The sequence below is a fragment of the Solanum dulcamara genome, chromosome 8, assembly GCF_947179165.1.
Source record: "Solanum dulcamara chromosome 8, daSolDulc1.2, whole genome shotgun sequence".
NCBI lineage: Eukaryota > Viridiplantae > Streptophyta > Magnoliopsida > Solanales > Solanaceae > Solanum > Solanum dulcamara.
Genome location: NC_077244.1, coordinates 55600768 through 55672856, shown reverse-complemented (window position 1 = coordinate 55672856; position 72089 = coordinate 55600768). Strand labels below are relative to the sequence as shown.

Sequence of the window (72089 nt, the reverse complement as noted above, 5' to 3'; positions counted from 1 at the left end):
TACTTAAAGCCAATCCAAACGGACTCTTAGAATAAACTATTCAAATCCTCATATTAATAACTAAAGTTTCATACCACAAAATCCAACGCAATATATTACAATCACATGATAAATATCTTATTAAATTAAATTTACTTTTATCAATATAAATAATAATATTACAATAGTATATTTTTTGTGAGTTTAGACACTATATATCTTATAAAATACCATACTATAAACAATACACGAACTTTTTGCATATTGTGTGTATACTCTGGAGCTGTGGAGCAATGACAATAATTTTATGTGCTCAATAACAAGTGTTTCTCCCATATCTTTTTGAAAAGTTTCGTCTCCATAAAAATATTATTATTTCTTCAAGTTTCTTATCCTGCTAATAAAATATTTATTCAAATTAAAATAAAACTTTCTACTTTTGAGTGTTCAGAAGAAACTTTCCTTTTTAACTTGCAAAGCCTCCAACTTTTTGGTAGTGCAATATTATTTTGTTTTACACACTGGCATTAAGTTGTTAAAATGATCAAAAGAAAGTAGTTGAATATTTATACATCGTGCCTATTATTGGTATAAGCGAAAATCTTATTATTATTAAAGACAAAAATATTAGACAACTATTTTATTTTGAAAAAGTTTGAAATTTTCAAAATTCAAATTTGTGTTGTGTCTAATATTTTTTGTACAAACGTGATTTTGAATTTAGTAGTTTTAAACTGGATGTAAGAAATTTGAAATGAAAACTTGGTATAGAGAATCATAAAATTATTAATTATTTTGAAATTGCAGCTGCTTTTACCAAAAAAATTACCTCATGTTCTACAATTGTTGGGTTAGTACAGGGCAATTTGAAACGGAAACAAGGTATTGGAGACCATAAACTTGTCCATTCTTTTGGAATAACAGTTGTACTAACTGCAGTTTTAATATCCAGAAAAGATAGGATGTGAATCAAGATATGATCAGAATATCGTTAATCGTAATGACGCGCAATAAATTATTTAAATTATTCATGTGGCATGCAAGAGTAGTGTTGAGAGAAATTTTTTACGATCTTTATTGTAAGATATAGAACAATAAAATATTAGAAACAACAATTATGCAAGAATGGATATTGCAAAAAGTTTGTAGAGTTTTTCAAGAATATTAGATATTGAAATAAGAACACTTAAAAAAGTAACCATAATAAATACTTATAGAATCAGAGCTCTCTTAGAATTGAAGTATAATAATGGAGTTCCTCAAATAGTTGATCACTCTATATTCTTCCACTGATATGTAACGAGTCTCGAAAACTAATGAAACTGAAAAAAAATTCTTTTCTAAGGGGACACATAGGGTAGAAGACTAGAAAGAGTAAAGTGTTGTCTTGTCATTACGATTTAGGGTGTGTCATCTAATTAGTCGTGCCACTATAGTTGTGTTGTCATTATTATTCAATAATCACATTATTTTGTTGTTGTTATTGTTTTTTTCTTTTAGCCGCTATGCTTTCTCGATCTATTATTTTCTTATTCTTTTATTTGAATTTTATACACTTGAGCCAAGAATCTTTTGAAAATAACCTGTAATGACCCGAACCGACGTTAGCTAGGTGGGACCAAAAATCTCATGAAATAAATTATCAGGACCTGTTTCATCCCTTCATAGCGGGACAGTCGGGACAAAATTAAAAAAAATGTGAATTCTTATTTCTTTCCTTTTCTCTAAAGCGCCAAAATAGGCAAGGGTCACTCAAAAACCCTCAGAAAAGCTGATCTAAGCCTATGGAGAAGGGAGGGAGAGATTTCTAGTGCAAGAAAGGCTGCAAACTATAGATTCCAGACCCGTCTGTGTTGTTCCTCCATCCAGAAATCAGAAATGATTCGATAAATCCTCCTACAGCTGCTTGGTGTCTAGGTAGGGTAGGTTTCTTCACTTGAGTAGTTGAAAATCTATTCTCACACGTTTTATATCGTAGTTGATGAAAGATTTCATGCTTAGGCCTACAGACACGTAGTTTGGGGTGGCTTAAATTCATTAATTACTGTGTAGATCAATTATATACATATATCGGGGTCCTGATTGGTTGTGTCAAATGGTAGTGGTCTAGAATTTAAAGGTAGACCCTGTATAACGTGTTTAGAGGACCAGCGACTCTTGTGAGATTGAAGGTAGACAATAGTTGGGTCATAAAGAAATCCTGAGACCTAGGGTTATGGCTATTGGAGTGCATATAAATACAGGCTTATAAAATAATTGTGTGTGTTCATGTCGATTATTCTCAGTGAACTACCTAAGTAATGTGTATCATGAGATTAAAGGTTGCACGTGAATGACTTTTTGCTGATAAACCTTAAATAATGTGTATCATGATATTAAAGATTGCACGTAAATGACTTTTTGTTGATAAACCTTATGCAAGAACGTATTTGATTTCTTGTGGTTGTAGGTGATGATTTTTGCATTCCTGTCTATATTACATATGCTTGTTACTGTAATTGATAATATTGTCTGCATGTGTGAGACTAGGAAAGTTGTAATGAACTAATGAAATGAATCCTGAGATCAATTATATGAAATGAATATGTCACTTAAAAGTGCAAATATATGAAATATCCATTGAAAATTGTGAATGGGATTGTGGTTATACATATATATATATATAACCATATATCTATAGAGATCGTATGTCACGTTCCGACACGTATACACATAGATTAGGTATGGGTCCTATGAGAGGACCAATTATGTGCTATGATTTCTTGAAGAGAACCAATTGTTGTATGACTATGATTAAATGTGATTTCATGAGGGAGGACTGTGGTAAAATAAATTGCCACTACTGTAATTGACCAAACCCATCTTGTGTAATAATTAAGGTGATAGGGCAATTGCTGACTGTTGTATAGAGATTGACCCTGGAAATTGAGTGATGCTTAAGAAAAGATAATAGTAGTGTGATTCCTGCATATGCTTATTTTAATACTATTGTGGCGCTTAGATGTGTTCAGGATTTCAGGTATGAAAGATATGCAATGAGAACCAGAGGGGTTTATATAAGAGCTAAGTGACTAGGATAGACCTTGAGAAGAGAGAGTTCAATTCGGGTTGGTTACTAATCTTGTTACAGTAGACCATGTGGCCAAAAGACTAGGTCGTGATAGTGAAAATTTATATAAAGTGTGATTGAAAGGCTAGGCCTTGATCTATATTAAAGTTGACAGCGGTTCAAAGAGAAGAGATGAGTGTTAGGCTCGAATGTCATGGATGAGAAAAGTGGGGATGATAGAATTTTGTACTTAAATGTTGAGCGGTGAAGTTTTCTTAAGTTCATGCTTCTCTTGTTAATTGTTGTTTATTATGCGGTGGGTATTGGGTTGACAGATGATGCCTACCAGTACGATTGTTTGTACTGATACTACTCTTCCTATGCCACTTGGCGTAATCTGGTTACAGGGTCAATGATGTTTCTTAGGTAAAGACGAATATGATTCTCCACTAGCTTCTACTTTTCCTTCCTTGTGGTGGGAGTTGTGTCTTGCTCTTATTTATAAATTGTACTCTTGAAGCTCTTGTACTTGTTTAGACTAGTTCCTTGGGAGGAACATTTAGTGTATGCTCATAACTATTTTATTTAATAAAGAGATTTCTTACGATTTTATAACTTTCGCTTGGCTTGATTTCAAAATTGGTGCAAGGGTTCTCCTAGCTAGGTGTTAGAGTAGGTGTCTACACGGCCCGATGCGTTGAGTTGTGACAAGTTGGTATCAGAGCCCACGTTACCGGTCTTCCAGTACAAGAGCAAGTATGGAATAGACTCCTGCGAATTGGTGTGTTGATTTCCATATCAAATTTTCAAAGAGTTATGAAGCATTTTACAAAGTCGATGCATTTCTTCTCTCCTTTCATGTGGTTTGTCGCTTGTGGTATGGTTTGAGTCTAATTGGTATCTCTGAATTCCAACTAGTATCTCAACAAAATATTCTGGATGCCGTTGTCGCGGCCGAAAGAACACAAATAAGAGAAATCAGAACCGATAAAGTTCAAATTGGTATCTAGCTTTAGAGGTTGAGTAAATGCATAGATGATCAACCAATAGTCATCCATGAAACGAATTAAATTAAATAAATTGACTTTCTTGTGTGGTGTAGTTAAAATTTTATAATTTTGTGCATAGTGATGCCTGCCTGATTGACGATGTGTGATTGTGCTTACATGAATGATATGATATGTGAATTGTACTTGCACGGATAATATGAGGTTTGGTGAACTATATGTTGCCTGAAATAAATAACTAAGTGCAAAGAGTAGTTGCATAAATGTTAAAAATTAGCTAGTCTGCAGAATTGATTGAGCCTTTATGAACTTGTGAATAGAGAAAGAGTTGGACTCGTGAGAACAATGATCTAGTCCTAATTTGTATGGTGATTAATGAGCAAGTTGTGTAATGTGCATGTGGTTTGTGCTTAATAATAAAAGGAAATCTGGCATTTTTATTTGATTTTGTTTATATTGATTGCTATTTCGAAGAAATATTGTATGGTAATTATGATAATTATATGAATGCAAACTTGAGATGTGATGTAAATATTGAATTATTGTTTGATGTGAAAAATATTTCAAAGTTCTTATTTTCTTTTGAAATGACTATAAGAATTACCTAATGTATTTAATACAATGAGCAAATTCGAGTGCATATCTTTTGATTATTTTGAGACCTTTTTTTAATCTAAGCATTGTTTTTCTTTGGTATGACTATTATGATTGTTGCTTTCTTTTTCACACATTTGGGTTCAAGGGGAAGTTTGGGTTTTTGTAAGACCCCGAAAGTTGGAAGGACTAATAAAGGAATAATATTGCAGAAAAAATTGTAGAAAATATCTTGTGCTGGCTTCTACGGGCCGTAGGAAAATAGTTGTAGAAAATCCAATACTTAAAAAAAATCTTGAATTCTGAGACGAGCCAAGTTGACGACCCGTGGAAGGTTTGACGAGCCGTAGGAAAGACTCGTAGAAAAGGGTATGAGATGTGAAAAAATTTCAAGTATGAACCCGCTCTATGTGGGATTTCTACAGACCGCAGGAGTTCGTTCCTACGACCCGTAGGAAGGATCTATAGATGAGGTTCAGAAACTTGGATTCTGAATTTTGGAAAAATTGACAGGACGAGAGGGTGTTACGAATCGTAAGACATTGACGGACTGTAGACTCCACTCGTAGAATGGGTACTAAACTTTGGAAATTTGGCCAAGTGTTGGGGAGTTCTATGAACCATTTCAACGGCCCGTAATCTTTTCTACAATCCGTTGACCCAAGTCGTAGGGTTAGTATTCAATTCCAGTAGCTTATGTTTTGGTGCACTAAGTTCGACGATGGGTTGTACGACCCGTAAACCTTGGTCGTAGGCCAGACTTCAGAGAATCAGGGTTGGAGGTCTGATTCTATGACCTCAAACCTACTACCCATCGAAGGACCTACAACCTATAAACCCCAGTCGTAAGTCCACTTCGATAATTTTTAATGATGGGTATGTTGGGTATTTCCTATCCTATCCATGCCTAAGCTATATAGTTTTGGGGTATTATGTTAAGCCTATAAGTACCTAAATTCTTCAAATTTCCATTATTCCCTCTCATTCTCCCAAATTCACCTAAAGAGTTTAATGTTTTCTCTCAACTCTTCTCTCCCGAGAAAGAGTTAGGGTTTCAAAATCAAATCAATTATCCATTTGCTTAGAGCTTGCTTTTGGGGCTTTGATTATTAAGGTATGTTGAGAATTCATCCATAGATCTTTCCTATCCATGGAGGCTCAAAGTTTTCTCTCTTTTCTATCAATTTTAATTCTACAAATTCTAGGATTTTTGGTCAAATTGCATTGGGTCAATTTAATTATGATTTTGCTTAATTCCAAGAATCTATTCATGCATGATTTCAATTCAATTACATGTTTTCAACGTATTTTACAAGGACCCATACATTATGCTATCAATTTCAAGTATAATTTATGATCAGGAAGTTTATGAAATATCATGTATGATTTAGGAAAGTTATGTATGATGATTCAAGTTTGTTTTCAAGTATAAAATCATGAACTGTGAATTTTCATTGGTTGATTTACCTTTTCTAATGACTATGTTTCATGTATTATGTTGGGATTAACTTAGCACCGAACAAACTTTGTGGTGGGGATCCACAAGGGAGCCCTAGTAGCTACCTTTAGTTCTAAAACTATGTGTCACCATAGGTGCCTTTATTGTTTTAGCTAGTGGATCCACATATAGCTCATGTTATGTTTATGATATGGAGTCTACCTTGGCAAGTAGCCTCTCTCGATGTGGGAGTTACATAGAATTCCATGCTATAGTTCACATGGTCTTACATGTCGGTTAAGGTTAATATCCACATATGTATATGATATGTTATAAGCTCTTATGATGTTTTATGATGCATTGACCATATGATATGTTTCGAGTATTTTCAAGTTCATTGACCATATGATATGTTTCGAGTGTTTTCAAGTTTTACTCATGTTTTCAAGATATTGATCATGCATCACATGTTCATATTGACTATGTTGGATTATCATTGTTCATGTATGTTTCTCACATACTTAGTGCATTTCATGTACTAACACATATTTTTTGCCTACATTGTATCATAATGTAGGGTCTGGCGATCACTCTACGCACTCCATTTGCGGCTAGATATTGAGCTTACTTTCCTCTTGTTGGTGAGTCCTCATGATTCGAGGACGAGACATTTATGATTTCTTTTGCTCCTTATGACTTTATTTCTTGTGTTCGTGAGTTAAGAGCTTGTCCTATGCCCCATCTAGGCTAGTAGAGGCATGTAAGATTTTGGCTATGTCTATGTTGTCATGTTCATTCGGAGTTGATTTCTCCTTTATCGAGATATTCATGTTAAGACTTTTATTCCGCATTCATGATTTAGTCTTATTATTTTATTTACCTTATGTATGCTCATTTATGATATGTCAAAAGATTTGGTTGGCATCTCTCAGAACCCTAACCACCGTGTCATGTTTAGAGCCTAGCTTGGATTATGACAGTTTTTCTTCTCTTTCTTGAATTTGGTTAGTCCTTTATTATTTTTTGGTTCAAGAAGTCACACTTTTGGTTTAAGCTTGTTTATAACTGTTAAACATAGAGAATAGATTTGCAAGATTTTATTTTTTCTTGAAGAAACCTTTTATATTATCCGGTATCAAACCACCGTAAAATCTAAAATCATGCTGAACTTTATTTAGGCATATAAAATGAATTTTCATAAAAAGAAAACAAATGTCAAGTGCTATCGTACTACTCCCTCCATCATTCCGCTTTCCATATACAAAAAAATCATAAATAAGAAAGCCACATTTGCATATTTATGTTTTTAATTCTTTTTAGGGGAAATAGTCGTCGTATTCCTTGTGTTATTGGCAAAGTAAACCCTTTTTCTCATTTAAAAAATAAAGGGCAAAGTCAAATTTATCCTTCTATACTTGCGAAAAGTCTATCCCACGTGACACTGATATTTAGGTGAGGTAGGCACCATGCGGAATATCACCTCACCATCTCGAACAATTTTACATCCTCTTCTTCAATTCTTCTTCCACCACTACTATCTCCTTCCCCTCTATGACCATTGCCACATCAAAGTAAAATTGTACATACAATTACAATTGCATCCTTACTCCACTAGATAATCAAGAGAAAACTCATATTACACATTATGTTATTGTTACATTGGCCATGCCTTTTGAATGTGCTTCACTGGTCAGAAATACACCTGGTACAATCATAGGGGCATTATGTTCAGAATTTGAAAGAGGCTAGATAGGAGAATGGTTAATGATAAATGGCTGGAAATCATGCCCCATACCTCCATTACTTATCTCCCTTCTGTGGGTTCAGATCACTGTCCTTTGCTCTTGGAAATGGTTGATCAACATCACAATCCTATCAAGTACTTCAAATTCTTAAACTGTTGGCCTGAACAACCTTCCTTTATGGACATTGTCAAGAATTGTTGGAGCAGATCTATAGAGGGTAATCCAATATGGGTCTTTCACCAAAAAATGAAGAGACTTGCTACTACTCTTAGTAGTTGGTCCAGAAATCAGTTTGAGACATCTATGCAAAGGTTAAAGAGTATGAAGAGGAAGTTAGACAAGCTGAAGAAAACCTGATTAACATGAATTCCACTAAAAACAGGTCCAAGCTTCATGTTATCAATGCTGAGTACATTAGATACCTGAAAATGAAAGATGTTATTCTCAGATAGAAGACTCAGCTACAATGGTTCAAAGAAGGTGATATGAACTCTAAATATTTTCATGCTTTTATTAGAGGCAGGAGAAGAAAGTTGTACATTCACAGGATCCAAAATGAGGAAGGCTCTTGGGTGCAAGGTGATGCTGAAATTTCTGAAGCAGCTCGTGAGCATTTTCAACAAATTTTTACTGGGGAGGAGAAGTACATCCACCAACAGGCCCTTCAATGTATCTCTCCCATGGTTATTGACAAGGAAAATGAAGACTTCCCAGCCTTGCCTTCTATGGAGGAGCTGAAAACTGTTGTGTTTGCCATGAATCCCAATTCAGTTGCTGGTCCAAATGGGATGAATGGCAATTTTTTCCAAGTATGCTGGGATATCATCAAAGAAGACCTTCTCAGTGTAGTCAATTCTTTCTTTTGTGGACAAACCATGCCTAAGTACTTCACCCATACTTGCCTGGTTCTTCTACCTAAAGTTAATCATCCTACCAAAATCAGTAAATTCAGGCCCATAAGTCTTAGTAACTTTACCAACAAAATCATTTTCAAACTTCTCTGTCTAAGACTTTCCCCTATTCTTCCTACTCTCATCTCCCTTAACCAGTCAGGCTTTGTTAAAAATAGAAGCATTTCTGAGAATATCATGCTTGCCCAGGAAATCATCCACTAGATCAAAAAGCCTAACATAGGAGGTAATGTTGTGATCAAGCTTGACATGGCCAAAGCCTATGATAGGGTCTCTTGGTCCTACACTTGTCTGGTCTTGAGAAGAATGGGATTTGGTGAAAGATTCATTGACATGACTTGGAGAATTATGTCTGATAATTGGTACTCAGTCATAGTTAATGGCTCAAGGCATGGTTTCTTCCACTCTACAAGGGGTCTTAAACAGGGTGATCCTCTTTCCCCTGCCTTATTCATCCTTGGTGCTGAAGTGCTCTCTAGACTCATGAACAATCTTCATCATCACCCTCAATTTCATGGCTTCTATATGGCTCAAAATGGCCCTCAGATCAATCACCTTAGCTTTGCTGATGATATCATTATTTTTGCCTCTGGAAGAAAATAGACCTTGCATCTCATCATGGAGACTTTAGGTGCTTATGAAAAGGTCTCTGGACAATTGATCAACAAGCATAAAAGCCACTTCATGGTCCCTTCCAATGCCTTTAATCCTACTATGAAGAGGATCAAGAGTATTACCCACAACTTACCTGGGATGCCTTATCTATATTGGCAGAAAAAGGGTTATTTACTACCCAGACTTCATTACTAAGGTAGTATACAGGATCACTGGATGGCATGCAAAGATTTTGAGCTATGGAGGAAGAGTTATACTTGTCAAGCATGTCATCCAAGCCATGCCAATACACCTACTTTCAGCTAGTACCCCTCTCTCAACCACCATCAAACAAATTCAGAATATCACTGCTAATTTTTTTTGGGGCTGGAAGAATGACAAGAGGATATACCACTGGTCTTCTTGGAAGAACCTGAGCTTCCCTTATGATAAGGGGGGCATAGGGGTAAGACAAATCTCTGATGTGACTAAATTCTTTCAATACAAGCAATGGTGGATACTTAGAACCAAGAACACTTTGTGGGGAAATTTCCTTAAAGTTAATTATTGTCAAAGGGCTAATATCATCACCAAGAAATGGCATACTGGTCAGTCCTTAACTTGGAAGCATCTGATGAACAACAAGCACAGCATAGAGCCCCATATTCAATGACAACTTATGTCTGGTTCTTGTCTTTTTTGGTGGGACAACTGGCTGGGTGTTGGTCCTTTAGCACATTTCTCTACTACCAGCTGCAGGTTCAATAACACTCAGATTTCAGCCTTCATGATCAATGGTCAATGGAATGTTGATCTTATCATTCAGAAAGCCCCTCCACAGTTTGTATCTACCATATTAGATACCCACATCAACTATCAACCTTCCAAACAAGACCAACCTTGCTGGAATCTTAATAGCACTGGGGAGTTTAATTGCTCTACTGCTTGGAAGCTTATCAGAGATAAAAAAAAACCAAGACTAGACTCAACACTTGTACCTGGCACAAGCTCATCCCTTTCAAATGTTCCTTCCTGATCTGGAGAACCATTAGAGGGAAATTGCCCACTAATGAAAAGCTTACCAGGTTTGGAAAGCCCCCCTCTCAGTGCTACTGTTGTTACAGCCCTGGCCAAGACACCATAGACCACATCTTTGTTGCAGGAGCCTTTGCCAGAAGTATTTGGATGGTATTTTCTAACTCCTTAGACATTAATAAGGAGTACACACCTTTTAGAAACTTGTTAATGAGGTTGTGGACCTCAAAGCACAAAAATAAAGCCCACAGGCTCATTTTATAAGTTGTTCCCATCTTCATTTGTTGGAACCTTTGGAAGAATATATGTGCATCCAAGTATGGGGGGAAGGAACCTAATCTTGCAAGAGTCAAGTTCTCTGTCTATAAGGACATATCTCACCTGCTCAACAGTGCTTTTCCTTATATTAATTGGCCAAACAACTGGAGGGACCTGGTTCTTTTGACAAACCAATGTTACCATGATGTTAAAATCACTCCTCTTTGCTGGACTAAGCCATTTGATCACATGGTGAAACTAAACGCAGATGGCAGTGCCCTTGACAACCCTGGAAACATTGGGGGAGGAGGAATCCTTAGAAATGCTCATGGTGATCTCATCTTTGCCTATGCAGTCCCCTTGGGTGCAGGAACTAACAACCAGGCCGAGATTAAGGCTGCAATTTTTGGTCTATCTTGGTGTGTTCATCTTGGTTATACAAAGGTAATTCTGGAAGTTGATTCTCAGCTTCTAATCAGGTGGCTGCAACAAGAAGCTAAGCCCCCCTGGTCCATCAAAGAGCTGATGGAAAGGTTGAATAACATCATCAACCAATTCCAATTTTTCAAATGCAAACACACCTTCAGAGAAGCCAACTTCACAGTTGATGCTTTGTCCAAACATAGTCATAAATGCACTTCTCTAGAACTCTATTTCACAAAGCAAAATCTTCCCAAAGAAGCTAGAGCACATATGGAATTAGACAAGTTGGGCATGGCTAATTTCAGAAGAAGAAGACTTAAGCGGATCAAGAAACCACCTTGAGTTCTCATATGTAATTTTTCTTTTATGTTCTAACTTTTTCTTCAACTTGGTTGTCTCTTGTTATAGTTATAGCTTCTTTGAAGATTCTTAGTTAGGACCAATGTAAAGGGGAGAGTCTCTCTTGTTTATTGCTTTCATAGAGTAGAATTTTCCTCTTTTTTGTTGTGCAGCTGCAGGGCTGAACTGCCTCTCTTGGGCCAACATTAGGAATGCCACTAGGTTTGCTTCCTTGTACAGGTACAATAAAGAGTTGTAGCACTCTATAGAGTTGCTACACTCTTCCAGTACATGCAGAGTCCAACATGCTGCAGGGCATGTTGTGCAAGCTCACCAATCTTCCAAGCTATAGGGCTGATCTGCATCCTCAGTTGGTCATCCTGCAGTTGCTAAGCTGCATCTTCCTTCCAACAATTTGCTGAGCTGCAGCAAAGTGCAGACATGCACCTTCAGCCCTCAAACCTGCAGCTCCACCAAAGTTGTTGCACTTGAGCTTCCAACAACATACAACAACAGCTTCCAACAACTTCCAGAGCTGCAGTCCTACAGCAGCCTACATGAACTGTATCAACTCACATCACTCTGAGCTGTAGTAATCTATACATCTTATGCATGTTGCAATCTTTTTTCATGGACAGACTCGGTATGACAAGACTAAGAAGGACAAAGATGAAAAGGACGTTCTCGATCCATGCAAAATAGAAGTTTCGTATACTTGCTCTTCTTCATTTTAGCTATGTATGATATATATCTTATTTGAATATGACTAGTGTAGGTTACTTTCTTGTATCCACATGGAAGGGGAGAGTCTCTCTCATTTACATTTGTCTTAGTCGCAGTATATCGAGAGGAGTCCTCTCATAGGTTTATCGCTTTTATAGTTCTTAGATAGCACTCTTTTTGTATTGAGGATGAGTTAGCCGACCTTAGTAGGTTAGCCGACTTATGAACCAACTTAAGTTCGGAGGTAAGGTTTATGCCCCCCTCCTTGTACTTTTCCTTTTTATGTATAATAAGGCTTGGGGGTGCTGCTTAACTCCTAGCTGTGCACGAGAGGTGGGAGCCTCGTGTAGGGTCTGTTCCCGTTAAAAAAAATAAAAAAAATACCAATGATTATTGGAAAGCAAAACTTAAAAGAGTACCAATCAAGAGGCACTGTGTAAATTTGGAAAATTTCACTTCCCACCAAGACCTCTACTTAGCTAAAAACAAACTCTTGGAATCAAAGTCTAGCCAAAACTAAAATCACAGAACCAAATGAAGGGGAGAGAGATGGTCATTTGTCCAGTGAATAAATAGTTTAAACACTCAATCGATGTGCTTAAAAACAATGACTCAATTATGCCCACTATAATGCACAATGGTAAAAGGTAGCACCTTCTTCCCAGTATTTTCTTCTGAGAAAGTAGCAATATGAATTAGATGGAGGTAGGCAACAACAACCAGATTAGGAGCCCACTCTAACCAAAATACTCTTATGGAAAGTATTCCTCCACCGAATAATCAATTTAGGTGCACTGACATACAGTAGCAACATCAAGCAAAGGTCCTGTAGCAGTTACAGTGACTGAAGTATGACATTCCCAGATTCAGACTCAAAACATTCCTCCAGTTCTTGTTTTCCCAGTAGTCTACTGGAGGGTACAAATTTCGTGTCATCAGGACAGTCAGATGATTCAAGCTCTAGAGGAGTTACACAAAACTGGCTGCCAAGTGCAGAAATGGTTCTATTGATGAATTCTTGTCAAGATATATAATCCTTCATACGGCAAATAAAGTCCGAATGGTCTCTTGCCTGAATAACCAATAGAAACACTTTCTTTCAGAGACAAGCAAGCAAATTTTTAATGTGCATCTGAAAAGTGACTTGGGCAAACAAAAAGTAGTGAAGAAATTGTCAAGTAGCAAATGAGTTTGCATATAATAGGAACTACTATAGACTTAAGCATGCAAAGATTTAAATCAACTTGAGTTGAGAAAAAATAAGCCACGGGCAATAGACTAGATTGAGAAATGGTAACAAGAACCTGATACCATAAAGGGTAGCCCGGTGCACTAAGGCTCCCGCTATGCGCAGGGTCCAGGGAAGGGCCTGACCACAAGGGTCTATTGTACGTAGCCTTACCTTGCATTTCTGCCAGAGAACCTGATACCATGTGATAAGAATTATCAACATAATGCTTCAACAAAAGGTACCACCATCAACTGCACCAAAACTTCAACATTCAATTAATTATCAAGCATTGGCATCTTATAAAAAACTCCTTCCAATATCCTCCAAACCTAGAAGTTGAATGCTTTCTCTAGTTGAACGTGCATCTTATACTACAATCCCTTGGGATTCCAGTACTATCATGGATGAGAAAACAATATCAAGCAAATTGCAAAGTCAAAGAAAATTAGAACATATCTTACAATTAAGGGATGGTATAACGCTGCTGTCGACATTAATAGAGTAATTATTACTCGTGCAAATGTAATTAAAGATAAGAGAGTACAAGAAAGATCGAAAGGTACAAACGGAGAAGCTACCCATGCTTCATCTTTTCACCATGATGTCAGTATCAACTTACAGGTATTGACACCATCGGGCATAGAAGCAGATGCATGCAGTGCAAGAATTACACTACCATTTCCTATAGAATGTAATAATGTGCTATACATTGGAGGGAAGAGAAAAACTATTTCTGGCTATGAAAATATTCTATTAATGACTACCTGAACAATATCCTTCTGCTAATTACATAGCTGTCCCATATGTTGCAACATACAACAACAATAAAACTTTGGCATCAATCGTAAAACAGGGCTAAGATTATTCTGCCAACATCTTAAATCAGAGTGGTTCCAGAAGCACAACGTCAAAAAATCAGCTGCATCATCAAGTTCTTTAAGAAAATGCTCACAAGATTATTTAACAAGTAGAACAAGGAACTTGCAAAAGTATTAGCAGACCTGTCGATAGTCAGGAGCTCGTTTTGGAAGTTTGAGATAAGCCATGTTCATCATCTCATAATCCCACAGAAAGGACGTATGGTGAACCCAACACCCTTTTTTGATAGATTGAGCATTTCCCCCAAACTTGTGGTTGCCAAAAACGTAGTCTGTGATCGTGTAAAAGTACAATATGAAGTTGGTTATCTTAGAAAGTTGGTGACTAAAACATGAAACAAGAATTCCTCAAGTCATATTAATGTGGGAGTGGAAAAATAAGACACATACAGTGTACATAGAAACAGGAAACAACTGTACAGAGAGGAAAGAATATAACATTGCGAACAATAAGAAATAAGAATACAGAAAAAGAGGCATCCAAGTGGTCATCCAATGAATGAAAGTTTTCTTGTCAGGAAGTTAGCAAGAATGTTTTTAACAAATTTGGATGAAATAGAAACACCTCTTTTCCATTTCTATTTACCCAGTTCATATCTTTGTTTCGTGTGTTCCTGGGAGGAATTGAACCTTATGCACCAGAAATAATTAAATCTATATGAAAGGAAGCTCCCTTGATGAGTCATGAGTGCGGCGTAAAAGTTTTATCTGAGGACAATAACTGTCATAGAATAAGTGCTTACCATAACATCCTCAGACTGACACAGTGACACTCAACCTTAGTTTCTAGACCCCATTACATGCATAAATACATTGTCGGCTGAATGAAACTTCCAGTTTCTTTTTGTTACTCAAATAAGTTTTACTAATATTAAACTAACTCAGTGTCACAAAGATATAAATAAGAAATATATTGTGCTAAAATACCATACAGCAAAAGCATAAGCAAGTGTTTCCTCCATAACAAAATTTAAAAGCAAGGCTTTTTTTCTACTTTTGACAAGTAAAAAGTGAAGTGTTCTTTCTCTCTCCTTTTTGGGTTCCTGAAGAAGAAAACCTGCAACACTTCCTGCAAATACACTGGACAGTCAATGATGAAATATCCTGGAGCAAGAAAAGTACCATTTTCACGAAGAGAGAAATCCCCAACTCCTTGAATCACTTTGCTATACAGTTGGCTGCTCCATGACATGATGGGCCTAGGATATGGTTGTACACTAGGGAGAGCACCTGTGTTGCATATGAAAGTGATGAAAACTGTCTGGTGATCGACAATTACAGTGCCCCCTCCAGAAAACCTCTTAACTACTGGAATCTTGTCTTGCAAAACAGAACCAATTTCAAGAAGTTCAGCTGGTTTTCTGTGGAAATGGTTAATGCTGTTATATAAAATAACACAATCCAAAACATACAGCAGTAAAGTTCTGTCATTACAGCTATGGCATTCAAGCACTCATAACTTCTTCCATCAATTATAAACTGATAGATCAAAATTTGTACACCAGAAGTGTAGGTAATACGGACGCCTTAGCTCCAACCAATATACGGTCTACACGATATCGGAAAGTGGAAAATTGACCTTTTTATCAGTGTCTTTATGACACACAAATGGAATCATAAGTTGACAACGTTAGCTCACTAAGTAAGAATCATTACAAATTATTCACGACATGTGGAACATATTTGATTCATAGAAAATTTCTCTCTGCTAATTTTTTTTCCAGAAACCATGCAGATGCTGACATTCTGCAAGCTCACTAAGTTAAATCAACCAGTAAGAATCTATACAAATTATTCTTGATGACATGTGGAACATATTCGATTCATACAAGATCTGATTACTTCTTTTTTCAGAAACCACACAGTTGCTGTATTCTACAATAATCTCATTCATTGATTGTTTATTGAGCTATTAAAGATGTCATTTTTCCCCCTAAAAATGACTATTAAGTAGATGTAAATGAAAAATGACACCACACTCATCCTAGCGCATCCATCATCAGTGTGAGATATAGAAACAAGTGGCCTTTGTCTCTTGCTTTTACAAATTTTAATGGTACCTAGGAACAACTTGAAGATCCTTCTTTTTTCTAATGATAACTAAGAAACCCCCGGGTGCCAGTGGCATGCAGTCCTCAATTCAGTGATAACCAGATCGGCTCATCACCCTTCTCCACTTAAATACTAGGTTTTTGTTTCCGTCAGGGTACGAATTTGTGATGTGCTCCTAACCCACTTGAAGACCTTCTTTCAAGCAACTTTTTTTTATATGTCTGGAGATGTTGATAGAACAGTGAACATCCTAGAAATTCAGATAGCATCTCAACCAAAAATCACCCTAATAATTCATTGTAAAGAAACTCTTCAAAATGCATACCCCACTCAAAGTCACTTCTACTATTCAAAGACTTCTAAAACTACAATTATGAAGCGAAAACAAATACTCCCTCTATTCCAATTTATGTGACACACTTTCTTTTTTAGTCGGTCTCAAAAAGAATTTCACATTTCTATATTTAGTAATAATTTTAACTTTATAATGTCTTAAGAGATGATTTATATCCACACAAACATATATGACTTGTTTTAGAAGATAAGTTCACATAAATTGGGACTGATGCTAAGTCAAACATTATCACATAAATTGGGACGGAGGGAGTAATGTTTTAAACTCCCAAACTTTGCTTCTGATCAATCACGAAAACAAACTCAGTATATATATACATAAGCCATTCATGGCAAAAAGCACCAATTAATATCACAGATTCTATTAAGAACTATGGGTTAGTCCATCATTAAACAAAAATCCCAAAAAGCTATAACAACCCACAAGGAATTGATCTTTGTACAACGAACCCGCCAATTGAAACAATCAAGAACTATTTCTAGGAAAAAAGAAAAGTAACATCATCATACCAAAATAAAGGGTGAAAATTGATAGCTCACCCTGAAATTCCCATGACAATGGTGGGTTCATTGGTTCCATCATTCACGATACACCAATTATGAGATGAGGTCCTAAGTAGCCGCTCCTCCAAATGCAGCTGCTGCAGAATTGGAACTCCATTAAGTCCAACAAGACTCATCAATGGCAGCACTCATCGCAAAAAAATAATCTAATCTTTACTATTTTCTTCTACTAAATATACCATCTGTATGTTCACAGATGAATTGGGTCTTTTCCTAATTCACCAGAAAACCAATAGTTTGTGTATTTTCTCGAGGAGAAATCGTATCAGAATACATAAAATCTCTTTTTCTTCTCTCCTCAAACAACAGTCTTCTCTTTATCATTTTTTGGTATAATAAATAAACTGATTATTTTAAATTAGTACAATAATATTAATTAAACTTATTGTGATTGTTTTTGTTTTATGTAATTTCGATTTATTTTTATATATATCTTGTCTTTAAAAACTACATTTTTCATACCCTTTTTGTGTCTTTTGTTATGTTCAAATATCTCTTGGAATAATAATTACTTGATGCAACTATAATTTAGGATGCAATTTTTTATTTGACTGTACACAAGTATAAATTAAATTAGATGTAATCTTTTGTTTTTGTTTCTTAAAAGAAAGAAAGGTATTATGTTATACTTGTAAAATAGACTAGATTAATAATTTAAGAAGGAGAAAATAATAATAAGAGAGATTAAGAAAAATAAGAAGTAGAAAGTAATTGCTCTACGTGTTTTCTGTATTATGTTCTTAGCATTCTTCTTAATGCCAAGGTTGGCATATATATATAAGAGGATACTCAACATGACAGCAGCCCAAGTGGACAAGTTGCCCACTTCAAGTGGGCCCCACTTGGGAAAATAACATTCATTTTCCTAACACTCTCCCTTGGATGTTTACGTAAAAAAAATTCCAATATCCATAGATGTTGTGTCTCGTTAAAACCTTATTAGGAAAAACCCCAGTGGAAAAAGCCTAATGAAGGAAAAAGAATACACATATTTGGTAATACGCCTTGATTGCTGCCTCATTAAAAACCTTGCCAGGAAAACCCAGTGGGACAAAACCGTGGTTAAGGAAAAAAGAGTGCAGCGCGTATTTTACTCCCCCTGATGAAAACTTCATTTGATATTTTGGAGACGGCGCATTCCAACCTTATGCCTTAGCTTCTCAAAAGTTGATGTTGGTAATGCCTTTGTGAATAAATCTGCAAGATTATCACTTGAACGAACTTGTTGTACATCAATTTCACCATTCTTCTGAAGATCATGTGTGAAGAATAATTTTGGTGAAATGTGTTTTGTTCTGTCTCCTTTTATGAAGCCACCTTTCAATTGAGCTATGCACGCGACATTGTCTTCGAATATAATTGTGGGTATTTTAACATTATTTTCCAGACCACATCTTTCTTTGATGAACTGTATCATCGATCTCAACCACACACATTCTCTACTTGCTTCATGAATTGCTATTATTTCAGCATGATTTGAAGAAGTAGCAACAATGGACTGTTTTGTAGATCGTCATGATATAGCAGTTCCTTCATGTGTAAATAGATAGCCTGTCTGAGATCGAGCTTTATATGGATCTGATAAATAACCTGCATCTGCATAACCAATAAGGTCTACACAACCTTTGTTAGTATAAAACAAACTCATATCAATAGTACCCTTCAGGTATCGCAAAACATGTTTGATACCGTTCCAATGCCTTCGCGTTGGGGATGAACTATACCTTGCTAGCAAATTGACAGAAAATATTATATCAGGCCTAGTTGCGTTAGCAAGGTACATAAGTACGCCAATAGCACTGAGATATGGTACTTCAGGACCAAGAATTTCTTCATCTTCTTCTGGAGGTCGAAACTGATCCTTTTCCACTTCAAGTGATCGAACAACCATTGGAGTACTTAATGGATGTGCTTTGTCCATGTAAAATCTTTTTAAAATTTTCTCAGTGTAGGCAGATTGATAGACAAAAACTCCGTCTGCTAAATGTTCAATTTGCAGACCTAGATAAAATTTTGTCTTTCCAAGGTCTTTCATTTCAAATTCTTTCTTTAGATATTCAATTGCCTTTTGGACCTCTTCAGGGGTTCCAATGAGTATATGTCATCAACATAAACGGCGAGTATAACAAACTTTGATTCCGTTTTCTTAATAAAAACACATGGACAAATGACATCATTTATATAGCCTTCATTTATCAAGTACTCACTGAGGCGATTATACCACATACGCCCTGATTGTTTTAAACCATATAATGATCTTTGCAGTTTTATTGAGTACATTTCCCGAGACTTTTTACATGCTTCAAGCAATTTTAATCCATCTGAAATTTTCATGTAAATTTCATTATCAAGTGAACAATAAAGGTAAGCTGTAACTACATCCATTAGATGTATTTCAAGATTTTTATGTACAGCTAAACTGATGAGATATCGAAAAGTTATTCCATCCATAACTGGTGAATATATTTCTTCATAATTGACTCCGGGTCTTTGAGAGAATCCTTGTGCAACAAGGCGTGCCTTATATCTTACAATTTCATTTCTCTCGTTTCGTTTTCTAACAAAAACCCATTTATAGCCAACTGGTTTTACACCTTCAGGGGTTTGGACTACAGGTCCAAAAACCTCACGTTTAGCAAGTGAGTCTAATTCTGATTGAATTGCCTTTTGCCATTCTGGCCAATCACATCTACGTCGACATTCTTCGACGGATTTAGGCTCAAGACTTTCACTATCTTGCATGAGGTTAAGTGCAACATTATATGCAAAAACATTATCAACCGCGATTTTAGATCGATCTAAATTTATCTCATCACCGAAAGAATTTATTGAAAGTTCTTCATTTACTTGAGTCTCGGGTTCACTGATTTCTTCAGGAATATCAGGATTACTCAAATCTTGACCTTCTTCAGGAGGTTCTATTGTAGTATCATCTTTATTATTTCTCACGCTTTTTTTTCTAGGATTTTTATCCTTTGAACCCAACGGTCTACCACGCTTCTGGCGTGTTTGGGATTCAGAAGCTTTGATACTTGTAGATGGTCCTTTTGAGACATCAATCCGGATAGGTACATTCACTGCAGGGATATGCGACTTAGTTATCCGTTTCAAATCAGTAAATACATCTGGCATTTGATTTGCTATTTTCTGCAAGTGGATGATCTTCTGGACTTCCAGTTCACATGTGCGGGTACGTGGATCAAAATGTGATAGTGATGAAACTTTCCACGCAATTTCTTTTTCTTTTTCGGGTTCCTTTTTCTCTCCCCCTAATGGCGGGAAAATTGTTTCATCAAACCAATAATCTGCAAATCGAGCAGTGAATAATCTCCAGTCAACGGTTCAAGGTATCTAATTATGGAGGGTGAGTCAAACCCGACATATATGCCCAACCTTCGTTGATGGCCCATTTTTGTACGTTGTGGTGGTGCTACAGGCACGTATACCGCACAACCAAAAATTCTTAAATGGGCTATATTTGGTTCATAACCAAATACCAATTGTGACGGAGAGTATTTATTATAATGTGTTGGTCTTAGACATACAAGTGCTGCTGCATGTAAAATAACATGACCCTAAACAGTAATTGGCAATTTTGTTTTCATTAGTAGAGGTCTTGCTATCAATTGTAGGCGCTTTATAAATGACTCTGCAAGGCCATTTTGAGTATGAACATGAGCAACATGATGTTCAATTTTTATCCCAATTGATAAGCAATAATCATTAAATGCTTGGGATGTAAATTCTCCAGCGTTATCAAGGCGAATGGCCTTAATTGGATAATCTGGGAATTGCGCTCTCAATCTTATTATTTGTGCTAACAACTTCGCAAATGTCAGGTTGCGAGATGATAATAGGCACACATGAGACCATCTAGATGATTCATCTATTAGGACCATAAAATATCTAAACAATCCACTAGATGGATGAATAGGTCCACATATATCTCCATGTATACGTTCTAAAAAGCCAGGAGATTCGATGCCAACCTTCAGGGTCGATGGTCTGGCAATTAATTTGCCTTGATAACAAGCAGCACATGAAAATTCATCATTTGTAAAAATCTTCTGATTCTTTAACGGATGTCCAGTTGAATTTTCAAGAATTCGTCTCATCATTATTGATCCGGGATGACCTATTCGATCATGCCATAGCATAAATATATTTGGTTCAGTAAACTTCTGATTTACGATCATATTTACTTCAATTGCACTAATTTTTGCATAATATAGGCCAGATGACAGAGTTGGTAATTTTTCCAAAATATATTTCTGGCCTGAGACACTCTTGGTTATACCAAGATATTCAATATTCATTTCATTTAATGTCTCAACATGATATCCATTTATGCGGATATCTTTAAAACTTAACAAGTTTCTTGGGGATTTAGAAGAAAATAGTGCATCTTCTATAACAACTTTTGTCCCCTTAGTTAGAATTATAGTAGCTCTTCCGGAGCCTTCTATCATTTTTGAATTACCAAAAATTGTAGTAACATTAGCTTTTCTTCTAAGTAAATTGGAAAAATATTTCTCGTCTTTAAATATAGCATGGGTTGTTCCACCATCAATTACACAAATATCCTCGTGATTTATCATTAATCCAAACAAGATTTGAGGCATTTCCATATTTTCTTCAATAAGAAATAAAATAAATATTATAATTAATATATAATTTATTATACAAAATTTTTATTTATTTACATTGATTAGAAAAATACAAACATCATATTTAATACAGATAAAAAAAATATTTACATATTATTAGTCCTGTCAATATTCATATTTTCGTCTGGAAAATTAAAGAAATCAGCTACATCCAGATGCATAGGCTCAATATTATCTTCAGAGATAAAATTTGTCTCTGGATTATTTTCTGCCCTTTTTAATGATGCCTGATATAGCTGAACCAGACGTTTTGACGACCGGCAAATTCGCGACTAGTGCCCCACACCTCCACATCTATGACATATTGTTTCTGAATTATTTTTCGATAAAGCTTCTGGCTTTTTACCCTGCTTTTTATATTGCTGGTTATTTCTCGGTGCCAGCCGAGAATCATGATTAAAATTTCTTCTTTGACTACGACCACGACCACGATCACGACTGGGGTCATGGTCTCTTTCTCGTTGGTTAAAATTTGCCTGATTCACTTCAGGGAGTGGCAAAGAACCAACTGGCCGACTATCATGATTTTTCATTAATAGTTCATTATGTCTTTCAGAAATAAGAAGGTGAGAAAGTAATTCTGAATATTTTTTAAATTCTTTTTCGCGATATTGCTACTGCAGGAGCATATTCGCGGGTGGAAATGTGGAGTATGTCTTTTCAAGTTTATCTTGCTCAGTGATCTCTTCTCCGCATAAATTTAACTGAGCTATAATTCTAAATAAAGCAGAATTATATTCAGTTATATTTTTGAAATCCATTAATCTCAGATTTAGCCAATCATGACGAGCTTGTGGAAGCATGACCAACTTCAGGTGGTCATATCTTTCTTTTAAATTTTTCCACAATTTAAGGGGGTCTTTTAATGTAAGATATTGTAATTTTAGCCCCTCGTCAAGATGGTGACGGAGAAATATCATGACTTTAGCACGGTCTTGATTGGATGCCATATTGTCATCTTTAATGGTGTCTGCCAGACCCATTGATTCTAAATGAATTTCGGCATCAAGTGCCCATGATGAGTAGCCTTTTCCAGATATATCAAGAGCAGTAAATTCAATTTTGGAAATATTTGTCATATTATAAAAATAAAATTAAATAAAACTCTTACCACTTTTGTTATCTTGAAAATTTAGCCGGAGCCTCGTGCTGATAACGTGTTATAAATTAACTAACTCGATAATTAATAAAGAAAAGGAGAGTAAGAGAATTTAGAGAGAGTAGAATTGATTTTCTTGTTTTCGTTTCTGTGTCATCTCTTCTCAATGCCAAGGACGGCATTTATAGAAGATGAGAAAGCAGTGCAACAATCTCAAGTGGGCAACTTGCCCACTCCCACTTGAGAAAGAGACATCCATCATCTAATAAGTTGCCCACTCCCACTTGAGAAAGAGACATCCATCATCTAATAAAAATAAACTTATTGCGTGGTTTAAGTAATTAAATAACAATTCTCAAGATGTCATGGGAAAAATTTCCTCTTTTTGGGCATAATTTGGCATTACAAATTCTATCCTCGTTTGACTAATTATTAGGAGTATTAGATATAACTTGCATATTACTTTATTTAATGATAACAATAAAACGGACTACATAACAATATATATAATCATGTCTATTTAGAATTTGTTATTGTAAGTAACTTTTATACCTTTTTTTAAAAGCACAAGTGAGTAATTTTTTATTTCAATTAAGAATTAATTTTTTTGGTTAATAAATTGATAATCAATAGAATATTCTAACAAACTTTATATTCGTTAAAATAAAAGTAAATGAGACAAATACTCAATAAGCAATCTATTCTATTAATAATTTACGTTCATATATTTTAGTAAAGCATCAATTATTTGATCTGTCTAATCAGTTGGACATGCGAGAGACAAAAACGCGTTAATCTGATTAAATTAATTTGAAGAGTTATTACATTTTCACTTTGATTAAATTTTGATGAACTTCTTTTAACTCTCTATAAACCGTATGACTAGTTTATAAATTGCCAAATTATTTTTTAGATCTGCAATTGTCAAAGAATATGTGAGTATTGTTAGGAAAATGGATGTTATTTTCCCAAGTGGGGCCCACTTGAAGTGGGCAACTTTCCCACTTGGGCTGCTGTCATGTTGAGTATCCTCTTATATATATATGCCAACCTTGGCATTAAGAAGAATGCTAAGAACATAATACAGAAAACACGTAGAGCAATTACTTTCTACTTCTTATTTTTCTTAATCTCTCTTATTATTATTTTCTCCTTCTTAAATTATTAATCTAGTCTATTTTACAACACGTTATCAGCACGAGGCTCCGACTATTGTTTCAAGGTAATAAAAAGTGGTAAGATTTTTATTTAAATTTATTTTTTCATAAAATGGCAAATATTTCAAAAATTGAATTTACTACTCTTAATATTTCTGGAAAAGACTACTCCTCATGGGCACTAGATGCCGAAATTCATCTTGAATCGATGGGTCTGGCAGACACCATCAAAGATGATAACCAGGCATCTAGTCAAGACCGTGCAAAAGCTATGATTTTCCTCCGCCACCATCTTGACGAGGGTCTTAAATTACAATATCTTACATTAAAATATCCCTTGAAATTGTGGAAAAATTTAAAAGAAAGGTATGACCACCTGAAGTTGGTCATGCTTCCACAAGCACGTTATGACTGGTTAAATCTGAGATTAATGGACTTTAAAAATATAACTGAATATAATTCTGATTTATTTCGAATTATAGCTCAGTTAACTTTATGCGGAGATGAAATCACGGAACAAGATAAACTTGAAAAAATATACTCCACATTTCCACCCGTGAATATGCTCCTGCAGCAGCAATATCGCGAAAAAGGCTTTACAAAATATTCTGAATTATTATCTCACTTACTTATTGCTGAACGCCATAATGAATTATTAATGAAAAATCATAATAGTCGGCCCGTTGGTTCTTTGCCACTCCCTGAAGTGAATCAAGCAAATTCAAACCAACGAGAAAGAGGCCATGGCCCCAGTCATGGTCGTGGTCGTGGTCGTAATCAAAGAAGAAATTTTAATCATGATGCTCGGCTGACATCGAGAAATAACCAGCAATATAAAAGGCAGGATAAAAAGGCAGAAGCTTTATCGAATAATAATTCAGAAATAATATGTCATAGATATGGAGGTGTGGGGCATTGGTCACGAATTTGCCGGTTGTCAAAACGTCTGGTTCAGCTATATCAGGCATCGTTAAAGAGGGCAGAAAATAATCCAGAGACAAATTTTATCTCTGAGGACAATATTGAGCCCATGCATCTGGATGTAGCTGATTTCTTTAATTTGCAGAAGTAAATATGAATATTGATAAGCCCGATAATATTTAAACAATTCTCTTTGTTGTTGTATGTATTAAATATTATGTTTGTATTTTTCTAGATCCATGTAATAAAATAAAATTTTGTATAATAAATTATGTATTAATTATAATATTTATTTTATTTCTTATTGAAGAAAATATGGAAATGCCTCAAATCTTGTTTGGATCAATGATAAATCACGAGGATATTTGTGTAATTGATGGTGGAACAACCCATGCTATATTTAAAGACGAGAAATATTTTTCCAATTTACTTAGAAGAAAAGCTAATGTTACTACAATTTTTGGTAATTCAAAAATGATAGAAGGCTCCGGAAGAGCTACTATAATTCTAACTAAGGGGACAAAAATTGTTATAGAAGATGCACTATTTTCTTCTAAATCCCCAAGAAACTTGTTAAGTTTTAAAGATATCCGCATAAATGGATATCATGTTGAGACATTAAATGAAATGAATATTGAATATCTTGGTATAACCAAGAGTGTCTCAGGCCAGAAATATATTTTGGAAAAATTACCAACTCTGTCATCTGGCCTATATTATGCAAAAATTAGTGCAATTGAAGTAAATATGATCGTAAATCAGAAGTTTACTGAACCAAATATATTTATGCTATGGCATGATCGAATAGGTCATCCCGGATCAATAATGATGAGACGAATTCTTGAAAATTCAACTGGACATCCGTTAAAGAATCAGAAGATTTTTACAAATGATGAATTTTCATGTGCTGCTTGTTATCAAGGCAAATTAATTGCCAGACCATCGACCCTGAAGGTTGGCATCGAATCTCCTGGCTTTTTAGAACGTATACATGGAGATATATGTGGACCTATTCATCCATCTAGTGGATTGTTTAGATATTTTATGGTCCTAATAGATGAATCATCTAGATGGTCTCATGTGTGCCTATTATCATCTCGCAACCTGACATTTGCGAAGTTGTTAGCACAAATAATAAGATTGAGAGCGCAATTCCCAGATTATCCAATTAAGGCCATTCGCCTTGATAACGCTGGAGAATTTACATCCCAAGCATTTAATGATTATTGCTTATCAATTGGGATAAAAATTGAACATCATGTTGCTCATGTTCATACTCAAAATGGCCTTGCAGAGTCATTTATAAAGCGCCTACAATTGATAGCAAGACCTCTACTAATGAAAACAAAATTGCCAATTACTGTTTAGGGTCATGTTATTTTACATGCAGCAGCACTTGTATGTCTAAGACCAACACATTATAATAAATACTCTCCGTCACAATTGGTATTTGGTTATGAACCAAATATAGCCCATTTAAGAATTTTTGGTTGTGCGGTATACGTGCCTGTAGCACCACCACAACGTACAAAAATGGGCCATCAACGAAGGTTGGGCATATATGTCGGGTTTGACTCACCCTCCATAATTAGATACCTTGAACCGTTGACTGGAGATTATTCACTGCTCGATTTGCAGATTATTGGTTTGATGAAACAATTTTCCCGCCATTAGGGGGAGAGAAAAAGGAACCCGAAAAAGAAAAAGAAATTGCGTGGAAAGTTTCATCACTATCACATTTTGATCCACGTACCCGCACATGTGAACTGGAAGTCCAGAAGATCATCCACTTGCAGAAAATAGCAAATCAAATGCCAGATGTATTTACTGATTTGAAACGGATAACTAAGTCGCATATCCCTGCAGTGAATGTACCTATCCGGATTGATGTCTCAAAAGGACCATCTACAAGTATCAAAGCTTCTGAATCCCAAACACGCCAGAAGCGTGGTAGACCGTTGGGTTCAAAGGATAAAAATCCTAGAAAAAAAAGCGTGAGAAATAATAAAGATGATACTACAATAGAACCTCCTGAAGAAGGTCAAGATTTGAGTAATCCTGATATTCCTGAAGAAATCAGTGAACCCGAGACTCAAGTAAATGAAGAACTTTCAATAAATTCTTTCGGTGATGAGATAAATTTAGATCGATCTAAAATCGCGGTTGATAATGTTTTTGCATATAATGTTGCACTTAACCTCATGCAAGATAGTGAAAGTCTTGAGCCTAAATCCGTCGAAGAATGTCGACGTAGATGTGATTGGCCAGAATGGCAAAAGGCAATTCAATCAGAATTAGACTCACTTGCTAAACGTGAGGTTTTTGGACCTGTAGTCCAAACCCCTGAAGGTGTAAAACCAGTTGGCTATAAATGGGTTTTTGTTAGAAAACGAAACGAGAGAAATGAAATTGTAAGATATAAGGCACGCCTTGTTGCACAAGGATTCTCTCAAAGACCCGGAGTCAATTATGAAGAAATATATTCACCAGTTATGGATGGAATAACTTTTCGATATCTCATCAGTTTAGCTGTACATAAAAATCTTGAAATACATCTAATGGATGTAGTTACAGCTTACCTTTATTGTTCACTTGATAATGAAATTTACATGAAAATTTCAGATGGATTAAAATTGCTTGAAGCATGTAAAAAGTCTCGGGAAATGTACTCAATAAAACTGCAAAGATCATTATATGGTTTAAAACAATCAGGGCGTATGTGGTATAATCGCCTCAGTGAGTACTTGATAAATGAAGGCTATATAAATGATGTCATTTGTCCATGTGTTTTTATTAAGAAAACGGAATCAAAGTTTGTTATACTCGCCGTTTATGTTGATGACATATACTCATTGGAACCCCTGAAGAGGTCCAAAAGGCAATTGAATATCTAAAGAAAGAATTTGAAATGAAAGACCTTGGAAAGACAAAATTTTATCTAGGTCTGCAAATTGAACATTTAGCAGACGGAGTTTTTGTCTATCAATCTGCCTACACTGAGAAAATTTTAAAAAGATTTTACATGGACAAAGCACATCCATTAAGTACTCCAATGGTTGTTCGATCACTTGAAGTGGAAAAGGATCAGTTTCGACCTCCAGAAGAAGATGAAGAAATTCTTGGTCCTGAAGTACCATATCTCAGTGCTATTGGCGTACTTATGTACCTTGCTAACGCAACTAGGCCTGATATAATATTTTCTGTCAATTTGCTAGCAAGGTATAGTTCATCCCCAACGCGAAGGCATTGGAACGGTATCAAACATGTTTTGCGATACCTGAAGGGTACTATTGATATGAGTTTGTTTTATACTAACAAAGGTTGTGTAGACCTTATTGGTTATGCAGATGCAGGTTATTTATCAGATCCATATAAAGCTCGATCTCAGACAGGCTATCTATTTACACATGGAGGAACTGCTATATCATGGCGATCTACAAAACAGTCCATTGTTGCTACTTCTTCAAATCATGCTGAAATAATAGCAATTCATGAAGCAAGTAGAGAATGTGTGTGGTTGAGATCGATGATACAGTTCATCAAAGAAAGATGTGGTCTGGAAAATAATGTTAAAATACCCACAATTATATTCGAAGACAATGTCGCGTGCATAGCTCAATTGAAAGGTGGCTTCATAAAAGGAGACAGAACAAAACACATTTCACCAAAATTATTCTTCACACATGATCTTCAGAAGAATGGTGAAATTGATGTACAACAAGTTCGTTCAAGTGATAATCTTGCAGATTTATTCACAAAGGCATTACCAACATCAACTTTTGAGAAGCTAAGGCATAAGGTTGGAATGCGCCGTCTCCAAAATATCAAATGAAGTTTTCATCAGGGGGAGTAAAATACGCGCTGCACTCTTTTTTCCTTAACCACGGTTTTGTCCCACTGGGTTTTCCTGGCAAGGTTTTTAATGAGGCAGCAATCAAGGCGTATTACCAAATATGTGTATTCTTTTTCCTTCATTAGGCTTTTTCCACTGGGTTTTTTCCTAATAAGATTTTAACGAGGCACAACATCTATAGATGTTCAAGATAACTATGTATAATTATTCTTTAACTAGAATATATGTAAAGAAAAATTGACATCCAAGGGGGAGTATTAGATGATGGATGTCTCTTTCTCAAGTGGGAGTGGGCAACTTATTAGATGATGGATGTCTCTTTCTCAAGTGGGAGTGGGCAAGTTGCCCACTTGAGATTGTTGCACTGCTTTCTCATCTTCTATAAATGTTGTCCTTGGCATTGAGAAGAGATGACACAGAAACGAAAACAAGAAAATCAATTCTACTCTCTCTAAATTCTCTTACTCTCCTTTTCTTTATTAATTGTCGAGTTAGTTAATTTATAACAATTTTATTATATTAAAAAATTTAACTATTCTATAGTGATAAATAATGATAGAGCTCGTTTGGATTGGCTTTAAAAAAGTAACTTTTATGTATGAAGTGCTTTTAGAACTTTGAAGTGCTGAAAGTTATTTTTATAAATAAGCAGTTGAGTGTTTGGATAAAAGTGCTTATAATGTGAATTTTAGGGTTAAAAGAATAAAAAAAGATAGTTTGAGAATTTAGTTAAACTATAAGGGATATAAAAGTAATTCTCATAGTCAAAGAAAATGACTTTAAGCACTTTGAAAAAAAAAAGTTAGGAGAACTTTATGACTTAAAGTCAGCATTAGACAAACACGTCCAAAAGCTAAAAAGGGGCTTTAAGTTGGTTCCAATCCAAACGGGCTCATAATATCATATCCTATCTTTTATCTAAGGGAGTTGATGTGTACTTGTATTTGAAAATAAATTTCACTTTTATTTGAAATAATTTTTATGAATGTAAAGAAAATATTTTTCAAACTTTTCTCAAATTTTAAAAATTGAAACTGTTAAACTAATAATTTTTCAAATATCTAAGTCGAAATTAGAGTTGGTGCAAAATTTTCTTTTAAAAATCCATATTTTTCTTTAGTGAGAGTCAAAATCCAAAGTCTTTACATAGATCCATCATTCAACTGCTACAATTTGATGAAAAACAATATGCTTTTCCTCTTTACCTCCATCTTCCTCCTCTCATTGCCGTCGATCGCGGCGGCGGAAACTGGGCAGCAGAAGCAACAGTTCGCCGTTGACGGCGGGAAAGTATTGGAACTTGATGAGTCCAACTTCGATGCTGCAATTTCCACCTTTGATTATATTATCGTCGATTTCTATGCTCCTTGGTGTGGGCACTGCAAACGTCTTGCTCCTCAGCTCTAATTCCTTTACTTCTCTTCTTTTTGGTTCAACTTACTGTTGTTTCTTACTCGAATGTAGTCATTTGTTAGTTACGATTGTAAGTGGATAACTGCAATAGATGCGATTGGTTTTCTTTACTTCAAGTGTGATTAAATCAGGTATGCAAGATAATTCACCCAAATTACAAAGAAGAATTCCAATGAGTTGAATGAATTAAGATCTGAAAAATTAGAATAAGCATGTATCGAGTTTCATGATAAGCATATACTCTGGTCTCTGGGATTTGCACCCACTTCATCGATCACTAGCCCATACACTTGGGTGCCAACTTAGACTAAAAACTATAGCCGGGTTAATTGCACTGGTTTAGGGATTGATGGAGTAGATTGAGAACCATGAGGTTTCATGTTCAAAACCCAGCAGAAGTAAAAAAATACTAGGTGATTTTCTTTTCATCTGTCAAAACATTGGTGGAAAAAGAAAGAACTACCAACAAGGTTGCATTTCTACCTTAATTGATAAAGGACTATTCAAATTAACTTTAAAATGGTTGAGTGCTTCTCAAATGAAAAGTTATCTAGACTCTAGCATGATTATGTTATGTAGGCAATACCTAGATTTGGATTTCCAGTACATTTTGTGAAAGTAATATTTACTATTAATGCTTCGTAATATGTTGTATGCTACCATTGTTATCAGTTGATCTTTCCTCTGAGGCATAGTTGGTTGGCACTTGGCCGCATTAGCAAAATAATCTCCGTATAAAGTCCGCATACCCACATGAATGCAGTGTCTGTTCAGATGCATAAGAACAAATAATCTCCGATTAAGTAACACACTGTTTGATTGATGATATTAAGCTTAAGATTGCATATTTTATGCGAGAATCTATGTTTTATCTTATCTCTCTGTTAGATGGCTTCTGTTTTAGTGTGGGAGGAGAGTGTTTTGCTGGTTGTCCATATGAAACTGCTTGACGGATGAGGTTACAACTGTTCTTTGTATACATTGACAATCTAATATCAATTCATATATTAAACTACATGAGGTCTCCCTCCCCCCCCCCCTCCAATTGCATTTAATATGCACATTTCTCTTCTCAAGAAGAAACTTGAATTTTATGTGATGCGTGGTTTCATGTGATTTCCGGAATTTCGACCTCTAAAAGCAATCTGATGAAGTAAAAGTTCATTGCAGTTGGACAAAGCTGCTCGCATTCTTGCTGATTTGAAGGAGCCCATAAGTATTGCAAAAATAGATGCTGACAAGTACAAACGTGTTGGTTCAAAATATGGCATCGAGTACATGTGCTTTTAGCCTTATCACTAAATCGTTTTTCTGATATTAGTTTCACAATGTATGACCTGCATATGTTTAATCAGGTTTTGCAAGAACTCAAAAGAAAGGTGGGTATTCATTAGTTTGATAAGACATTTTTTCATATTTCCTCTGTTTCAATTTGTTCATCTTACTTTCCTTTCTACTCCATTTCAAAAAGAATGTCTCTTTCTCTTCTTTTTTTTGCCAACTCTTTAATTTCAACTTTCCACATGGTATGTTTAAGAGCACAAGATTAAAAGACATTTTAGTACATTCTACATATCTTTAGTTTAAAACCACAAGATTCAAAAGTCTTCCTTACTTTCTTTAAACTTTGTGTCAAGTCAAAATTAGACAACCAAATTGAAATGGAGGGAGTATCATTCTTCAACGACTATCATTTAATGTTAAAAATCTATTAGTCATCTTATAGATCAATTAAGACGCCAAACTGAGGAATGCAGTGCTGGCCACAGATCTAAGAGGCTGATTCCGAATTTCCCAGCCCACTAACCATAGCTCCCTGAAGTGATAGTGACCACAACAGTTTGCTTTAAAATTGGATTTCATTTTACTCTCTTAGGTACACCATATAGGAAATTTGATTCATATTCACATGTGTAAAAAGAAGATGATGTGTTTGAAAGTAAAGGAGTTGCAACGTGAGTTGAAAGGCAAAAAATCTAGATGCTGAGAAGTCATTGAGGTGCCCAGCCACATCCATCTTTCTGTGTCAGTACATCTGCCACGTCCTCCTTTTCCTTTCTTTTCCCTTGAACCTCCATTAATTCTACCTCTGATAATAATATGATCTCCTTTGTTGCTTTCCTCTCTCAATCTTGGATCTCTCCTTCATCAATATTGTTCCTTCCCTCTCTCTGTGTAGGATCTCTCTTGTGCTTATATAGTCAATAGTGCTGATACTTCTGGGTATGTGCTAGAGTAGGAAGTAAGTATCTTTTGCTAAGTCTATTGGAGAGGCAGAGTAGCCAGGTGACATACACAGAGAGGGTGTAATCAGGATAGTTGAAATTGATGGACAAAAGAGATGACAAATTGGACGGGAATTGAGCTTTTTAATTGGCTAAATTTGAATTGGGTTCTGATGTACTTTCTGCACCGTCTCTATTTTTGGATTATGCCAAGAGTTCAGCTGTCGTGCAATTCAATATGTTACTTTTTTTTCCCGCAAGAGAGTAACACTGAAAAGCATCCAAGTGAAGATTTATTAGATGTTGTTTGCTCTCCCTTGAACAAATAAAACAAAGATAATGCTGAGCTGCAGGAATGCACATGCTTTATGGAAATTAGATTACTTCTCCCCTGTTTATGAAATCAAAAGACACTGATCATTATTATTTTATTAGAAGATATTGAGTTTCTTTTTTTCTGATCTCAATGCAGTGGATATCCAACTTTAAAGATATTTATGCATGGCGTTCCAACAGAATATTATGGACCAAGAAAAGCAGATTTACTTGTACGATTATTGAAGAAGTTTGTTGCTCCTGATGTTGCCATACTCAATTCTGACTCAGCTATTAGTGAATTTGTTGAAGCAGCCTGCACTAGTTTTCCTACATTCATAGGCTTTGGTTTGAATGAATCTGCTATATCACATTTTGCAGTAAAATACAAGAAGAGAGCATGGTTCTCTGTGGCAAAAGATTTCTCGGATAAAACCATGGAATTCTATGATTTTGACAAAGTACCTGCTTTGGTAGCTCGTCAGCCAAACTATGATGAGCAGAGCATCTTCTATGGCCCCTTTGAAGGTTAGCTTATCATCGTCTGGCAGCTTAATAGGCTTTGGAAGTAATTAGAATCTCCCTGCTTATCAGAAAAATATCCATCCCTTCCTTGAAACCAATAAGAGTTAATACTTGTTCATCCCCTAGGAAGCTCCTGAGCAAACCAGAATCTTGTGATATTTAACATAATAACAATACCACATGCTCTGTATTTTAAAAACTTGCTTTCATTCAACGATTGGCCCTTAATCCTTATTGTGTCACTTCAAAGCAGAAGTCAGCAATAATGTACTATTGACACTCCTGATTCTGATGTCTTTAAATAATGAGGATCAATCATATAGCTAGCCTTGACAAATTGATAGAAGATGGCAGTAAGATCTGAATTTCAGTGTGCACAAACCTGCTGCTAGTTGTAGTGCCTTCGAAAAGGAAGCATTCAAAAAAATCAGATGACTCTTTTCATGAATTCTGAGATGGTTTTGATTAGGTGTTTTAAGTAATTGATTTAATTGCATGACTATCACCTTATATTATATTTTCAATTGACTAAATTGATTTAGGCTTATTTATGAAAAAAATTAAATTGCTTTAAGTTCCACACCTGCCAGCATTTGCCTTATTCTGTACTACATCAAAAAACAAACTGATTTAATAATTGTAGCTGAAGTTGTGTCTTGGAGACTTCTGTGAAATAATGGTGAATATCTGAATCTTCTTCCTGCTATGGATCACAGAAAAATTCATTGAGGATTATATCAAGCAGAGTTTGCTCCCGCTGACTTTGCCCATTACTGAAGAAACTCTGAGATTGCTGAAAGATGATGACAGAAATGTTATTCTAACAATTTTGGAAGATGAGACTGATGATAGGTCTAAGGGATTAGTGAAGCTCCTGAAAGTTGCTGCATCTGCAAATCGCGACTTCGCATTTGTTTTTGTAGGGTTCAAGCAATGGCAAGGGTTTGCTGAATCATTTGAAGTTTCTAAGAAAACTAAACTGCCAAAAATGGTTGTTTGGGATGGCGATGAGGAGTACTTTTCAGTAAGTTCAGTTACTTCTTTTTCTCTCCTTTTCCAGATCCGCGCTAGGCATTGCATGTTTGCCGACCCTTATCAAGTGTAGGAAATATACTTTAGGTTAACATGCTTTATTGTTTGGAGTCTGGATTTTTTGCTTGTGTTACACGGCTAAAATATAGTGCCTTCAACTTATGGACTAAAATGAACCATGAACTTGTCATTTTTGCTTAATGTGCTGACTAAAATAAGCAACAGGGATAAACTGTACTTAACGATACATTTTAAATGGTATCATTTCACTGCATGAAATTTAATCATGTTGTTTCTCCTAGTCTCTAAGATGTTCTTAGTGAATAATATCCACCAGGCTAGATACTTATTATTTTCAGTGGTTGATTAAAGGAGTGAGACAATTATTTACACATAATCTAATTATTCGAAATTTTAGTCATGCAATCCCTTTTAACTAAATCACTATAAACTTTACATACTGATTACAGAAATTTTACTTATGCAACAGGTTGTTGGCTCGGACAGCGTTGAAGATGAAGATCAGGGGTCCCAAATTACACGATTTATTCAAGGATACAAAGACAGAAATATTATACAAAACGTATTAGCTCTGGTTCTTTCATGGGTTTCATAAACTCAATGATCGGGTGTTTGTGGTTGCGGTGGTGATGATGATCCAGTCTTTGAAAGAGGAACCCTAACTGTTGGTACAAGGGATGAGGGAGATCATCCGAGCAGCTCCACCTCTCAGCCAGAAGGAGAGAAACAAAACAAGATTAAGTTTTGCACCAATGGGACCTCAAATAGTTAGCTTGAGAAATCCTCGACAGGAAAACATAACTACACGTTGGTCTAAGAGTGCTGTTAAGTTGAAGTTACTTGAACGGCATACTTGTATGATTTCTGTAACCAGAGGTGTGTGAGCAAGAGTTTGTGGTTCAACTTGTGTTATTGAATGTAACAATTTGCATTTACAAATGTGGAGGAAAACGATGCTGCGGCTAGTTTTATTTTTTAGCTAATACCGCAGATGTGCAAAATTTGGAAATCAGTGGATATTCTTTATTTTCAAAAACTAAAAAGAAGTAAAAGACTAGTTTTAGTCATCTCAAGGACATTCATATTTACATGCAACTACAGGCCTCAACCATCTAACAGGTGGTAGGTACATGGCTAAAAACATCACTATCACTAGAGAATCAAGGGGAAGAAAAAGAGAAGCAATAAACAAAAGAAGGGGCAATGTGTACAGTAAGGCACCCATCTTTGAGCATGTACACTCAAGTAAAAACCTCAAAAATATCAAACCTAACCAACTACTAAACCAATATTACACAAGTGTTGAGCAATGATATATAAATCCGGAGCTAGCTGTTGTATTCCTCTGTCCAGATGCCACGGCAACCAATACGAATCAGCTCTATAGTCTTCAGGTGAAATTTGAGGTCAGAATAACCCCACTTGATTAATGTTTTCCATGAACAATTAAATCACGACTCACATCCAGGAAGAGAGTTAGCTGAAGCAAATGGTGAAAAGCTTGCAATTGATTCACTGTGATGCAGTGGGTTAAGCTGCCGACTTGTTGATCCAATATAGCTCGATGAGGGATTGCTAGGACTAGGAATGTATGCAGACCCATATCTTGAATTAAGAGGTGATAGACAAGGATAACCCAATGAGTTAGATGAAATTAAGTAAGCCGCACGAGATCTTTGAGAAGATGCATTTTGAAGGTCGAGTGAACTTCGGCTTATAGTAAGATGTGGCGACTGGTGGTAGGACCAAAGTGAATGCTGGTTATGAGAGCTAGAGATTGATTGAGGGCGAGAAACTGAAGGCGATCGAGATGCTCCTGTGCCTATATGTATCACTGATGATGAAGCTAATGACGACCTTAGAGAGGAAATTGAAGATACAGATCGCAGACTGGAAGAAAGCAATGGTGTAGATTCTAATGCTGGTGGATCACCAGTGCTAGTCCTCGCATCCCGTTTGCAGACAGGGCAAAAGGTTCTCCATGATGTCAGCCAAGCATCAACACACACAGCGTGAAATTCTGCAAAGTTTTCATAAGACGCAATTAAAAACTAAAAAAATGCCAAGTGTTCTTAGCAGAAACAAATTCTGAATGTGAACATACATCTATGAAAAGTACTGACAAATACTGCACTTATAACAAGATAGAGCAGCTGGGGACAAGGGAAATATCCCAATAATATGATGCTTGGAACCATAACTTCGAGTTTTCACATAGTCCACCATCAAGGAGACTTCGAAAAATGAAATAATTTCAAAAATTGGTATGAACTGTATTTATACCTGTTCTGCTATTTTGGAAAAGGTAAAAGTCAAGATGGTAGAAAAATATGCACACAGTGATAAATGATCTTCTTTAGATGAAGGTGTGATGAATGATCTTCTCTGCATCATGATACCAGGTTGGAGCTACACAACTATGATGACAGGATTGTGGGACTCGGCAAATGGAAACCAAGAATTAGTAGTTGGAATCTTCGTCACGTCCCCGAAAATTGGGAGGGCCTGGAATAACAGACCTAAGAGTTTTGAACAAAGCTCTTCTGGGGAAGTGGTTATGGAGATTCAGGGTTGAAGAGCAGGCATTGTGGAGGGAGGTGATAGCACGAAAATATGGAGCCGTGGAACTCTAAGGTAAGGAATGGAAGTAGAGTCGACTTTTGGGATCAACGGTGGTGCGGAGAGAGTATAGGAGAACAACCTTCCCCAACTTACTTAGAGTTTCGTGCCAGAAAGAGACGATGGTACAGCAGATTCGGGTGGCTCAAAAGAAGGAAGTTCACTGTCTGGAATTTACAAGATTGGGAGATGGATGAATTCCAAAGGTTGATAGAAATGCTTTACAAACAGAATACCACTCTCACCAGTGAGAACCCATGGAGGTGGGGTGGCAAGAAGTGATAGTGCTGGGTGCATTTTCAGTAAAGTCATACTACCATACACTTTTGGTGGGAGACTGAGTCAAGTTTCCTTAGTGATGACGCTAAAATTGGTTAATGTTTAAGAGGACACATTAGTGCTTATCAACCATGATCAGTGATTAGTCTGCCATGGTACCAGAACTCAAAAAGAATGAGTATCCTCCCAATGGAGGAACAACTTTAACGAAATGTTGCATTCATAACCTTCAACATAATTAATAAAAGCGATAACAAAAAATGAACAACTTAGAAAGTAAATAACCTCTATAAGAGAGGATAACTTACTGTGCCGACATGGAAGAATTCTAAGCTTATCTCCAACACAATAATCTTCAAGGCATATAGCACATGTCACTGATGTAGAATTATCCTCCACAACTGATGTAAATATCAAACTTGGCATAGCTTTAACCAAACGGCTACTAATCCCATGAAATTCACGAACACGAGAAGCTCGGGGCAGTTCTCTTCGTATATGATGTCGGCGAACAAAGAAACACATAGCAAGCACGGCAGACATAGCAAGTAATGAAATGAAAGATGTAGCCATGATTGACCAAGCTGAGTTTTCCGAGCTTGGGATTATCCATACTCCCATATCAGGATCACCAGCATACTTTGTGAGTGCTTCTCCAGAAACTTTTGAAATGAACACTGCGAGTATCTTCACACCAGCAGAGGTTCCTGACACTGTATCATGTGTCTGGTTAAACCTTTGCTTGTCAAAAACAGTGTTGTTAGGACTCTTCAAAAACACTACCGCATGCATGTCGGTTCCTCCAAAAATGCACTACTTTTGGAGGATCCAGCACGTACCCGGAACCATTTTTGAAGAGTCTGAGCTACATGCTCAAAAATCAATAATTATACAAGATTAAATCAATCAAAAACAAGAGATGAAGTTGGTTATTTAAGTCTGACAAAAGTTTTACGAGTTCTCTATTTTTTTTCCTAGTGGGAGGGGGGTAAGCAGAAGTAATCTGCTAGTTTGTCAGTTCTATGATATGAACATTTCAGATGCACCATTGTTGGAGCATGCTGGCTCAAGCCAATCACAGAAGATGAACATGTCATAACGATCATGAGAAAAGCTTGGCAAGGATTTTGAGCCTTTTATTTTTAGGTTATTTAATTTTCAATCCAAGCATATTTAATTGGCCACATACAAGTTTTGCCACAACTGGTTTCCTAAAAATCATCTTAAAGTCGTGAACATGTATTTAGTACAGTTCAGTAGTCATAATGCCAATGGACAAAATAGAATAAGTAAAAAAGCTGGGAATTCAAATGCATCACATAATAGAACACTAAAAGAGATCTTAAGAGCTGGAAAATCATTTTCTGTAACAAATTGGAGTTTGCAACTGAAACTTCCTTCACATGGATCAATCCCTCTTCACCAGATTGAATATCCAACTAACCCTTTTATATGTCATCCTTACAAGTCTTTATGAATAACTAGTTAGCGAGTGAAGCATAATTGGGTGGATCAATTGATAGTTTAAAGTTTCATCAACATTTTATAGGGGATACACAGAGCATTAGGTGATTAAAAGCAAAGCAGCAGGTTTGCATCAAAATTGTATAATGTTGGACAGCTGGCTCGTGTAAGGAATAAAGAGTTCAATGTCAATTTTAACTGTAAATATATTTCGAAGGAATCATTTCACTTCTAACCCAATGAATCAAAACTAATATCAGCTGAGAGAATCTGAGAACTGTCTGCAAGAGATTTCCCTTGCAATAGTTCATGAAGCCATTTTGCCAGTAAGATAGATACCAATGAAAGCTTTTGTCAAAACTATTTTGCAGACTAAAGTTTCTTATTTTTCCAGGTCTAAAATCAATTAGTAGGACTATTGATACTTAAATGAATAATATTGAGAAATACATCAAGCTTAACCTTCATTCTAAAACTTGCAATCAGAGAGTTCAAGAATGCAGCACATGCAGCCATTTTTATGCTAAAAGACTGTGATTCAACTACTCGGTAGAACGATCTATTAGATAGTGTCCTTAGGCATTGTGATGCAATCATATCCCATCTCAATTGGGTATGTATATTCTAGGTTATCACAGTTTTGGTTTGCATATTCATGATGGGTGCTTTAGGGCGTCCTCGAGATATGTTTTCTGGTACCCGTTATACAACTTGACACATTAACTACCATCAAACATAATATAAGTTGACGGGCTAAATGAATAATTTAACAAATAAAGAAACTTATTTTTTTTGATAAGGTGAAATAAATAAAGAAACTGTATAATGGAAGAGTTCATTACTTGCAATTATATCACCATATGCATTATCATAGATAATGGCTGCTTTAAAACCTGCAGCTTGTGCTTTTCTAACTTTATCCTCAAAGCTACATCCACCCCTGACTATCAGCACAAATGGTTCTTTTGTGAAGTTATTAGTTGGTTCAATCTTGTTAGTCAAGGTTGAGCAGGCATCCAAAGGCTCTGCAACATACAACGTTCCACATTTGCCTGAACCCTTTACTGAGGGAGCTGAAATTAGAACCAAGGTTGAATTAGTACATTAGCAGAAACGAAGCCCTGAAAAAGTCATGCCAACAGAAAATGTATAGACCTTTACTGTATCACAACACAGCATTTTCAGCAAAAACAGAATCACCACCATCACTAAACCTCATAAGTCAATTATAATGAACCAAACACATGACAAATAACGACATATTTTCAGCTGTAAAAGCGAGTTATTAATACAACATTCATACATGTTCTCATCATGCAAGTAAAGATTCTTGACGATTTCAACTGAAAAATAAGAACTTGCAAAATATGATAGGTGATATTTCCAAGATGAAAACTTCTATTCCCCCAGAAGAAGCCCTTAACAACAAATATGATGTAGTCCCCCCACCCCCCAAAAAAAGCAGATCAGTTCAAGCAGCTTATGAAATATAATATACATTGAGCAAAACCTAGTTCCCAATATTCATCAAAAGCACTAACCACACATTCCATTGCAGTAAAAATGGATAAAGAAGAAGTCTTGGGAGGAAGCAAGATCAACTCACCAAAATTAGCTTCAATGTCTTCAAAAGACAAAGTACTGTTCTTTCTTATCAAAATCACACTTCCAGTAGCTCCAGAAGCCATCAAAGAAGCAAAACTAATCAACAAAAACACCCAGAAATTCACCATCCCACTTCCCAAATCTCAAAAACCCAGCAACCCTTTTCACAACTTTCCAAACCACTCAAAGAAAACTAAAAATTTCACAACAGAAAACTATAAAAACACTGAGAATTCACTATTTCCAACCCACCACACCTCCCAAATCTCAAAAAACCCCTACAACCCCTTTTGCCAGTTTTCAAGTAAATTCACAAAAAAGAGATACTCTCAGAATGCTGAGAGAATAGAAACGTCAGCTTCCATAGAAAATGATTTTAAACTCTTTTGGGTTTTCCTTGTATGTGAGAAATTTTTGGAAGGAATTGTAAATCTAAAAGGGAAGAAAATCAACATTTTGGGTATATATAAATGTGTCTCTCTTTCGTGTTTATCTAAATCTCTAATGATTATCTTCTTGTATGTTTTAAGGCTAAAAAAAAACCACTAAACTAATGCGAAGGATGAAGAAAGAAAGAAAAAAGGGATATTTTTTCAAGTTGCAAAACCCAAAGAGGAAAATGACTTTTAATAATTTTTTAATTATACAAAGAAAAATGAGAAAAAAAGGGATCTTGAATATTTTTTGGAGTCTAACTAATTAGCCTCTAATTACAACTTTTATGCTAGTAATATTTTATTATTTAAAAGAAATTCTTTTTAGCTACATAATTGATAAATCCCTCACGTTTTCCTTTTTAATTTATTCAACAAAAGTTATTTTTTCCTCTTTTGGGCAATCTTTTTAATTTTAATTTTCTGCATTATATGTTTAAAATTATAAAATTAAAAAACAAATTGATACATTTTACATACGCATAATACATAAATATGTCTTTTAACTTGACCTCATTTTATATTTATGCCTTCCAACTTTGAATGTGCACAAATAGACACTTAAACTTGTAAAAAATTAAACAAATAGACACACATGTCCTATGTGGTAAGACGTGTCACGTAGGACACAAAATTGCCACGTAGGACAAATGTGTCTATTTATTCAAGTTTTGAATAGTTTAAGTACTTATTTGTGCACTAGAAAAATTAAAGGTTATAGTTGTCAGTTGAAGCTAAGTTAAGGGTCATATTTATGTATTATATCTTTTTATATATTATTAGTATAAAAAAACTTATATATTTATGTGAGAGTAAATTATTTTATTAAAAATAATTTTAAAAAAAATATGTTTCATTATAGAAAAGTGACATTTCCTATAAGACTAACCCCCCCAAAAAGAACAATATCACGTATATTAGACATGGAAGTATAAAGAATTAGGTTTATATATTATTATTATTATTATTATTATTATTATTATTATTATTATGTAAATAATTTATTTGTTAACTAGCAATGACAACTCACTTGGACTAATATTTTAAAGATCAGTGTTGTGAGGTGTTAGTGCCAAAATAACTATCTTACACCGCCAAAGGGATGCTGGATTACTCCAGTCTCTTTTCTTTTCTTTTTTTCAAAAAATAAAAATAAAAATAAAGTCATATCTGAACTATCTTTAGTTTATTTGCATAACAAATAGGAGTAGTTGGTAATATTCATTGTTTATGGACAAGTTGAGGGGTGTTTTAGAGGTATAAATTGATTAAAATAAGATGAGTTTGGGACAAGTTGATACTGTGGGTCCATTTTAAATGTACAAAATTCATGTTGATGTTGATTTTTATTTTGTTTTTGTCGATTTAGGTACAAACAATACAATAATATACTTATTTTATTCTAATTTACATGATATTTTTCTTTTTAATTCATCTTAAAATAAATAACTTATTTTTTTAATTGAAAATAATTTATTTCTAAAAAAAATTAATTTTTAATGAACTTATTTATAGCCGCACAAATTATTTTTAAAAAATTTGACCTTAAATTTTAAAAATCAGTATCATATCATCAATTGAAACAAGAGAGTAAACATTAAGAAAAAGAGTAGTCAGCTCAACTTCTTCTCATAACAAACATGTCCAAATAAATTCAATTATTTCTATTGTTAAGACTTCTCTATAACTCATTATTCGAAATATTGAAACACACAAGAAAATGATGCGGAGAGATGGAATGTTGCATGGAAATAGAATATAATTGAAAAATATTGATTTTAGTACTTGAATGAGAATCTGATAATAAAAAAAAGTTAATTTTATTCTCAATAATATATGAACATTTCTAAGTAGTTGAAGGGACAGCCTAATTGAAAGAAAATTACCAAAAAAAATTAATTAGAAGATAATATAGCTTGTTAGATTGAAATTTATTTATCTTTAATTTATAAGTACTAATTCATAAAGATTTCAAAGAAGATGGCATGTGCTATATACATTTGGGCAGTGAGGGAGTCACATAACCTCAAGAATATTTATTCTTGATGAAATTTTGTTTTTTTTTTAAATTGTATTTAGTGCTATATACATTTGGGCAGTGAGGGAGTCACATAACCTCAAGAATATGTTGTCATTATTTAGACATTAAAATCATGTCTAGTCTCACTATGAAGTAACATCTTATGCATTAAACATAAGATTGATTTTATCGTAAACGTCAACGATTTATAAACTCTTATCACGTGACCAAATGGCCTATTTATTTTACTAAAAGGACAATTTAATGTATCTACTCATTATTTTTATAAAACAAATAACTTCACCTTAAGAATGTAAAACTTAGAAGACAAAACAAAAGTAGTAGTCTGACTTGTGTTACCCAATTCTCATGTCTTTAAGTATGAGAGATTTCTTATGTTTTATCGATTTTATCCGAATTTCACCTTTGTTTAAAAAAAATAATGAGGAGATAGATCTTTTTTTGTGGATACCTCCTAGTCATATAGGCTTAGCTAAAAATTCCAAAAATCTGATCCAACAAAGAATGTACCTCAACTATTGGGCCAAGCATGACTACATATTATCATTGGGCCAAACATGGCTACCTCATACTATTGGGCCAATGCCAAACATGGCTTAGTCCTTTAAAGTTCATCTTGTCAATGAAAAATAATGGGAAAACTATCCAAAATAGATGCAATTGTGAACTATTTATCCAAATTGGACCCAACTTAAATTATTCACCCTTAATAGACTCATTAACCAAACTATTTATCCTCTTATCCAACTTTCTCCTTTCTTATTTCGCAAATGACGTCAGCATCACTGCTATGAATTAATCTTTTGTGATACTCCATCGGTATATTGATACCATATCAGTATCATATAGAACTGAGCTTAATTCTCTGTGATACTTCGTCAATATATTGATACCCTATCGATATCATATAGGATTAGGCTCTTCTCGAACAAACAAAAATTAAACAATTAAGATAAAATTATTAAAGTCACAATTTTATTTTTTAAACTCTAAATTAGTAGAAAATATATTATTTGTGATACTCCGTCGGTACGTAGATACAATATCGATATCATAAAGGACTGAGCTTAATCCTCTGTGATACTCCGTCGGTATATTGATACCCTATTAGTATCATATCAGGTGTCATGACGTCAGCGCGCGAATTTTAAAAGAAATCTATGCTATTTTAAAATAAAAAGGAGGTATGAAAATAATGGAGCATTTAAGAGTAAATATTTTTCCTTTTTGGAATATAAGTGTTCTTTTCTCAAAAATAATTTACATTTTTTTCTTTTTTTTATTAGCTTATATACTCATCATCGTCCTTAGTTTCCTCGCCAACATTTTTTGAATCAATAAAAGGTGGTCCTAAACTTAAAGATTTCAAAAGAATAAATCTAATTAATTAGAATCCTACATTCAAGTTGAAATGAACTTAAGATTTCAAATCTACGCGATATCAACTACATATACATAAATCAACTGAAATAAGTTATTGGCATGTATAATTGTTAAATCTTTATAACACGTTAAACAAAAAATGTTTTTAAAAAAAGAGAGTGAAAAGATAACTTTTAGTTACAAATTTAACAAACATATAATAGGTGTTCATATAACGACAAATATTTATCATCCCCAATTTCAAACAAGTTGAAATTGACTATAAATATCCCACACTTATCATATTCTCCATTTACTCTAATTTCGAACCAAGTATATAAAATAAAAACAAAAAATCTTAGCGGTGCATTCATTATGAAAGATCTCTAATTGCTTTAGGGTGGAAAATAAAAGTAGAAAAATCAAAGTCGTTTTCAACACTTTAAATTGAATATTGGCTATGGTTATATTGGTAGGAGACAACTTCTTTCATTGACATCACCTACACAACCATTTAAGTAATTTTATGAACTTCATCTAAAACATTAAATATGAATATATGGTAATTCAATTATTGATGTATTCTAATTGTAGCCATTAATTGGAAATCTAGCAGAATTTTCTTCCCTAATAATCGTTAGTAATTAATTATAAATGCTTAATTTGGATGTGGACTTGCAATTCTTTAATTTTATGTGATATATATCATGAACCAAAAGATACAAAGTTAGAAATTACACATATACTTATTTAGCTTCCAATCAATTATGAAAAAAAAAAAGTTGTTAGCGTCTTAAGATCATATTCTTAAACTGAAAGATAAAAAAAAATCATCACGTGCACCGACAAACTTGTGATATTTATTCAAATTAGTATTTATTACCACATAATTCACTGTGTATGATTAAGGAATTTAATCCCCCCACTGTACCCAAGGTTATGGATTATTTCCTCCTAGGATAAAAGATAGAAAATTAAAGAAGTAGAAGTACCTTAAAAATTTTGATAATATCAGCGAACTCAAAAAAAACAGCAACGTAATCACATAAAGACACAACTTTATTTGTAAGAAGCACCGTGTCTTTTGGAAAGGAAGTTTCTTTTCAGAAGAAACGGGTCCTTCCGAAATATTTTCGCGAAATTTAAAATAAATCCCATTTGTCGAAGTCGAAGATGAAGCCGAGCGAGCGACGACGACGGTGGGACAGTGCACCCTCTACTTAACCCTTTATGAGTTAATGAAAGTCTTTCCTAATATAAGAACAAAACTTTTCTTTTCTTCTACCAACGAGAGAGAAATGACTTTTCATTTTTCGTTCATTTGGTTCCCCACATTTTTCAACTCTTCTTTTCCATTCACACTTCCCTTAAACCCAATAATATTCTTATTTAATATTTTGGTATTGACAGTTGACACTGCAGTTATGAAGAAATGGTGATACAAAGAAAGTAAGCTACTTATGCAATGAAAGGCTAAAATTTAAACATGTGTTATGTCACGTTTGGTCATCTCTGACATGCAAAGTTGGGCTGGGGCCAATTTTGGTATTTTGAGGGTCCAACAAGTGAGTACTCGAATGTGAAAGCCTACCAAGTAAGTACCAAGGGCGTTCACGGTTTTATTCGGATCGATTTTTAATTAAAATTAAAATTACATTAATGTAAGTAATTTTTAAATTATCAAAATCAAATATAATAGATATTATTGGTGTAATTGTTATCGATTTTGATTCAGTTTGGTTTGATTATTCTATTTTTAACAATATATAAATATATATTCTTTCCTATCTTTTTTTCCTATTATTATTTCTTGATATTGAACAAATAAATAAAGCGATAAATTTTATTAGGCAGATGGAACATCATTTCATTAAATTATACCCATAACAAATCAAATATATTTAATTATGTCGTATCTTAATTGGAATTGAAGGCCTTCAATGTAAATGCACCAAGTATATGATAATTTTGTGGTAGCTAAAATACTAGAGAATTAAAGATTATTGAAACTTTATCTTCTTCATGACACAAAAAAAATATTGGCTAATCCTTATGGAAGAAATAAAAAAATATAATCAAATTTCGTAAATCTAATGGTAATTTTGATCTACTTTTAAAAAAATTACAAATAAATTAGAGCTCAGAATAAACCTGCAAAATAAAACTTATACAACTTCAAAAAAATCAAAATAATCATTCTTATAAGAATTAAGTCAAATTTACTTAAACACAAACTAGACATATTGCTTCACTCCAGAATTGATCACATAATTATAAACTTAAAAAAAATATTTTGATGAAAAAGTCTAAGATATTTAAAATTATTCATAAAAATTATCCTTTCTTGAATTGTCAACAATGACAAATAAAAATAAAAATTAAATTAGAAATTATTTGACCAATAAATCGACAACGAGTACATTACTTTGTCGGTGAAGAATTTAGAATTAATTAAGCAGTGTACAATTGCTTGTGGCGCAAGCAGGACCACACGTACGGTTCATGCATCTCACAAACACTATTTTAGGAAAGTAAAATATGAATTGATATATACTTGAGTGTGGGCTTAATAACCTAAAGTGGATATTTAAACGAATAATATCACATCATGTTAAAAATATGTTTAATCGCTTGATTTAGTTCTAACTTTAGGCGTAACTTAAATGGAAAGATTGAGGCATTTGAAAAGCTTAAAGTTTTGATCTAGTTTCACTCAAGTAGAAGGATAGAGAAATATAATCTAAATTAATTGAAAGTGGTTGAAGAAATTTTATATATATATAATAGTTTTAAGTGTTTAAATAAAACTAGTTAGCAAGTTTGAAGGGTTGTTTGTGTATTATATAATATAGAGGGAAAAAAACTATATGTTTAGATATTATATGCTGCTACATAGAGTTTTCTTGTTGTATGTTATTGGTAGGTTGTTAATTAATATGAAGTTTTTAGATGAATATAATATAAAATAGCAACGCAAGTCAAACTGATTGATTTTTTCTTCTTTTTAATTTTTTTTGTGCTGATAAAGAGGTTTGGATGCCAATCTTGTCAAGGTATGAATACATTTCAACATTTAATTTTGTATTGGTTTGTATTAATTAATTTGTTAATCAGGCAATATAATTAGTGATCAATTATTTGTGGAATTACTTCTATTCGGAGAAATTTGAAGGAACACTATTTTCCACTTAATAAGTGATCAAGATGAGAGGAAGGCTAACATTAAGAAAGTAAATAACAATTTTGAATATTATGATTTTAAATAAAAAAATATTTAAATATATTTAAATATTTTAATTATGTAGTCTTAAACATATCTCTATAGAAAGTTGAATTAGTAAAATCTAAAAAAAAAAAAGAGATTAGAATAAGCCAATTGAATGAAGAGAGTATTACAAGTACAAAAAATTCAAAAATTGTTATAAATTAACTTACTTGACAATTTTATAAAGGAAGAAGAACAAGAGAATACTTTAGAAAGTATTAATAGAGAGAGTAGTAATAGAGAGAGAGTAATAGTAATTCTCTTCTTTTATATGTTTTGTGTATTTTTACATTGAAGTTTAAGGCTATATTTATAGCCATATTTACAAGTGAAGGAAAATATTAGTGGGCAATTTACCCACTTAAAAAGTAAATGGACTATCCACCATTTTAAGTGGACAACTATTTTACTTGGTTGATAATACTCCCCCTTGGATGTCCACGAGAAATGTGCCTCGTTAAAACCTTATTAGGAAAAACCCAGTGGGAAAAAGCCTAATGAAGGAAAAAGAGTACACATATCTGATAATACGCCTTGAGTGCTGCCTCATTAAAAACCTTATCAGGAAAACCCAGTGGGACAAAACCTTGACTAAGGAAAAAAGAGTGCAGCGCGTATTTTGCTCCCCCTGATGAAAATATCACTTAATATTTCGAAGACGACGCATTCCAATTTTGTATCTCATTTTCTCAAAGGTTGAAGTTGGCAATGCTTTGGTGAACATATCCGCCAAATTGTCACTTGAACGAATTTGTTGGACATCTATTTCACCCTTCTTTTGAAGATCATGAGTGAAAAAGAATTTTGGTGAAATATGTTTTGTTCTGTCTCCTTTGATGTATCCTCCCTTCAGTTGAGCTATACATGCAACATTGTCTTCATACAATATTGTTGGAGCGTCTTTTGTCAAAGAAAGACCACATGTTTCTTGAATGTGTTCAGTTATTGATCTTAACCAAACACATTCTCGACTTGCTTCATGAATGGCTATTATCTCTGCATGATTTGAGGAAATGGCAACCATAGTTTGCTTTGTTGAACGCCATGATATAGCTGTACCACCACATGTAAATAAATAGCCTGTTTGCGATCGACCTTTATGGGGATCAGATAAATATCCCGCATCTGCATAACCGATCAATTATGACGTGGAATCATTTGAGTAAAACAATCTCATATCAATGGTACCTCGAAGGTATCTGAATATATGCTTAATTCCATTCCAGTGTCTGCGTGTTGGTGAAGAACTAAATCTTGCTAACAAGTTTACTGAGAAAGCTATATCTGGTCTAGAATTGTTGGCAAGATACATTAATGCACCAATTGCACTAAGGTATGGTATTTCAGCACCAATAAGTTCTTCATTATTTTCATAAGGCCGAAACGGATCTGTATTAATATCAAGAGATCTCACAACCATTGGAGTACTCAATGGGTGTGCTTTATCCATATAAAATCTCTTTAAAATATTTTTAGTATATGTTGACTGATGGACAAATATCCCATTTGTAAAATGTTCAATTTGTAGACAAAGACAAAATTTTGTCTTTCCAAGGTCTTTCATTTCAAACTCCTTTTTCAGATATTTTACTGCCTTTGAAAGTTCTTCTCGAGTTCCAATAATATTCAAATCATCAACATATACTGCTATTATGACAAATTCAGATCCAGACCTTCTCATAAAGACACAAGGGCAAATTGGATCATTTTTATATCCTTCTTTTAGCAAATATTCGCTAAGACGATTGTACCACATTCGCCCTGATTGTTTTAACCTGTACAAGGATTTCTAAAGTTTTATTGAGCAATTTTCTCGAGAATCCTTATACGCTTCAGGCACTTTGAACCCTTCGGGAATTTTCATAAAAATGTCGTGGTCCAATGAGCCATATAAATAGGCAGTGACCATGTCCATTAAGTGCATTTCAAGCTTTTCATGAACTGTCAAATTCATTAGATACCTGAAAGTAATTGCATCCACCACAGGGGAATATGTTTCCATATAGTCAATGCCAGGTCTTTGCGAAAAACCTTGGGCTACAAGTCGTGCTTTATATCTTACGATTTCACCATTTTCATTTCGTTTACGTATAAAAACCCATTTGTGCCCTACTGGCTTGACACCTTCAGGTGTTCGAACTATTGATCCAAAAACTTCACGTTTTTCAAGTGAAGTTAACTCTGCTTGAATTGCATCCTTCCATCTTGGCCAATCATTTCTCTGTCTGCATTCATCGACAGATTTTGGTGCAAGATCCTTATCTTGTTGCATTATTTCAATGGCAACATTATAAGCAAAAATATTATCGACCACAATATCATTTCGGTTCCACCATTTTCCTGTCGAGACATAACTTATTGAGATTTCTTCATTCTCATTATTTTCAGGTACTTGGACCTCCTCGGTGGTATCACCATTTGTTGTGTCTCTGGGCTCTTCTTGAGCACTCGCCTCCAAATTATGATCATCTTGATCATTTATTCCTTTCCTTTTTCGAGGATTTTTATCTTTGGAACCAAATGGTCTTCCACGTTTTAAGCGTGGTTTAGACTCATTTGCCTGAACAAGTTGTCCTACCGGGACATCAACTCGAACTTGAGCATTAGCAGCTGGGATATGCGATTTAGTAACCCATGGAAGGTTAGTAAATGCATCCGGCAGTTGATTTGCAATATTCTGCAAATAAATCATCTTTTGAACTTCTTGCTCACATTGATTTGTTCGAGGATCTAAATGAGATAGTGACAATGAATTCCAATCTATCTCATTTTTCAACTGCTTATGTTCTCCCCCTAATGTTGGGTATACTGATTCATCAAAATGACAATCAGCGAATCTTGCCATAAATAAATCTCTAGTCATAGGTTCCAGATATTTTATAATAGAAGGAGATTCATACCCAACATATATTCCCAACCTTCTTTGGGGACCCATCTTTGTGCGGTGCGGTGGAGCAATTGGGACATATACCGCACAGCCAAATATTCTAAGATGGGATATATTTGGCTCCCTTCCAAACGCCAACTGTAATGGGGAAAATTCATGATAATTTGTTGGCCTTACGCGCACAAGTGCTGCTGCATGCAAAATAACATGCCCCTATACTGAAATAGGAAGTTTTGTCCTCATTAGCAATGGTCTAGCTATCCATTGGAGGCGTTTAATCAATGATTCTGCTAGACCATTTTGAGTATGTACATGAGCGACCGGATGCTCAACTTTTATTCTAATCGACATACAATAATCATTAAATGATTGAGATGTGAATTCACCAGCATTATCAAGACGAATTGTCTTTATTGCATAATCTGGAAATTGTGCTCTTAACCTTATAATTTGAGCTAACAATCTCGCAAAAGCCATGTTGTGAGTTGATAATAAGCACACATGTGACCATTTTGTAGATGCATCTATCAAGACCATATAATATTTAAATGGTCCACATGAAGGGTGAATTGGCTCACATATATCACCCTGTATACGTTCCAGAAACGCAGGGGATTCAATCCCAACCTTAGTTGCTGATGGTTTGATAATCAGTTTTCCTTGGGAACAAGCAACACAAGAGAATTCCTTAGATTGAAGAATTTTCTGATTCTTCAAAGTGTGTCAATGTGAATTCTCAATAATTCTGCGCATCATATTATAACCGGGATGGCCCAACCGGTCATGCCAAATAATAAAATCATTAGAATCAGTAAACCTTCTGTTTACAATGGCATGTGATTCAACAGTACCAATATTTGTATGGTACAACCCAGAAGAAAGTGCAGGTAATTTTTCGTGCACAATTTTCTTCTCCATATTTATTGTAGTAATATAAAGGTATTCAACCTTTCCTTCATTTGCAGTCTCAATATGATAGCCATTTTGGCGAATAACCTTGAAACTTAACAAGTTTCTTTGAGACTTACTACAATATAATGCATTATCAATTACCAATATCGTTCCTCCAGGTAGTAATAAGGCTGCTTTTCCAGAGCCTTCAATTAATTTTGTACTATCAGATATTGTATTGACATAGGCCTTTTTCATAATCAAATGGACTATCCACCATTTTAAGTGGACAATCATTTTACTTGGTTGATAATAAAAACACTTTTTTTTGAGTATATTTCCAATACATCATGATTACCCATGAGTGACGTATACTATGTCCATTTTTTTTTTTAGGATTTTCCATTTGGTGTTTGGAGGCCGTAGAGCTCCGATTAAATTTGGATCGCGCACTGCAGGGTCCATTTAGGAGTGACGCTACAACATGGTTTTTTTCATACCCAAGAATCGAATCCGAAACTTCTGGTTAAGGGTGAAACAGTTTCATCACTACACCACAATCTATAATTTTTTCTTGTGAGAAGGCGTGATAAATTCTTTAAAAATTTTAGAGTACCTTTTTGAGCTTCAAGACCTCGAGTTCCTCTGGCTAAATGCAGAATTTCTGGAAGAACAAGATGATTACAATCAATTGCATGAATAAATTTTGGTCTCTTTTCTAGAATTATTTATTTGCACTACTAAAATATCGATTTCTCTTTTTTTTTTTTAAAAAGATACAAAAATCAATCTCGTAAAATAATTATTTTTTTGCAAAACACTAACCTCCTGAAGTCGTTTTTTACTATCATACTTTTCCTTTCTTAAATTATAGTGTTTTAGCTTTTTTATTTTGTTCTTAAACAAGTAGTGTTTTAAATAATCAAGAAGATGTCAACAATGTTTTCTAATTTTATCCCTTTTTAAATACAGAGAATTTTACATATTAAAAGAACTACTCCTTCCATTCCATATTAAGTGAATTTTTCCATTTCATATTAAGTGAATTTTTGAGGAATTTTTTATTATTCAAAATAATTGAATTGTTCAAAGTTCAAGATAGATGTTTGAATTTTTTTTTATATTTGTCCTTTGATTTATTGAAGTTTTATATTTTCTAGAAGATAAATCACACTATTTGCAAAGTTATATTTATGATTTTACAGAGGACAATAGTGGAAAGTATGGTTCAAATTATGTCTTTAAATATTTTTCTTAATATATGTGCATTGCCTGACAAATTCATTTAATATGGAATGAAGGGAGTATAAAGAGTCACAATTTTGTAGAAAGCACCACTTATTTAGAAATGGGGGAGGAAGTAGCAAACACAAAGTTTATTCTAAGAAAAGTATATAGTAGTAATAAATTGTAAGATTTGATTTAATAACATATTCTGAAGCTAGTTAATTAATTAGTCATGAGTACCCTGCTAGAAACAGCATATTGTAGAAACTTTCTGCAAAAGATATGCTTAAATCAAAAGCAATTTCATATCACTTACTTCATTGTTCCCTCTTTCATGAGCAAACTTGCAGAAATGTTTCAAAAAAAAAATTAAATTCAATTAGTGGACTGGATATCCTATGGACAACCTTGGATATAAATCCCAAAAAATTCTGAGCTACTAACCTCGAGAAATTCTCCTTAAATATGGCTAGTACAGAGCTATCAATATAGGAATCGTTTGGTTGGAAATAAGTCATTCTGAAATTAATTATCTCGGAATAAGTTATCTCAGAATAAGTTATTTTAGGATAAGTTATTCCATCGTGCATATGGGATAACTTATCCCATTATTATAATATAAATAGTGGAATAAATAATTTCAGAACTACATAATACCTCCAAACAAACGTAGGATAAAATAATCTTGAATTTTATTCCGAGATTATTATATCTTATACTCCCTCCGTTCCTTTTTAGTTGTCATGATAAGATTTTGCACAACCCTTAAGAAAATATTAATTAAGAGTGTTATTTGACTAATATACCCCTTATTAATTCTTTAATCTTTATCTATTTACGGGCCTTTTAATTCTAGAATAATTAATGCTAAGGGCAAAGTTGGGAAAAAATAATTAATTATCTCTTAATTATTAAATTGATAACTATTTTGGACAAATATTTTTAATATTCATGACAACTAATATGAGACGGAAGGAGTACCTCACACCAAACGACTCCTGAAAAGAGGTATCGTACCAAAACAAAATCACATAGTGATAGTTATTATTAAAACAAAAAAGAAGTTTATTCTTATATGTTGTAAGGATACTAATTAATCTTAATGGTGTGAGACATTTACAAGTTAATTTGAAGAATATCGTGCTTACATAGTTCAAAGCAAACAATATCACATCATTTTAAGGGTATTTAAAGTTATTTTAATGCAATAATCGATATTAGAGTCAATGATTTAATTTTAGACAAGTATGGAAATGCAGAACGATGATATAGGGTTCGATGTAGTGTCTTTGTCCATCTACAGACATGTTTACTATCTTTTCAATTTTATTGAATCAATTAGCAAAATGATAAGAATTATAAGTTAAACGTGTTGGATTTAATAATACGACTAATAGAAGCACAACATGAGCTAACGACAATACATTTGTAAGTGAAAATGTCATTTTGCTTCCCATTTCCAAATGATATTGGATATTTCTGCTCTCCAGCAAGATCCCCAAACTATTAAATGCATGGTTTTGTCAAGTTTTTTTTTTTTTTCTAATTAAAAACACACACTTGAAAATAAAGTCCCAAAATACTAAAAGGAAATACAAAACACTATTTGATTATTCAATAAATCAAATCAATGAAGTTACATCTTAGTCCCAATTGATGAGGTGTGTTCTATTTGAAACTTTATACGAAGTTCGATAATTTTCTATAAAGTTTGACTAAAGTATCATATACATTTTTCTTTTATAAAAGTTTGTTAATTTATAAGTCTGTCAATTTTTTTCTTGATTCGCTTTTATATATCAATTCACGCTCCTTCATAAGTGTCATATACACAGATATACCCACTTAAGAACTCAGCGCCATTATTGAGACTAATGCATACTTCATTTCAACTTACATATTCTACGAAACTGACTTATCATTTTTTTTCTTTCTCAATATACATTAATTTGATAAATCAAACAAATGAAGGTACTATAATGTTTCAAGAAAAATACAAGATTAAAAATAGTAGAAAGAGATATTTTATTTGAAAGAAAATGAAACATTAAAATCCAAAGAGATTTTGTGATAGGGAAGCTTACACACCATGGTCCAACCTATCTTACATGTAATTTACAATGACCAAAATCAAATTAAATGCTCCCTCATCAGAAGCACAAAGAATCTCATACAACTACTGCCCAACGTACAATATATCTTATTTTATTCTATAGTTTATGTGTTTTTTTCTCCCTACTTTAATAATTATATTCAAGTGGTATACATATATAGTATATATAAAATATATATATACAGACGATCCATTATCATACCCTACTATACGAATCATTAATAGATGAAAGATAAAGGATGTGAGGGCCATATATATATATATATATACCAGCATTATTGTTTTCTAAAGTGTACGTACGTGTCCTCCAAATTCTGAAGATAGAGACTATACATATTTGCTATAGTTCATCCATAAGTGATATTGCATATTCCTAGTATTAGAAAAAGATATGACAAGTCAGAATTTTTTTTAAGTTGATTTGTTAATTAGTTATTCTCTCACCGCATCGAAAATGATTTTTAGCGATAATTATTTAATTGGTAATAGCTTAATTGCTATTAAATATGTTTTTTTAGTGGCAATTAACACTCTTTGTAAATGTCTCTAAAACCTATAACAATATTAAATTCAATGACAATTAACTACCAATAATGGATTTAGCAGTCTTTATTAATATACGTATTATTACCGCTAAACGTTGTTTTTATTGTAGCATCTGTTAGTTATGGAAGACTTTTGCTCATGACTTGTACATCCTCATAGCTTTTTTGGGTAGGTTAAGGGAGTTTCTTTGTTCGATTAGAGTTTCTTTGTTTGCTTTAGCTTAGATCCTTATGGATTTAAAATGCATAATTAATTTGCGAGGGTACGATCTAAGGCTTGCTCACTTTAATTAAACACCAAAAAAAAAAATTGTATATTTTGTTGAGGGTGAAATTTGCCTAGATTAGTGTTATAAATATTAATTAGTGTTCAAGTTTTACTAAGTGACTGTAAAGAGAAAATATTTACATAGTTTTAATACCAACGACATGCAAATGTATTATTATGAGTTAGGAAATAAAATATGGAAAAGCTGTTGGAGCCAGTCAATTTGTACTGAATATATCAAATTCTATCTATTATTAAATTAGCGGATATATATAACAATAAAGTTATTTAATAATTAATAGATAGCACAAAATATAATAATTATCTTTTTAATTATCCTATAATATGTTTGATTCACAACGTAAAACCTTTGTTTTTTTAAAAAAGAGGCTCCTTTGAACCACATATGCCAAAAAAAAAAAAAGGCCAGTCAATATGCTTTCACTTTTCTGTTTTTGGGGGGTTAGAAATATGCTGTCCCTTTGACATAAATGGTGTTTCTTTTTTACGCTATTTATTTCCTAAATAAATGGCTTTTAATTAAATGATGTGGATGTGTGAACTGCTGGGTAGGAACTCCAGGACCTACTTATGAATCATTGGGGCATTTTCTTTTTAAAAAAATTCCATCCAATGTCCGATATTCATATTGAAATTCAATTAAATTTGAATTTATATCGGAAAATTTCATATTAGGGTTTTACCCTCTTTATCAAAAACGACTCCATACCCAAGAAAACTCGAACCCAGAACCTCTTAGTTAAAAATGAAGAATTACTTAACACTCCACCACAACTCTTATTCGTTCATGCGCTTCTTTTTCAACAATCTTTGTTAGTAGTAAATTGTCAAAAAAGAATACCCCACCAAGGCTTTCATCGTGATTCTTGAAAAAAAGTCGTGATATTCACTTCAATTTGTGCGTATCTTAATGAATATTACAAAATATATATTTTTTATCAAAATAAGTACTATTGAATAATTCTTTCCATTAAAATTTTCATGATTTCAAAAGCAAAATTAATTAAAAATATCATATGATGAACAACTTGCTTAATATATAAGATAGACAGAATTCATCGGTGATCCCTTAAAGTTGGCGTCAACTTTTACTTAGATACTTTAACTAGACTTTGTTCATTTTAGACATCTCATATCACGTCCCGCTGACCCTATGCGCATGTTGACCAAACGAGTCCACATAGATTAAAGGTCCAATTAGGTCATGCCCTTTCATTTTAAAGAGAAAAAATTAAGTGTCAAATAAATTAAATGATTTTGACCAATTAAAAAAGATTTCCCCTCCCACCCCTCACCCCACTTCCCAATCATCTTCTCCATCAAATTAAACTTCTCACTACAACACAGTCATCTTCTTTTTCAAATTTCTCCTTTTTTATTCACATAGTTATTTTCTCCGGCATATTCCTCCATTTTCATGATCTTTTTCGCAAAACCCACTTAATTTCATCATCTTCTTCATCGCATCTTTCTCCCATTTCTTTATTTAATTTGGTATTTAGATATGTAAATATGAAATTTGAAAAGTTATTATGCAGATTTTTTTTTATACTTAATTTTATTCTCCATTTTTTTTTTAAAAAAAGGCGCTAAGATTGTTGTTCCTACCTTTTTCTTGCAATTTCTCTTTCAACTGGTAAAGTCAAATATATATAATGTATTGTTCTCAACAATTTTAACATTATGTTTTCTCACGCAGATAATAAAAAAGTCTGAAAATTGGAATGAAACCCAGAAATTCTTGAAAGAGAAAATGTAAGAAGAGTATTGGCTGAAAAATTAGGAAGAGGAAGAGAAAAAATAAAATAAAATAGGCTAAATAAGCCTCACATACGTCATTAATGAGTGTATTACATTCACTTTGCCACATCAGCAAAAAGTGTCAAAATAATACAGCGCGGCGTGGCATAAATATCTAAAATAAATAAAATTTAATTAAAGTGTCTAAGTAAAAATGTATGTCAACTTTAGAGGCTACCGCTGGTTGAGGCTATAAGATATTAAAGAGGTCAAAAGAAAAAGAGGTATAATTGTACAACATGAACTTTGTTTTTTTGTGAAGTGGAGCTGCTTATTCCTGGCTACCATGATGTTTCCATAGTTCCATTTTCGTTTTGTTTGGCTCATAATGATGGCTTCAAATATTTCTTGGTTTTTTATATAGTCATTATTTCTTTGAAATTATTTTACGCTTTTTAAACAAGAAATTAATGATAGCCTAGTGTATTAAAATAGTGAAATTAGGCGCCCATCCATTATTATCATTGTTACAATATTTAAAGAAAAGGTTGTCTATTTTAACTTGAATCTTCTAAAACATATAGGTATGGAATAATGACATGTAGTCATTCATTTTTAACCAGAAATTTTAGGTTGGAGTCGTGATATGAAATCGTTTTTGTTAGAGAGCATTTTATCCCTAATGTTAAGATTTTCTATCGCGAATTCGAATTTAGTTATAGACCAAATGTCGAATATCGGAGGGAAAAAAAATGATGGAATCCAAGATAGGTAGTTCCAATTTGTGTATTTCATATATAAAGCTTCACTGCACGTTGCTAATCTTGTTTTTGGGATGCTTTTGTTGCTTAGTTGTTTGTCCTGGTATTGGATGTTATAGAAGTTTTACTTTCATCCCAAATGTAAATGAAGGAAAAGACGCGGAAAAGTTCAGTACAAAAGACAAAATAAATTAAAAATTAGTTAGTAACACCTTAGGCTTTCACCTTTTATATATTCTTTAGTACAACCTCAAAGTACTGGAGTATATATCCCCAAAAAGAAAAGGGTATTGCTGTCTTTTAGTTTCCAAAAGTAAAACTGTTTAAGAAATTTTTGATAAGAAATGTTTTCTCTTTAATGAATTTTACCTGAAGTGAATCTAAATTAATCGATTAATAAATTCTAAATGCATAAAGAAATAAATGTTTAACAAAAAGACTGATAAAAAGGTATATATATGGTCAAGCACAAGAAAACAATATTTAAGCAAAATTTGTCTTGATCATGAATCCAAGAATTTATTCATATATATATATTGACAACAAGACAATTGAATTTTCGATCTCTTATTCTTGGGAATCTCAAACTTTGCTTATACGTAACTAAATTCTTTAGTAATTAAGTTTTGAGTGTCCTCTTATGTCTTATGTATTGTTTTTTTGTGAAAAAAATGTTCCAAAATTTAGAAATTTCACATGGGCTTTTTGTGACTTTTACTCAAATGCCATTTAATCATCACATGGAATACAGAAGGAAAGGATTTTGTTATGACACATAAGACAAATATGAACAGTTCCTTATAAATTTTTTGTTTGAAAAATATAATTGAAATAATAAAAATATGTTTTGTTTAATAATTTTTAACTTTTATAGATGAGATAGTAATACACTTTAATATAATACCAAAATAAACATGAATATTGGGATTGAATGTCACGGCGGCCGCTACATCACATACGTACCAAAAAGATAAAAAACATACTCATAATTGTACTAGTATTAATTAGTTTTGGACAAACACATTGACTTGTCCTCACGTTGCATAACATAAAACCCACAAAAGGAAAATTACAAATAAGCCAAAAGTAAAAAAGCATATGTTACGTACAATTTCATGAAAATAACTATGCATTGAACACGAAAATGTAACACTTACCTAACCTATATGTAGATTAGTGGCATATCCTGACAAACTCAGTAGCCCCATAACTAAAACGAGCAATAGATTCGCTTTAGAACTGATAACTTAAAATTCTGGCTCCACATTTGTCTGTCGATCTTGGACTTAATTGACTCGTGATCCCTAGTACTTCCTAGTATAATTTCTTGATCTTGGAAGATAAACAATGGACTCAGAGACTGTACAAGTTCTTTTGCAAGACGTATACATGCTAATGAATCCAAATCTATCACTTAAACTTCTTATTGATGGTACCTTTGAAGATCCATTTTTCCAAATGTCATCATCATATTGTTGTTGATCATCCTTGGAACACTCCACAAATGCAGCAAAAAATGGATCTTTTCTAAAGCTTTTAGCAGCACTTTTTCTTGGAGAAAACTCATCAAGAAAACTAGTAATTTTCTTGGATGAATTTGAAATATTTGCATTTCCAGCTGGTGGTGGCATTAATGGGAGAAGTTGTCCTAGGGAAGTAGTACTATTTTTCTTGGAAAATATTTGTTTTGGGATTCCAGGAAGTTTTTCCCAAGAAAAGGGTATCCCTTTTGGAAATTGAAGAGGAGTTGTTGGGCTAATAGGGGAATTATGATCATCAAGAATATCATGGAAAGAGAGTGATGATCCAAAGGAAGAGTTGGAAGAGTGAGATGGGGAAGAAGAGAGAGATGATGGGCTCCGGCGAGTCGTCGGTGGCGCTGGCTGGAAAACTGGGGTTGAGAATGTGGTGTCATGACTTTGATCATCAACAACATCATTTTTTGGAGTTGGAGTAGTAAGAGTAGAAGCCATTGATTCTTGATGAAGAGAGAAAAATGAAGTGGAAGAGGCACAAGTTTAGTTTCTTTTATGTTGTTGTCCCTTTTGATATCTTTACTCTCTCTTTGTTATGTATGCTAGTATATATATGTTGAAAACATTTTATGTTTTTTTTTTACTTTCGTTATTAAATAATGCTTGTACGTTGAGAAAATTTGACATTTATTGACTTTAACAAGTTTATCAGATATATATTTGCTTTGGGATTGAATTAGATCTGATTAGATTCATTTTTTAACATAATATTAGAGCAAAATTCATCATGATTCTCATTTTCAATATTGGGTTCTCATATTGAATTTTTCACGCACCTGATGTCCAGTTTTAGGCGTGAGGAGGTGTGGAGAGTCTCACACCGACGCAGTCCTTAAAAAATTGAATGGTCTCTTCAATATGATTTAAATAATTCTCACCTTTTGAATTAAATTTTAAGGATTGATTTAAGTCCAAAATCTATTTTTTTTAACAATTAATTGTTTTGCACATCAACACAAATAGCCCTAATTGTATCCACCAACACTTTTTAAAAAGAATCATCTAACTTTTTTTCATTTTTTTTTCATTTTTTTTTCATTTTTTTGTGTGTGCGTCTATTGGAATATGTCTTTAAAATATTTGATTAACCTCTTGGTGTATGTGAGAGTGATTTATTCTTAATATTTCGTGTAATAAACAATATTTTTCACTCTCAATAGATTTTGGTGAATGAGAAATGTAAAAGAGATACATATTATAAACAAATAAAACGGGAAATAAAGAAGCACCCTCTTTTTATTTACGAAAAGGAAAAAAACTCCAACATTTTGTACAATTGGGACCAATATGTCAATAAGAACATTTTATAAACATACAATTTGGTTCAGAGTGGTCCATATTATATACTAATAATTTGTTTAATTTCTTTTATATCGCATTTAGGTTGATGGTCAAAATATTTTGGAAGATATATATAGCTAAACTTTTTTAAGTTGTATTTACCTAGCCAATTTAATCATATATTTTACTTAACTATCAAGATAATTCTAAAAGAGGACATGATAATTATATTCTAGATCACGGGGCCAACATTTGTACGTAGATGTTCTTCAATTTCTTCTGCTAATCATTATGAGAGTTTGACCAAGCATTTTGAGTTGCAATGGAGAAGTAAGGAAAAAAAGAAAAAGTAATGTCATTATTTTTTTATCGAAAAAGTTCTTTATTTTGTGTTTGTCTCAACAACAACCTAACTACAACAACATACCAAATGTAATTTTACAAGTGAGAATCTGAACATGCTAGCGTCTAGGCCTTACCCGATAGAGAGTTTGCTTCATATAAACAATAACATATTCGGTGTAATCCAACAACGCTTGTTTCATCTAGACACTCGGTGTATTTGTCCCAATTCAATGATAAACAAGCACTTGCAATTATACCAACATGCGTTTTGATGCAGTGATGGGTATGGAGAAAATATTATTGAGAGTGCCCCCCCCTCGGACCCAAATAGGTCTTGCAGTACATGATCTGAATTTAGTCGGGGCTCCAATGCGAACTCCACACATTGGCTGGAAAACTAAAAAGAAAGCACTTGCAATTATATAATTTGGAAAAATTACGCGAATAAACAAACATATTGTCACCCCCCGAGACTACACCATTAACGTGGTCGGCACTCGAAAATCATTATTGGTCCCAAGCGAACCACTTAGCATGGCTAACTCACTTAGCGGAAGACTTAACTTATAAAAAGGATTTCAAATGGGCACAAATAGTATATGCAAACTTAACTTCTAGAAATAAAATCTCAATACTCAAATATATAAAGAATATAATTCAATATTTTAAAAACATGAACTCTGAAAATAACTGAATAAACTTTGTCTGTGACTAGTCTATGAAGCCTCTAAAACTGACTCTGAAATAGGTACCGGGACAGGCCCACAGCTACCTCAAACTGGTAAATAAAGACTGAAAGATTAAGACTCAAGAGTGCCTTTGAATGTAAAGAGGTCTCACCAAAAGCTGGATGGAATTCTGATCTCCAACAATGTACCTGTTGAGAATCTCTATCACTTGTGTCTGCATCATAAAACAATGTAGCGCTAAATGGCGTCAGTATATGGAATGTACGGTATGTAAAATAGCTGGAAAAAAACTACTCAAAGATACTCAACTCAACGCAACTCATAGGAATCAACTCTGAAAATAGCTCAACTCAATAAAGCATGCAATATGTGTAAAAGAATGCTTTAAAAGATATGAATAAGTAAGTGTAACTCAGTATATATAAAAATATAATACTTTACTTCTTGGGGAGTTTCTCTAACCAACAACTTATGAGTTACATGATGATACAACGTCTTGCCCACGTTGCCAGAGTCATCTCATACCTTGCAAGGGCATGGGACAAACTTTAACTTATGGATCCATCTTATGAGCCTTCTCAGATACAATGAGGAGTCGTCTGACTTTTGATACGATCCTATCCTACGTTGGCTATGTAGTTTGTGGAACTAAAGTGAATTGACTCTTGTCTAACTCGATGCTCAATACTACTCTCAAAATATATTATGCTCATACTCAATGTTTAAAAACATTCTCTTTCTCGATTTGAGGTAATTACTCAAAAGAGATAAAGGCCTGAAGTATCTCTGTACTCATAAAATATTTGAAAATCAAGGTTTTCCTTTTCTGAACTCATCTTTTCTCTATGAAATAGTTACCGTCTCAACTCAATGAATGCATTTAAAATATAATTTTAACTTCTCAACTCAATCTCAAAATAGATGTTAAATGTGCTCAACTCATTTATACTCAATAATTCTCATGCTCAAAATAGTGATTAAAAGACTTCTCAACTCATGCTCAAAATGATAAATAAAAGACTTCTCAAACTCAACTCACGTTCAAACTCTTTTTCAATTAAGTGATGAAAATAATTACTCATCCTTTAACCCAAATAATGCATAAATAATTAATGCAAAACTCAACTAGGGTTCATGTGAGTGCAAACATGAATCCATAATCTCAAAAAAAAAACTCAACTCGAGAAACTCATCAAGGTATAATTGAATATATATAAGAACACAATGGAATTTACTTAGATAACTCAAGAATTCACATTATCGGAATTAAATACTCAGCTTATAAGTTGAAAACTGCTTATAAGTTTAAAAAAAAATAAGTTGGTGCAGCCCAACTTTTTTTTTGACTTATAAGTTGTTTTCAACTTATAAGTTGCTTAAAATAAGTCCATCCAAAGAAATTTAATTGTTTATTGGGGCTTATTTTAAGCACAAAATAGCTTTAAGTTGATGAGTCAAACACTCGAAAAAACTAAAAACAACTTATAAGCAGCTTATAAATCAATCCAAACGGCTCTAAATTCCAACGAAGCAATGAAGTAGAATCTAGTAAAATATTAGTCATGAACTAAATATTTTTTTTCTTCTCATTTTGGTGCCTATAATTGTTAATTGAGAAGAATATTATAATTTTGGGAGGGGACATGAGAAATGATGGTATAAACAATTATTGGATTCCATCTTCCATGGCCTTATTTTTCACCTACCAAAAGATATCATAGTTATCTCATGAATTATTGGGAGGCTTTAATAAACATTTTTCAAATGTCACCAAGCATGGATCTCGAACTTACTTTATTCATAATTAATCTATTCCATATGATAAACTTCTCTTCTTTCTTTCTTATTTATTTTCTTGAATATGAATATTCATAAAAACTGATTTTAATACATATTAGTTGGAGGGGGTAAGGGTAACAAAACACGAGATTCTCGTTATAGTTTATGCTCCACATTTTGCTCAATGATCTGTCACTTGCTTGATTTCTCCCTACTTTGAAATTATATAATGTTATCATATTAAGTGGGACTTTAATTCCCGACATTGATCCCTATTAATCAGACTTCAATATATATATATATATATATAGATATTGATCATAGAGTGAAAAATTTTTAAAAATAATTTTTTTAATGAAATTAAAAAAAATAAAAGTTTCAAGAAGCGTGTTAGGAATTTCATGCTTGTTGGAAGTCCCACAGCGATGTGATTAGATGGTGCAATTGGATTGTTCTTTATAAGATCTTAAACAATTTTTACCTCATTAGTTATCTTTTTAAATTGAGTTAGATCGAAAGTTTATTTTATTATAATAGTATCATAGGCAAACTCATTTCAATTTTTAGTTTATCTGAGATCAATCTCCCATATTATATTATTCATGTTCCAATCGACGACCTGAACACATAGGCGTATTAGAAATCACGAATGACCTCTTTTGAGGTTGAAAATCAAGGACAAATTCATTTTCATTTGATAAGGCCCAAAAAGTTACTTCATTTAGAACAAAGGTTGGATGTAATATAATTAATGTTGACATACTTGTGCTTTCCAAAAAATGGCCTAGCTTAGATCTTCTCAATTATATATATAGTTATTGTCCAAGCTAGAGCTACTAATTAAAAACCACAATCCTTGTCTTAAAAGAATATTACTACATGTTGTGCTAAATACCAAAAAATTCTGATAGAAACGCCTGGCCACGGGATTGTCTATAGCATAAGAAATATGAGGATAAAGAGTTAAAGGGCCATATATGTACACACTCAATTTGCTAACGACATGCAAACACATAAAACCAAAAAACAAAAACAAAACTCAAGGTGCTCGTGATCTGAATGAACTACTTCTTGGAATTTGCCATATGATTATGGGGCCCTATGCCCTCCATGAATGTTTTTTTTTTAATCTCTATTCTTATTTAGCTTTTTCCCTTTTATTTACAAGAAAAACTATTATAGGAGAGTCCTTAGTCTCGATTGAAAATTTTTATTATGCAAGATATTATTAGCTAATTTATTATAAAAAAAATTGTGAATAAATAGATTAGAACCTTAGATCTCTTGTAAGTAAAATTTTAACTAAACCAACAGAATAAGTCTAAATTTTATATGTGAGTTTGCTAATAAATATTAAGTATTATCTTGCTCTACACTGAAGTTTTTGCCATAAATTACTGTTCAAAACAACATGACACCCAGAAATTAAAAATCCTAAATCCGCCTCTAGATCTACATCGAATTTATGTTTAAATCTACTAGCTCATTTTTCATGTATTTCTACTTTTTGGGTTTCACGTGCATTGCGCTCAATCAAATCAAAAGGAACATAATTCAAAGCACATGTTGAGGCTAGTAGTTAAAAATACTCTTTATTAGAGTACCAAAAATAACTAGAATTATGTTTTTTTGTAAAGTTTAAACAGCAAAGTTACGTTGTTCCATTCATCGAGAATTAAAGCAAACCCTCAAATTCAAACATATAAGTTTTCATTGTTAAGTTCGAAAGAAAAAGAAAAACTTTCATTTTTTGAGTTAGCAAAAAAGGATACAACTGTTATAAAACAAATTAACTTAACAAATTAATAAGAAAAAAGAGTCAATAAAAGAAAGAGAGAGTTGAGAGAATATCAGTGTGTGTATGCATTACACATTGCATGAGGCTATTTATAGCCTGACGATCTAAGAAGATAAGGGAGAGAGCAATATTATTCTTTTAAATGGGTCCCTTAAGGAAAGTAGAACATCCACTACTTTTCTTTCATAACATTCCCCTTTGGATGTCCACGGGTAATGCGCCTCATTAGAAACTTTACAAGAAATAATATATATAGTTATCCTGAACACCATAGATATTGTGTCTTGTTAAAACCTTACTAGAAAAAATTAGTGGAAAAAATTCTAGTGAAGAAAAAAGAGTACACACATCTGCTAAAATGCCTTGAGTGCTGCCTCATTAAAAACCTTATCAGGAAAATCCAGTGGGATAAAATCTTGGTTAAGGGAAAAAGAGTACAACGCGTATTTTACTCTCCCTGATGAAACTTTATTTGATATTTTGGAGACGACGCATTCCAATCTTATATCTTAGCTTCTCAAAAGTTGATGTTGGTAATTCATTTGTAAATAAATCTGCAAGATTATCACTCAAACGAACTTGTTGTACATCAATATCACCATTCTTCTAGAGATCATGTGTGAAGAATAATTTTGGTGAAATATGTTTTATTTTGTCTGTTTTTATGAAGCCATCTTTCAATTGAGCTATACACGCAACATTATCTTTGAATATAAATGTGGGTACTTTGACATCATTTTTAGGCCGTATCTTTCTTTGATGAACTGTATCATTGATCTCAACCACACACATTCTCTACTTGCTTTATGAATTTTTATTATTTCAGCATGATTTGAACAAGTAGCAACAATAGACTGCTTTGTAGATCGCAATGATATAGCAGTTCCTCTGTATGTAAATAGATAGCCTGTTTGAGATTGAGTTTTATGTAGGTCTGATAAATAATCTGCATCTGCTTAACCAGTAAGGTCTGCACAACATTTGTTAGTATAAAACAAACTCATATCAATGGTACCCTTTAGGTATCGCAAAATATGCTTGATACCGTTCCAATATCTTTGCGTTAGGAATGAACTATACCTTGCCAACAAATTAATAAAAAATGTTATATTAGGCCTGATTGCGTTAGCAAGATACATAAGTGCACCAATAGCACTGAGATATGGTACTTCAGGATCAAGAAGTTCTTCATTTTCTTCTGAAAGATGAAATTGAACAACCATTGAAGTACTTAATGGATGTGCTTTATCCATGTAAAATAGTTTTAAGATTTTCTCAGTATAGGCAGATTGGTGGACAAAAATCCTGTTTGCTAAATGTTCAATTTGTAGACCCAGACAAAGTTTTGTCTTTCCAAGATCTTTCATTTTAAATTCTTTCTTTAGATATTCAATTACTTTTTGAACCTCTTAAAGGGTTCCAATGACATTTATGTTATCAACATAAATGGCGAGTCTAACAAACTCTGATTTCATTTTCTTAATAAAAACACATGGACAAATGACATCATTTATATAACCATTTATCAATTACTCACTAACGCAATTATACCACATACGTCCTGATTGTTTTAGAACATATAATGATCTTTGCAATTTGATTGAGTACATCTCCAGAGACTTAGTACATGCTTTAGATAATTTTAATCCTTTGAGATTTTCATGTAAATTTCATTATCATGTGAACCATAAAGGTAAGTTGTAACTACATTCATTAGATGTATTTCAAGATTTTTATGTATAGCTAGACTGATGAGATATCAAAATGTTATTCCATCCATAACAGGTGAATGTGTTTCTTTATAGTTGACCCCGGGTCTTTGAGGGAATCCTTTTGCAACAAGGCGTGCCTTGTATCTTACAATTTCATTTCTCTCATTTTGTTTTTGCACAAAAACCCATTTATAGCCAACTGATTTTACACCTTCAGGAGTTTGGACTACAGGTCCAAAAACCTCACGTTTAGCAAGTGAGTCTAATTTTATTTGAATTGTCTTTTGCCATTCTGGCCAATCACATTTATGTCAACATTCTTCGACGGATTTAGGCTCAAGACTTTCACTATCTTGCATGGGGTTAATTACAATATTATATGCAAAAATATTATCAACCGTGATTTTTGATCGGTCTAAATTTATCTCATCACCGATAGAATTTATTGAAAGTTCTTCATTCATTTGAGTTTCAGGTTCACTGATTTCTTCTGGAATATCAGAATTACTCAAATCTTGACCTTCTTCAGAAGGTTCTTATGTAGTATCATCTTTATTATTCCTTACGCTTCTCTTTCTGAGATTTTTATCCTTTGAACCCAATGATCTACCACATTTCAGGCGTGTTTGGGATTCAGAAGCTATGATACTAATAGATGATGCTTTTGGGACATCAATCCAGATAGGCACATTCACTGCAGGAATATATGACTTAGTTATCCGTTTCAAATTAGTAAATGCATTTGGCATTTGATTTGCTATTTTCTGTAAGTGGATGATCTTCTGGACCTCCTGCTCACATGTGTGGGTACGTGGATCAAAATGAGATAGTGATGAATTTTTTCACGCAATTTCTCTTTCTCTTTTGGGTTCTTTTTTTCACTCCCCCTAATTGCGGAAAAGTTATTTCATCAAACAGACAATCTGCATATCGAACAGTAAATAAGTCTCTTGTCAATGGTTCAAGGTAGTGAATTATGAAGGGTGAGTCAAACCCAATATATATGCCCAACGTTTATTGAGGGGCCATCATTATACGTTGTGGTGGTGGTACAGCCACGTATACTGCACAATCTAAAATTTGTAGATGGACTATATTTGACTTATGAACAAATATTAATTGTGAAAAAGAGTATTTATTATAATTTATTGGTCTAAGATGTACAAGTGTTGTTGCATGTAAGATAGCATGACCCCAAACAGTAATTAGCAATTTTATTTTCATAAGTAGAGGTCTTTCTATCAATTGTACGCACTTAATAAATGACTCTGCAAAACCATTTTGAGTAGAACATGAGCAATAAGATGTTCAATTTTTATCCCAACTGATAAGCAATAATCATCAAAAACTTGAGATGTAAATTCTCCAACATTATCAAGGCGAATAGCTTTAATTGGATAATCTGGGAATTGCGCCCTTAATCTTATTATTTGTGCTAATAACTTCGTAAACGCTAGGTTATGAGATAATAAAAGGCACTCATGAGACCATCTTGATGATGCATCTATTAGGATAATAAAATATCTAAACAATCCACTAGGTGTTATGCCCTATTTTTAACCGAGGTTAGATATAAAGCACAACATATGGACTCTGAAAAAGATTAATTATTGTATAGAGTCGCCACCTAATTTATTAAGGAAAATAAGGAAAACCTATTTGATGCATGACCTGTATGACTCACGTTTCAATCTGCGAAAAACCAGTTTAGATTCTAGGTAAGGGTTTACATTATTCCAAAGGGAAGGTGTTAGGCATCCTTCGAAATCCACAAAATGTGGTACCCAGCTAGACTTAATTCATCAAAAAGGAAGGAGATAAAATTATTATTTGCAAGTATAACAAACATATATATAAAAATATATACACTAAAATTGTATAAGAATATATCTATAAAAAAAAGTATGTACTAAGTAAGTAAAGTATATTATCACCAATTATGTGTAGAAAAATATGAGGAAGGTATATGTATATATATAAAAAAGTAGTTTTTATGCAATATTAAAAGAATAGCCCTTTATTTATATTAACAAAGAACTCTTTTATCATATGAAAAGAAAAATAATTTTGAATATCATTTGCAGAAAATATCTCTGAATACATGTACAGACACTTGGTAAAATATTAATAATGAATAAATTATTATCAAAATAATTTTAAAATATGTGTGTATATATACTACCAAAAATAGAATTCTATTTTATAGTAAGCTCAGAGGCGTAACTGTAATAAGTGTTACATTTCTATTAGAACGTCATGGTGATTCGTAAAAAAAAATCAATTCAATTGTTCAAAAGAGATTTTAAAAGAAAATAGTTTAATTTAAGGAGTCACCATAATTTTAGGATAATTAGAAACCAATCAAATATTTAAAAATGTCTACAAATTCAATGGATCCTATGTAAGGGGTTCAAGTTATTTCAAAGGGAAGGTATCAGCATCCTTCGAAATTCAACTGCAGGTCCCAGCTAAACTCAACTTTTAAATTGAGGAGATGAAAATATTGCGCAAATATGTAATGAAACATACATAAAGAATAAATTAAAACAATAATATAAGGAACGGCCTAATGTTTGCCTAACGTCAATAATATACACAATAATAAATTAAATATATTATTCGAACATAATTCGAATAGCTTTCTCAGGAAGCAATTCTGAGTACCTGTAAAAGACTTAATAGAAGTGTTAGTAAGGAATAAATATGATGATGATGATGATGATAATAATAATAATAATAATAACTAAAAATAAAATCCGTCTTATAAACATGGAAGGCCTTGGAAATCGACGGTAATTTCTTCATCGACCTATTAGGTGTAATCTCTATTTAATATGATGAATTACAATAATAATTAAAAATAATAAAATTATTTCAATAAAATGGCGTGAAAGCCATGACAACCAATAATTGATGAAACAATCGACATAATAGAGACAACATATAAGATATTTGAGAAGTGAAATAATAATAGCGTAATTAATAACATAATAAGAAATACACTAGATAAAAGATGTAAAATTCAAACCAACAACAATAATTCAACAAAAATAGTAACATAAACAAAATAACAAAAGAAAAAAAAACTAGTGAATATTTACATCATCAAGCACCAACACCCACAAAAATAAATGTACAATATGACAAAAAAAAATAAGTGAGAAGATTTTATCAATTAACTTAAACACATGATAATATAAAAAATAAAATAGTAATACTAAAGTTAATGACAAGTGAATCAACCTAGCTTTAGTATATCCTACATAGTCAAAAAGAATAAAAATAATAATATCAACATCCATTAAATAAGAAATCATGTATTAAAGAAAATAAATTATTACTAATCATCAATTATAATCCTTTGATGAATAAATATAGTCAAAACAAATGAAGTTAAACTATTAACAAAAGTAGTCAAACAAAGTTAAAAATAGATACAAGATAACTATAAATAAATAAAGTATACACTAATCATCAATTATAATTCACCAACAAACAAAAGTGATGAATAAATATAGCCAAAACAAATGAAGTTAAACTATTAACAAAAGTAGTCAAACAAAAACAAAATAATAATTTTCACTCAACAAACAATAGATATCACTAATAGAGAGATATAATGGAGACAACAACAATAAAGTAAAAAAAATAATAGAAACAAATCACAATAATTATATCTATCATCAAACAAAGTAGATTAAAACTATCATATCTTTTAAAACAATCAATTAAAATAATCAAAAGCAAATATATATGACAATAGATGTCACTAATAAAAGATATGATGGAGACAACAACAATAAAGTAAAAAAATAATAGAAACAAATCACAATAATTATATCTATCATCAAACAAAGTAGATTAAAACTATCATATCTTTTAAAACAATCAATTAAAATAATCAAAAGCAAATATATATGACAATAGATGTCACTAATAAAAGATATGATGGAGACAACAACAATAAGTAAAAAAAATAATAGAAACAAATCACAATAATTATATCTATCATAAAATAAAGTAGATCTATAAACAAAAAAAAAGTAAAAACAACAATGAAAAAATAAATAAAAAAAAACAAAGGAGAGATAGAGTTGTTACTTGTTAGTTTCTTACCGGATTTACCACGCGATAGCTAGTTGTTGTTTCCCGAAGATGGAGTTACTCCGGAGGTTATTGATTTAACACTATTAGACTTTGTTTTAGCTTGCAAAAGATAACGTAAAATATAAACTTAAACTAAAATCTCCGTCTTTTTTTTTAATGGGGAGGCCTCGAAAATCGACGGAAAGATTTTTTCATTGGCCAATTACAATTTGAACTATATATAAATTTGAAGTAATATTTCATATTATCACTTAAGGCTATACAACAACAACAACAACAACAAACAACAACACTTAAGGCTATCAAAACAGTAAATCTGACCAAAAATGTACCTCATGTTGTACCTAAAATTTGAAACTCCAAACGGCAAAACTGGACTTTGTGTCCTTCATGAAAGTTGTAGATATATGTCTTAATCTTGCAAAAAGAAAAGAATCATCACAAAATATATTTTGTACAAAACGATATGATCAAAATACTAGCGGTTGTACATGCTGGAATTTTAAATAAAAATCTGGACAAAATTTGTCCTATGTTGCATCCTATTTTTCGACCCAATAACAGCAGATCTAGGCTCCAACATAAACATAAAAGTTGTAGGTACGTGTTTCATCTTTCCAAAACATATTTATTTACTAAAAACAAAGATCTATACAATGAGATACGCCAAAATTACTAACAGCTATGCAGTTTCAAAAATCAATTTCGATTTACTTACCAACAAGGGAGGGGTTGCTTTGTTCTAGCTGAAAGGACAAGTTTTCTTGGTGAATTTTGGTGAGGGATTATGCTGGAGAAAGGGATCAAAGTATCTTCTTGGCTTTAGAGATTTGAAATTGAGAGAGAAAGTAGAATAGAAAGTCTTCTTAGGTGATACTTATCACCTAGCACTTACTAGGAAGGTGCTTGCCCAAAAAGT

General features: G+C 33.3%; 3 protein-coding genes and 1 pseudogene across 7 annotated transcripts; 1 reads left to right on the top strand and 3 right to left on the bottom strand.

Moving 5' to 3' along the window:
* Positions 1-12632: 12632 nt before the first annotated feature.
* On the bottom strand, positions 12633-17482 carry LOC129901581 (uncharacterized). Of its 5 annotated transcripts, none has more exons than XM_055976820.1 (5): positions 17121-17208; positions 15327-15524; positions 14328-14476; positions 13400-13518; positions 12633-13167 (listed from the first exon to the last, which is right to left on the bottom strand). In XM_055976820.1, the coding sequence occupies exons 1-5, from the start codon at positions 17191-17193 to the stop codon at positions 13134-13136; spliced, it is 573 nt and encodes a 190-aa protein (XP_055832795.1). In that variant the 5' UTR covers positions 17194-17208; the 3' UTR covers positions 12633-13133. The 5 variants fall into 5 exon arrangements, with proteins under 5 accessions (XP_055832795.1, XP_055832796.1, XP_055832793.1 ...); XM_055976821.1 differs by having other exon boundaries at positions 13498-13518; XM_055976818.1 differs by lacking the exon at positions 13400-13518 and having other exon boundaries at positions 15327-15565; positions 17151-17482.
* A 12491-nt stretch (positions 17483-29973) lies between these two features.
* LOC129900363 (protein disulfide isomerase-like 5-2) lies at positions 29974-35385 on the top strand (annotated as a pseudogene).
* A 75-nt stretch (positions 35386-35460) lies between these two features.
* LOC129900362 (receptor homology region, transmembrane domain- and RING domain-containing protein 2-like) lies at positions 35461-40884 on the bottom strand. Its single transcript, XM_055975319.1, has 4 exons — positions 40371-40884; positions 39607-39837; positions 37609-38013; positions 35461-36422 (listed from the first exon to the last, which is right to left on the bottom strand). The coding sequence occupies exons 1-4, from the start codon at positions 40495-40497 to the stop codon at positions 35854-35856; spliced, it is 1332 nt and encodes a 443-aa protein (XP_055831294.1). The 5' UTR covers positions 40498-40884; the 3' UTR covers positions 35461-35853.
* Positions 40885-58904: 18020 nt separating this feature from the next.
* LOC129899620 (uncharacterized) lies at positions 58905-59993 on the bottom strand. The gene has a single exon (XM_055974631.1). It carries the CDS (start codon positions 59895-59897, stop codon positions 59229-59231), a length of 669 nt encoding a protein of 222 aa, XP_055830606.1. The 5' UTR covers positions 59898-59993; the 3' UTR covers positions 58905-59228.
* Positions 59994-72089: the final 12096 nt, after the last annotated feature.

Excerpts from the sequence above, each read along its gene's own strand:
- LOC129899620 (XM_055974631.1), bottom strand. The coding sequence starts at position 59,897 with ATGGCTTCTACTCTTACTACTCCAACTCCAAAAAATGATGTTGTTGAT.
- LOC129901581 (XM_055976817.1), bottom strand. The coding sequence starts at position 17,193 with ATGATGGAACCAATGAACCCACCATTGTCATGGGAATTTCAGGGTGAG. Across the intron at positions 14,477-15,326 it reads TTTCTCTCTTCGTGAAAATG|ACTACGTTTTTGGCAACCAC; the intron begins GTACTTTTCTTG and ends ACACGATCACAG. Across the intron at positions 13,519-14,327 it reads GAGCTCCTGACTATCGACAG|GTTCTCTGGCAGAAATGCAA; the intron begins GTCTGCTAATAC and ends ACATGGTATCAG.
- LOC129900362 (XM_055975319.1), bottom strand. The coding sequence starts at position 40,497 with ATGGTGAATTTCTGGGTGTTTTTGTTGATTAGTTTTGCTTCTTTGATG. Across the intron at positions 39,838-40,370 it reads AGACATTGAAGCTAATTTTG|CTCCCTCAGTAAAGGGTTCA; the intron begins GTGAGTTGATCT and ends TTCTAATTTCAG. Across the intron at positions 38,014-39,606 it reads ATATGGTGATATAATTGCAA|TGTCAGGAACCTCTGCTGGT; the intron begins GTAATGAACTCT and ends CACATGATACAG.